We start from the raw sequence: 72,089 nt of genomic DNA on the forward strand, positions 1-72,089 counted from the left end.
AGCTAGAACGCTGCTAGGGGCTGTGGAGGTTCCAATGGAGCATTCCTAGACCAAACTTTGCAAGAATTTAGTCCAGTTCACTAGGCTAACATTTTGCTGCTGGTCCACAATATGCTTATAAATAACATGATTCATGTCAATAACCATGTAATGCAAAATTCATACTGTAGAAAATGTTTAAAGTCAAATTTGACTGCAAAATCTTGGACAATAAAATAGTTTAAGAGTGTTTTTCCCTTTGGTCTTAGGTGTGTAAAAACGAATAAGTAGGTAATTCGTCTTTACAGTTGTAAATCGCATAAGGAAGTAGTTTGGAACAAAATTGACAATGGTTAAGAAATTATTTATGATTTTCACACCTAAAAATACACTGAAATAAGGTCATATCATCCCTCCAACAAGGTTAACATCTTGAGCAGTTCATGAAACCATGAAGTGAAAAAGGATTTTGAAATAGACCCATAAAACAATGCATATGACGGTGAATCAAGCTGACAAGTTACTGGTGACAGCAACACGAATGACCAAAATGTGATGTACAGGTGCTGGCCAGTAAATTAGAATATCATCAAAAGGTTGAAAATATTTCAGTAATTCCATTCAAAACGTGAAACTTGTACATTATATTCATGCAATGCACACAGACCAATGTATTTCCGATGTTTATTACGTTTAATTTTGATATTTATAGGTGACAACCAATGAAAACATCAAATCTGGTATCTCAGAAAATTAGAATATTCTAAAGGCCAATGAAAAAATGTTTGTTTCTCTAATGTTGGCCAACTGAAAAGAATGAACATGAAAAGAATGTGCATGTATAGCACTCAATACTTAGTCGGGGCTCCTTTTGCCTCAATAACTGCAGTAATGCGGCGTGGCATGGACTCGATCAGTCTGTGGCACTGCTCAGGTGTTATGAGAGCCCAGGTTGCTCTGATAGTCGTCTTCAGCTCCTCTGCATTGTTGGGTCTAGCGTATTGCATCCTCCGCTTCACAATACCCCATAGATTTTCTATGGGGTTAAGGTCAGGCGAGTTTGCTGGCCAATCAAGGACAGGGATACCATGGTCCTTGAACCAGGTGCTGGTGGTTTTGGCACTGTGTGCAGGTGCCAAGTCCTGTTGAAAGGTGAAGTCTGCATCCCCATAAAGTTGGTCAGCAGCAGGAAGCATGAAGTGCTCTAAAACTTCCTGGTAGACGGCTGCATTGACCCTGGACCTCAGGAAACAGAGTGGGCAAACACCGGCAGATGACATGGCACCCCACACCATCACTGACGGTGGAAACTTTACACTGGACCTCATGCAACGTGGATTCTGTGCTTCTCCGCTCTTCCTCCAGACTTTGGGTCCTTGATTTCCAAAGGAAATGCAGAACTTGCTTTCATCAGAAAACATAACTTTGGACCACTCAGCATCAGTCCAGTCCTTTTTGTCCTTGGCCCAGGCGAGACGCTTCTTGCGCTGTTTCATGTTCAAGAGTGGCTTGACACACGGAATGCGACACCTGAATCCCATGTCTTTCATGAGTCTCCTCGTGGTGGTTCTTGAAGCGCTGACTCCAGCTGCAGTCCACTCTTTGTGGATCTCCCCCACATTTTTGAATGGGTTTGTCGTCACAATTCTCTGCAGGGTGCGGTTATCCCTAGAGCTTGTACACTTTTTTCTACCACATTTTTTCCGTCCCTTCGCCTGTCTGTTAATGTGCTTGGACACAGAGCTCTGCGAACAGCCAGCTTCTTTAGCAATCACCTTTTGTGTCTTGCCCTCCTTGTGCAAGGTGTCAATGATTGTCTTTTGGACAGCTGTTAAGTCAGAAGTCTTCCCCATGATTGTGGTGCCTTCAAAACAAGACTGAGGGACCTTTTAAAGGCCTTTGCAGGTGTTTTGAGTAAATCAGCTGATTAGAGTGGCAGCAGGTGTCTTCTATATTCAGCCTTTTCAGAATATTCTAATTTTTTGAGATACCAAATTTGGAGTTTTCATTAGTTGTCACTTATGAATATCTAATTTAAATGTAATGAACATTGGAAATACATTGGTCTGTGTGCATTGCATGAATATAATGTACAAGTTTCACGTTTTGAATGGAATTACTGAAATATTTTCAACCTTTTGATGATATTCTAATTTACTGGCCAGCACCTGTATGATTGTTCCTGTAAAAGCTCATCAGCCTAAAACTCATCTCAGTAGAAAGAGTCTCATTAATGATTTAACTGTCTTCAACAACTAAGGTACTTAAATTGCATTCCTACTTTTAAATGTAGAATATGTACAACTTTTCAGTGAAATAAAGACAAAACAGTCTAGTGCCTCAATCATGTTGGAAGAACAGATTTTCTTCTCAGCCGGCTGGAGGGTTCTCAGTTTTTCTCTTTTGAAACATAGCCAAAGAGGGATTGAGTCTTTGTTTACAATCTGTGAACAGGGTTCACAAGCCTGTGCTGATTCAGTGTTGGAGCTCTGGCATTTGTAATTCGACACCAGCCAGCAAAACACAACTAAACCAGTAGCATGAGCAACCCAGAAGTTATTTCTTGTAGAAGCCACTGCATTTTTTGCTTTACTCTATGTAGGGTTAGGTAAACTGGGTACTTTAGCTCAGCATATATATTAACTCTACTTGTGACCAATAAGGTGTGATACTCTATCTAAATATAGAATATCACCTTGCCTAGTCTTTATTGTGTTTAATCAGAAGATTATAGGATTCTTTATTTATTAGGGGGTTGTACACACTTCGTTTTGATTCAGGAAACAGTCAGGTTTATAACAGTAAGAATTTATTTTACAAACAATTAAAACTTGACAAATTGGTTAAACTATTATTTACTGTGAGTGGATGGAACTAAAAGGTGATGTCTGGAACCTATGTGTGAATGCAATGTTGGTCAGAACTTCTGTATCTCGGAGATCTGAGTTCTGGATGTAAAAAAAATTGGTTTGTGTAAAGCTATGGGGTTGATAATTATCAAAAACCACATCCAGACGCAATCTCACTGTGTTCTACGTACCCAAGTGGAGACACCCTTTTGGATCCGAGATGTCGGGGGGGGGGGGGGGGGGGGGGGGGGGGGGCTCGGAGACCCCAGTGCCAAAGTCCATAGTCTGACTTGCAGTATGACCAGGTCAGTCCAGAGTCATCTCCTGGTAAGACAGTTGGAACTAGTTTGCGTCTCAGGAATAACTCTTAAGGAGTTAACAAATCAGCTTGTTCTGCAGGAAATATTTTGTTGTATCAGCTTTGCAGGTGCGAAAAAAGGTTTTGACGATGTGTCAAAATCTTTGGTGGGTTAAAGAGGTTTTTGCTTCAGGTGGCTGGCCTGAAGCTTCTCTAGAACTGAAGAATCACCAGCGTGATCGGGTTTTAATGTTATGATGATATGATTGTGTAGCCAACCAAAAGTTGACAAGTTTGAGGATGTTACCAAGAATCTCAGAAACACGCCTTCTTTGATCCAGAGGCTCTGATCTGGATAAAAGGTTAATTATGTGTCACGGATTTAACTTTACCTTACTTTGTTCTTGTATGAGTGCAAATGTTATGACCTTGCCAAGTAAACATGCTAAAACAATCATTGAGCACTGATTAATGAAACATTTAATTATTTTATAATTATTATAAGTAGCAATAAACAAACATTTATTTAATGAGTATCTAGCTTGGAAAGTTCAGAAGTTCATATTTAATCTTAAAAATCCTCTTTCTTCTTTGAAAGCGAGGAGTTTAGATAAAAGGGTTGCTCTGTGAGGGACCTTGGAAAGAACAGGATGTCAATGTTATGATTTCGTTATCTCTGTCAGAGCTGCAGGCTCTGAGCTCCAGCTGATGGGATGAAGGCAGGCTGATTTAAAGAGATCACGTGCAGTCTCATGACTCCTTTTTGACCAGATGTTGAATGGTCAAACAGTACCTAAACTGACCATTGATGGACGTTACATCTAATATCAGGCAAAGAAGGCTGGAAGCTAAAGTTGAGCTAATGAAGCCAATGGTGAATTAAAAACAAGTAGTGAGCTCTAAAAATATCTCAAGCAACGTTTTCATTGACCAACAACTCAATATTACAGTGAAATGTATTCATCTACTTATCAACTTACTGTGTATGACTCATCTTCGCTCGTCATCTAGATCAGCCAAGACACTCATGGAACAGGAAAGAGAGAATGTGTCTTTTTGGTTAGAAAAATGGACTGTACATTTGACCACAGGATGTCATTTGTACTTTCTTCTTACTTGATATACCTTTAAATACCTAATCTGCCAGGGAACTGTATAACAACAAGCAAGGTTTTAGGATAATGAATCAATAAAATAATCCTTATCCTAAACTTTCCTTAAATTTACTTGTAAGTGGCAGAGAAAAATGTTAAAACTTTTTGTATTTATAATTTTATTGTAAGTATCCAATAAAGAACTGAACACAATAGACAATATGATTAAAAAATAAAGATGATACTAGACTAATTATGTATCAAACATATTTTTATAATCACTGTTAACTTAGAAGCTGTTCAGTCACATATTGAAATCAAGATCAATGACGGATAATCTATTTTTGGGGTCACCTCCAAAGTGAGCACAGATCTTTTATGACCTGAGCCTCAAGGTATAGCTAAGATCCCTCTGTCACCGTGTGATCTCCACAGGAAAGTCACACAGAATTCCTCTTGTGGCAGGGACAAAAGATTCCTGTCTGACACTCTTCAGTGGTCAAGTATACATCACTAACCGAGCTGAACAAGTTCAGTGCCTGCAGCAATTCAGAGCCTACCCACTGACTTCACAAGAATAGCAGGTTAGCATTGATTGTTATCCCACAAAGACCCCAAACTGAACCATCAGAACAGCTTCAATTTGCAGCTAGATGAGCATTTCTCTCAGGCTCATACAGACTAAAGTAAAGAAGGAGCACAAAATAGACTCCTATGCAGCAACACAGAATTCTTTGTGGCTATGTTTTGTTTTGAACAGTTTTTGCTGAGCTAATTAAGGTTGTGAGTTAGCTCTACATTTAAGGCCGTGTTTTTTGATCAGAAAAAAATAAGAATGCTCTTTTTATGTTGGGAGTGAGTCACAAACTCAAGCAAAGCATTTTAAGTACATTGAGGTCTTGATCACAAGTGATTATACCCATCATCATCCCAAACGAGTGTCTCTTCATTTGGGATGATGATGGGTTGGATGACCCTGCCATTTCACCTGCTCTATCATTCATTTGAGACCAGTGCCATGCCGGGTAGCACTAACAATCAGTACTTAAAAAGCTTGAAGGTGTATCTGCCTGCAGCGTTTTCCTTTGCATAGACAAATCTGGGAAAATCTGCTGAGGACAGGAAGGCTTACTGTGACCAGAAGGCCTCACACGCAGAACTTCATGTGGGTGATAGGATCTGGTACTACAACTTTGCTCCAAAGTCCAGTCAGACCGGTTAGACAAAGGTCACCACTGGGAAACTAGTTAAGAAGCTTCTGCCAAAATGTTCGTGTCTGATTAAGATCACCAAAGTCACAAAGATCCTGTGTACAAGTGGGTCCACAGAAACCAAATCAAACATCACAAGGGTTCCACAAACTCCTAGATCAGATAACTTAACTTGAATTGCAATGAGGGGGTGTGATTTTCACTCTATCATCCACTCTCCCTCTATTATCTGTGTTAATGTGCATGTCTCCATGTAATTGTGTTCTGGTATAACTAGTTATGTTTCCGAACAGACTTGGTTGTCTTTGCTGATGTCACGCTGTGAACATTGTGAGGTTGGGGTGATGCATTCTAACGCTAAAGAAGAGCCCAGATACTCTGCAGAGAAAACTCCTTTCAGCCACTTGTATCTGTGATCTTGTTCTTTCAGTCACTACCCAAAGCTCGTGACCAGAGGTGAGGTTGGAATGTAGATTGACTGGTAAATGGAGAGCTTCGCCTTCCAGCTCAGCTTGCAAACCACGACAGACTGGTACAATGCCCACGTCATGAAGATCTCTCAATCCACCAATGGGCCTATCGATCGGTAACAAGATGGCACCTGTGCTTGGCTTAGCCGTGGTCACTGGCCACTTTTTCAAACTTTTCTCCACTAACCTCCTCTTTTCCACCTTGCTCCTGTCTGCGATCCTATTCAGTAGTGTCCCTGCTACCATCTCCTATGATCGCCAGACTCTTTTGTCCCTCCGGTTGTTCACAATCGCCCAAGATGCACAGAGGATGTACCTTCCTGTTTGTTTACCTGAGTGGCGCACTGGCCCGGAGCCAAACGACGATTCCAATCATGGCGCTTCCAGCAATGTTTATCCGGTCCCGAGAAAACGTTAGAGGAAAAGAGGTAAATGAGCAGGAATCCAGGTGAGAATAAGACTTCTCTTAAAGCGTGGTTTATCTAGTAAACATCGGCATGATCTTCTAGCTTCTTGTCCTTTGTTTGGCGACTTGAGCGCCACTCAAGCATTCCCGCCAGGCCGCTTTGCGGTGTGGCTTCTCTGTCCAAGTTTTTTAAGGTTGGTTTATCCTCATTCCTCAGTGGTTTCTCCTCCTGTTCCCTCCGTAAGTGGTTTTTATAAACACCGTGGATCTAACCCTGCTAATTTACGTCCACTAACTCCAGCTGTTTCTGTAGTTTCTGATTCCTCCACCTCACTCAGTATGGCTCTATTAAATACCCGCTCTGTTAACAATTAGTTCCTTCCTGCTTCCTCCAATTCCTTCCTGCTCAATGATTAAATTCTCTCTTAAAACCTGGATTTTCTGTTTCTGACTGAAGTTTAGCAGCAAACATCTGATTATTCTGGTCTGATTGTGGTTTTTCTTTTCTTAGCCAGCTCCGGGGTTCTGGTATTCCATATAGCTCTATAACCTCTGGTCACCTTGCTTCCTTCGATCTGCAGCTGATTAAAGTCGGGCGTAAGGACCTGTTCTACTGCGCTGTGGTTTATCGTCCACCTGGTCCAAACAGTTCTTTCCTTCAGGAGTTTAGTGACTTTCTATCCTCCACTGTGAAACTGTCCAGACTGGTAATTGTGGGTGACTTTAACATCCACGTTGATGATCCCTCTGATTACTTTGCCATGAATTTCTCCAGCCTTATGGACACCTTCGTCTTTACCCAGCATGTTTCTGGCCCCACACACACCAAGGGGCACACTCTAGACCTTGTTTTTACCCTGAGTCTAAATGCTGACAGTGTTTGTCCTGAGGACCGGGTCTGATCCTTTGATCCACCATGCCAGGGGGGAGGGGTGATGTGGTGGCGGTGATCGGGCCGGTGAAAACTCCGCTGTTGATCAATTCAGCCCCTATCTATCTATCTATCATATATATATATATATATATATATATATATATATATATATATATATATATATATATATATATATATACACACATATATATATATATATATATATATATATATATATATATATATATATATATATATATATTATGAACAAAATAAACCAAAGAAGGGATGAGTGAAATGTGTTCATGACACTGAAGCACCAAAAACAGTGTTCTTGATTGATACGCAGTAAACATAACAAAACACCAGTAAAGTAATAAATATTTTATATATAAGTATACATACATAGTTATATATGTCTACATAGGAATATGTATATATGTATCATAAACAATAACAACACTAAGAAAATAAGACAAAAACATAAAAAACAACATAAATCTGCAAATGTGATGCAATCCAATATGGCTGCCACCTGATGACATCATAATATGCAAATTATGTGAGTGAATTTGTTCCTATCACAAAATTTGGCTCATAATGAAGATTTTTCTAATTTACATTATTCCTCTATCTCTAACCAGATTTAAGCTACAAGCTCTTTAAATAGTGATTTAAAAATGTCATACTTTACTGAAAAAACTATGGTGCCTAAAGGGTTAATGTGTCTCTGGTTTCTGGTCAGGTCCCTGCTTACTTTAAGAATGCTGTAATCCACCCGCTTCTTAAAAAACTGTCTTGACGCCTCTCTCCATAGCAGCTTCAGACCCATCTCTAAACTTCCGTTCATCTCCAAGATCTTGGAAAAGGTTGTGGCTAAACAACTCAGTCAGGTTTCCGTAGAGCTCATTCTACTGAAACAGCTCTTCTTAGGGTCTCTAATGACCTTCTGACTCACAGTGATGCAGGGGACTGTTCTGTTCTGGTCCTGCTGGACCTGACTGCAGCCTTTGACACTGTTGACCATCACCTGCTACTGGAGAGGCTGAGAAACTGGGTAGGCCTACCCCAGTCCCACATTCTCATTGTGCTTCCATGCCATCCTTTCACAAGTCATCTTGCTTTTTATTGCTCTTTTTTTTTTTACTGATTTGCTGTCCCCACTTCCATAACCTCATTGTAGACAAGATTATTGCTAACAAATTGCGTAAATAAAAGAGATTATTAAAGAGGTCTCCACGTTATAGGCTATAGCACTGGCCTTTTATTTTTCTAGGAAATAATATGCTATTCTCCATTCCCATTTGACTCAGTCTCCTTCTTCCTTTGTCACTCCGCTGGCTTTCCTCCTACTTCTCTCTATTTCTTGTTGCCATTAAAGCATTTATGGGTCTGAATGTCGATGACAGCTGGGGCTGTGGCAGTGGGCCAAGAGCAGAGAGGAATGAAGAGATTGAGGAGAGAGAAAAGAAAGATTGGGAGGATGGGTGGCGAGAGGGACAGCGATTTGCAAACAAATTTAATAACTAGCCCACAGAATGGAATGACTTTACTTGCCTCAGAATTGCTTCAGTCTGTGAAAGAGAACATGGAGGAGAGAGAGCGGGATATTGAAAAGAGAGAGGGTGGAGAAGGGGTGGGCAGATGCTGTATTAAAGGACTGAGAAATTTTGATACATGTCACATCAATTTCAGCTGCTGCAGTTATCACAGCGTTTGCTTTACACCTGGATACTTTGGTGAGAGGGAGCGTAAAAGGCAGGAAGGAAGGAGAGAGAGAAGAAAAAACAGACAGGAGCGAGAAATGGAATAAAGGCAGAAGCTAGTAAAAAAAATAGAACTAGCTAAACAGCATCTTGTGTCTGCACATAAATGGAATTAGTTTTTTTTTGTCCAGAAAAAAATAAAAAACATTGTGAACTTTAAATTTTATGCCAAGCAATTTGTCAGACATGCAAAAAAAGTGTTTTGTTTTTAACCTTTACACACATGTTTTTGGCAATCTGTCCAGGGTGTACCCCACCTGTTGACTGCTGAAGATAGGCACCAGATTCAGTCACTGAGTAAAGTTACTGGATACCAGCCCTCCAGGCCCCGAATTGAATAACCCACACCCTTTTGCACCCTCAATGTCCACATCGATGCAGACTTCTGGCAAGGGTATTACCCACAATTCATTGCTGCATGGGACTTTTGAGAAGAAGGCACAGCAATGGCTCAAGTGCCTTTTCTCAAAATATGTATTTTCAAATAAATGATGCAAATATTAGGACATTTATTGATATTTATGTTTTAGACTAAGATTTAATGTGGACAGCAATGGATGTAAATTTGCAAAATTTGTTTGTTTGAAAGTTGTTTGTAAAGATTTTTTTAAAAGTAGCACAAACAGCGACTGGCATCCTGACATGCATTGCGGTTGATGACGCAGTACGCCCTGTCCTAATTCAGCACACATCTGTAACTCGAACCCTCCAAGTGCACTTCACAGAAGACCGTAGAGCACAGTGTGAGTATTGGGATTGGACCTTGGAATGACAAGGTTTTCCTCGGTGCCACACCCATCATGCTATTTTAGCGCTATAGATCCTTTTGTACCAGCTGATTGTCCTTTGAGCTTATTTCCTGATTTCAGTGACCTTGTTGATCCAATGTTGTAATTTTATGAGTTCTGATTCTCCCATTACCCAGTCCTTATTGTGATTGTTTTGTTAATGTGGATAGAGCTGATTTGAGGTTATCTTGTCTAGCAAACAAAATAATCACGTAACGTACTGAGACAATAAGAGTATTGCACTAATTCCTAGAAACAGCTGATGAAGAAGGCACATCACACACTAACTCCTTGTCACATTTCTAAGGATGTTTGCCATCCACAGTCAAAACAGTAAGTAAAACATGTTTTGCATATCAAAAGATCCCCATGCTGTTGAAGTTTACTGAAATAGTCTCTTGCAAAAATTTTAAATTGGATTTTGAAGTATTGAGAAGGAGGTAAACTTGAGAAAAGAAATAATTTCAAAACAACCTTTCACATTCCAACTGTTGGCTGCTAGTGGAAACTGCAGCTACTAGGAAACTATTTCCATGAGTTTAGTCCTTTACGGTTTATTGCAACAGTTTCAGTTGCTCGAGCTCTTTCAGGTTATGAATATCTATTAATCACTTGTAAAGGCAGATTGAGTGTACTGGGGCTGTGAGTGAGATATGTCCGACTGTCCTTTAGCTGAGTGCAGCAGTGAAAACATAAAAGAGCTGAAAGGTCATCGAGACTCTCAAGGGAAAGGTAAGTAGACACTCATTGTCCCAGACCTACCAAGAGAGTTACCCCGGGTTTCCACGGGAGCCGTCAGCAGCACGTTGCTGCAGCAGCACGTCTTGCTCGCGTAAGCTGCTGCTTGGCCCTTCCCACGAGACGCGAAGCAGCAGGGGAGCAGCTGTCACCGACAGGGCACGAAGTCACACGAGTGACTTTGTCAGTAAACACAACAACAAGCAGGAGAAAACTACAACATGGTTTGTGTTTTATGTTCTGTCCATTTTATAATCGCCAATACGGACCTGAAAAACAAAGGAGACCGCTAGCTAGGTGATAACTTCTCACGGGGACGCACAGCTAGTAACCTTTTTTAAAAGTAAAGCAACCGGAAGGCAGTACGTTCTTTATTCTGAAAATCTTGGTAGCTTCTCTCCATTTCCGCGTCAGATTTCCTGTCTTTCCTTCCCCAAAAATGTCGAACTTGACCCGTTTCAGAGGCGTCGCGCGTAGAAAATAGAACCGGCGCGTAAAGGCCGCGACATGCTGCTCCTGAGACGCGGCCGACTCGCGCTGCTGACGGCTGCCGACGGCTCCGGTGGAAAAGGTTCTGTTGACCATAGCGGTTCCTATCAGCAGCTATGACGTGCTGCTGCAGTAACGTGCTGCTGACGGCTCCTGTGGAAAGCCGGGGTTAGATTCATGTCGGAAAACGATGAAGCCTGTAAACCATAACAAAGACTAATAACTACTGCTATATCAGAATCATTATGCTAAAGGGTTCTTAGTTCAATCAGACTACTATATTGTATGTTGTATTCATGTCAGTAGGTATAAAAGCAGAAGTTGCAGCATTAATACTACTTGTTGCTAAAAATATGTTTCTATTTGAACTTTTCAATGCCAAAAAATATTTAAATCTTAAAATTGTAAGAAATATACTCTAACAGGATTTGCAAGTTCTAATCAAAGTTCAAAGAGTTTAAAGTGAACATTAGTCTAGTCTGTAGATGGAAGATTGGCCTGATTAGCTACTATTTACTTCATATGGTATTGTATTGCAGGAGACATGGCAGACATCACAGGTTTCTTAGACAACCAGCTGACAAAAGGATGCTTAAACTGCAATTCTCCTCCTTTAAAGGTCTCAATAAAGCAAAATGTACAAAGTGTGGGTGTTTGATATATGACTCCAAACACCCACAATCTATCCCTTCTGTCTGTTGATAATACAAATAATTATTACATTAGCATTAATAGATGAAAATATAGTGAAATGAAACAAAAACTGTTTAAGCTGGAATTTCCTTAAAGTTTTCCAACACATTCTAGTGAGACGATGCATTCACTTTTTCCTCCTTTGGCACTGTTTAAAGGGATACTTTGCAATTTTTTCCTATTTTCAAATAAGTTTCTTGAGCCAGTGTGTGCTAAAACGACCCTTTAGGTTTAGTGAAAGTCCATCCAGCACTTATCGCCCCCTGTGGCCAGAATATTTCACTAGCAAATTTAGAATTGTTGGTCCGGTCTGTTGGGATATATTGAAACAACATACCTGGCTCTGCAGTCTGCTTCCAGCACGCTTCCTACATGTTTTAGATAATAAACACAGCTGATTTGTTTAATTTAGTGATGAATCACTCCTGTTGTTGTCCAATAGCATGCAGAGACACTCGTAGACAGTTGTAAACTTTAGGGATGCTCCGATCCAGTCATGTGATCGGAAATGGGGTCAGATCACGTTATTTAGAATTAATTAGAGGGAAATTTTTTGATTTAACCATATAAAACAACAAAAAAATACTTTTCAAATAGCAAATGGAATAACAATGGCACAGTTTTTAATTCAACAAGTATTTCATCTATATCAGTATCCTATATTTCACAGACAACAACGTCGTAAAGTCGCACAATTTAAGGTAGCTGGGGATTCACACACCATAACTCGTAGCTCTTAGCTAATCCAGAGCCTACTTGTCATCTCAAGGGGAGAAAAATAAATAAATAAATAAATAAATTAATTAATTTAATTAAATACAGGATTAGAACATCCCAATTAGACTTCCATGGCTCAAGACTGAACTCTGCATTTGGGTCGTGGCCAGCTTTTAAATTCACATATATAAGATGGCATGCTAGATTCAGATCATACTATATTTTTACATCTAAATAATCATGCATCTTATCTTTCCATAATTTCCATCCATCCATCCATCCATCCATTTTCATCCGCTTATCCAGAGTCGGGTCGCTGGGGCAGTAGCCTAAGGCGAGAGGCCCAGACTTCCCTCTCCCCAGCCACTTGGGCCTGCTCCTGTGGGGGAATCCCAAGGCGTTCCCTGGCCAGGTGCCCTTCACACCTTGGCTGCGCCTAGAAATCCTGTCCTGCTCTTTATCTGATCCCTCACCTAGGACCTCTTTGCCATGGGTGACCCTACCAGAGGCAGAAAGCCTCAGTAACTTAGCTCCTATCATTGGGACACTCAAACCCCTCCACCACTGTAAGGTGGCAGCCCAGGGAGAGGGTCTGATCCCTCACCTATGACCTGTTTGCCATGGGTGACCCTACCAGAGGCAGAAAGCCTCAGACAATTTAGCTCCTAGGATCATTGAGACACTCAAACCCCTCCACCACGGTAAGGTGGCAGCCCAGGTAGAGGAAAAAAATTAAATAAATAAAATTAAATACGTGATTGGAACATCCCTATTAGATTTTCATGGCTCAAGACTGAACTCTGCCTTTGGGTCATCGCCACCTTTTAAATTCACATATATAGGATGGCATGCTAGTTTCAGATCAGACTATATTTTTATGTTTATGTTTATTTATTTGGCAGACGCTTTTATCCAAAGCGACTTACAATTTATCACCTATAGGGCATGTTGTGATCTGTGGGGGAAGCCGGAGTACCCTGATGAAACCCACGCATGCATGGAGAGAACACTCAACTCCACGCAGAAAGGCCGCAGCCGAGTTTCGAACCTGCAACCTTCGTGCTGTGAGGCAACAGTGCTAACAACTGCGCCACCATGCAGCTCATCTAAATACATCTAAATAATCATGTATCTTATCATTCCATAATTTTTTTCTTAATTTCAGTCATTCTGTTTCCTAAGAATAGAAAAACTGTCACCAGTCTGGTATAGCACTAGTCTGACATAGTTTGAAAAATGCCTCCAGGGTCTTCATTCTCTCAATCTTTCTCTGTCTGCAGCCTTTGACACTGTTGACCATCACCTGATACTGGAGAGGCTGAGAGACTGGGTAGGCCTTTCAGGAACTGCTCTGGAGTGGTTCTCCTCTTATCTTTCTGAGCGCTCTTTCTCTGTGCCTGTCTCCAAGTTTAGGTCCTCCACCACCTCCCTTACCCATGGTGTCCCACAAGGTTCTGTGCTGGGGTCTCTGCTCTTCCTCCTCTATCTGCTTCCTCTTCAGCACATCCTGAGCTCCTTCAAAGGAATCTCCTACCATCTTTACGTAGATGACATCCAACTGTACATCTCCTTTAAGTCCCATGAGATGTCTAAGGTGCAGCTGTTACACTCCTGCTTAGACTCTATCAAAACCTGGATGGCTGGGAGCTTTCTACAGCTGAATGAAGACAAGACTGACGCCGGGGACACATTGGCCGCGGAAGCGCCGCGAAGCGCCGCGAAAATGGGACGGCCTTCATTCGGCGCCCTTGTTAAGCTATTCTAGACCACATGGGCTGCCGAAGCGCCGCGAATCGCCTCGCGCCGGCGCTCCAGCCCGCGCCGTGCAGCGATCATTTCGGCGTTGGCTCTATTTTTTTCACAAGCCGCAGGGGAATCGCGTCAATTCTGGCAGGAAGTCAAACATAGACATAAGAGGCAGGCCGGTAAAGTTAACAAAATAAAGCATTTCAAAATAAAATTCCGCAATAGTCAAATGTGTTCGTAAACAGACACTGCAGAAAAACCACACGAACACGCACACACATACACACACATCGAACTTGTGTGCATGTGTGACCACGTGAAGGGGGATGTGGTTTTGGGTGTCTTTTCACCGGAGCAAACAGGACAGAGACGCAGAAAGTCTGAGGCAAGCAGTTAGGATGGATGACTTTAAATGAATTATGGAAGTTGAGAAACACAAGGAGCTGTACGACCCCCGAAAAACATGGTTATTTACGTACCCATTTCGGAAGAAACTGCTAGGATACAGCTGCAGAATTGGAGCGGGTTCCAAGAGATTCAACTGGCAGAAACAACTCATACCATAGGTTCACACACACACACACACACACACACACACACACACACACACACACACACACACACACACGCACACACACACACATGCACACGCGTACAAACACTCCAACGTAGAGGAAAAGAGCTGAGAAAAGGCAGAGAGGAAATGGAGGACACCAAGTGTTTAAAAGAAAAACTACAGCTGAGCCGAAGCGCGCCTCGACTGGGGCGCGTCTGATCTGAACTGATGAGCGGCGAGCAGCGGCCGAATTTCGTGAGCGATTCGCTTCTCGGCGCTTTGCGGCGCTTCCGCGGCCGGTGTGTCCCCGGCGTGAGATCCTCATCTGTGTCCCAGACAAGCTGGTTCCCAAAGTCAGAGACTCTCTTGGTCAGCTTGCTTCTCACACTAAACCCTCCGTCAGGAATCTTGGTGTGACCTTTGACCCAGCTCTCACCCTGGATTCTCATGTCAGTTCTCTCGTACGCTCTTCCTTCTTCCATCTCTCAGGCATATTGCAAAGCTGAGTCCAATTCTGTCCCGCTCTGAACTTGAGACCATTATCCACACCTTCATTTCCTCATGCTTAGACTACGGCAATTCTGCACTTGTCTGAGCAGAACCTCCCTGAACCGTCTGCAGGTGGTTCAGAAAGCCTGTGCTCGGCTTCTGACCAAGTCCTCCAAACACACCCACATCACCTCACTTCTCCTCCAGCTTCACTGGCTCCCAATCAGCTTCAGGGTTCATTTCAAGATCCTGGTTATGGTCTATAGGGCCTTACATGGACAAACACCATCATACATTGGTGATCTTCTTAGTCCCTACACTCCCAGCAGGTCCCTGATGTCCAGTGACCAAAGCCTACTAGTTGTGCAGTGCACCAGGCTAAAGACCAAAGGTGACTGGTGCTGCTGTGGCCCCCAAACTCTGGAACTCTCTCCCCCTGAGCCTGAGATCAGTGGGCTCCTTTAAAAAGCAGCTGGAAATTCACCTGGTCAAGCTGGTTTTGGCGTGACCTTCGTCACCCTCTCCTTGTTCTGCTCTCCCTACCTATTCCACCTTCCTCAGGATCCACTGATTTCCCTCTTTCATTTTCACTCTATTTCTTTCTTTACATTTTTTAATCACAATTGTCAATTTTTTGCTCATTTTAAATATTGTTTAAATCATTCTCTAAATTATTTTTTATATTTTTACATCTTTTGATTTTGTGAAGCGCCTCATGATTTTTATATTGAGAGGTGCTGTAGAAAAGATCTTTTCTTCTTCTTCTTCTGAATCTTCAAGTAAAAAAAAACCTACAAAGTAAAGGGTAAGAAAAAAAAACACTAAAATGTCCCCATCATTGAGATATTAACATAATCCTTCTTTCTAATCAATCCTATTGATTACATGTAACAGTTAATGACTTGCAAGACCACCAAAAATATTTGCTTACTGGCATATTTGAGAAATAGTGCTGTAATAAAGTAGCTGTTGGTGGTGCTGTTGCCAGATCTTCTGTCACTTTAATGAGCAGATAATCTATGCATGATGCATACGATAAGGATTAGAGACTAGCATCTTCACACACACACACACACACACACACACACACACACACACACACACACACACACACACACACACACACACACACACACACACACACACACACACGCACACATGCTAATAGGTTATCAATAACTAAACTGCAAAAGTGACTTTTATATTACCATTAGGAGGGAGACAAACTAGCTGTTCTTTCTAGTTGTACTGATGAGTTCCTCCTTTAGTATCCTGCTGTTTATAACATTGTACTCAATAATTATAAGTCAAGGATGTACAAAACTGTCTTTAAAAACAATAAATTAACAATGTCAGTTAATCAATGTTTGGTGTGTTTTCCTGGATCTCTGATTCTTAAAAAAACATTGCTGAGAAGTTTATTAATAGTTTTCTTGGTGTATTTCCATAACATTTGGCTAATTAATAGACAAAAAAACATTGTTATTAGTTCTATTAGCAACTCCTTTTAAATAATAACCAACAAATGGTGGCCTTTGCTTACCTGATCATTGTGAATATTTCCAAAACAATATATGATTTCATGCATTTAAACATTCTTGTGCTTGGCCTTTTTTTGAGACTGAAGTTATATGAAACCTAAACCCGTACAGCGTTTAGTACAGAAACTGCTAACATAGGACTGGCAAATGGAACCGACACTTCTAAATTACATGTTAGTTTTAGCCCTTTTTGTTGCAACAACAGGCGTTTTATAGGTTAGGCTACACATTATTGGATCATTAAGCATGTATTTGGCTTTGTCAAATTAAAGTTAAAACAGGCCATTTTGGATAATGTGTATTTATGAGTAAAGCATTTGGATACTTTTTTAAAGTTGCGGCTTAACTGCATAACAATCACAAGTGGCATTTAACAGAAGCATGCAAAAATGAAAACAAAAATGCATGTAAAGGAATGATTATGATTAAGTAACAGAAACGTAATATTGGGATACATGAGAATAATATCAGATGCGGCAGTAACTGAAGGAACTGATCACATCTTTTGAATGCGGATTGTGTCGAGCATTTAGAGGTAATCGTTATCTTACCTTCAGTAGACCATTATCATACTGCAGGAAGATAGGTGCAGTTCTCTTGGATGTTTGCTAAATGCTACATTAAGCAAAGTCCATGTAGGAGATGCCCCAGACCATTGATGTCCAAGCCTGGTCTTCTGCTGTTCTGTATGTTTTCTATTTTCCATCAGATGATAAACTTTCAATCACCCATTTATATAAACCAGGTGTGTTGGAGCAGAAAATCCATGTAAACATGCATCGTATTCATCAGGAGAAGCTTAGCCTAGTGAACTAGACCAAATTCTTGCTTTGCAAAGTTTAAATAATACATTTATTTAGTCTGGCTTGCCAGGCTAGGAGAAGCTGAGATTGGATACCTTTGCCCCAGGCAACACCGTTCACAGGATTATTTGGGAACTGAAATTCAAACAAGGGAACTTCCATTATCGAAAACAACTTAATAATTTCTCTAGCAACTTGAGTTACTACTGCATTAGGTATTTAAACACCTCATTACTTTTGCATTAGTCAGTTGTTTACAACGTTCGCATTTTCTCACTTAAAGTGCATGTCAAGTGTGCCTCAGTCTTACCCCACCCACGTATCAATTTTAAACACTGCAACATTGGTAGGCGTTGCCTGGAGGACCGAGAGGGCGGAGCCGCGGCAGTGACGAAGACGATGGCTAACTAGACGAAGCTAGCTCCCTTCACTCTGAGCAGTCATTAGAAGTGGAGGACGTTTCTCCCCCTCCTTACCCAGACACTCGAGAAGAAAGGGACCAAGTCTAATTGGAGGAGACAAGCGGACATGAGCCTTATTGTTTTGAGCTTGTGAGTTGCCTGAAATTACCGGAACCGACCCAACAGAACCATCTCTGAATGTAAGTAGCCGTTAGCCATAGCATTGGATTAGCTGCAGGGTTTGTCTCCACGGCCCGAGAGCTAGTATTCAGCATGTTTTAGAGATTTATCTACATCAACACACCTGGTTTTAATCAGCAACAAACAGCTGAGCTGCTTAACAGCTTATCTAACCTGTTAAAGCAGGAAAATCCACTGAAACGTGCTGGATAGCAGGTCTCCAGGAGATCTGGGCTCAAGCTACAGTCTGCTGCATAAAGTTATGAAAATATCCCATGAGAAAATTATTCTGTAATGTGTTCAGCCCACTAAAACTGCCCTGATTTCATTATTTATTTACTGATACTAGCTGCTCTTGGTTGCAGGTGATCCTCTGGTGTCTGCAGCTGGTCTCTGCTGGTGTCGTCAGGATCAGGAGCTTCCAGAAGAATGTGCCTTTCAATGACTCTTTCCCCCTTATTTGTTATATTAATTAAATGAATCTCAATTTATACATTTCCTGTTTTTGTTCATGTCCATAAATACTTAAACATGCTTGAAATTAAAACAAGCTTTTAACAGTGAGGTGCTAGTTTAGTTCATCACAATAGAGCTAGATAAACATGCGACAATGTGATAATTCAATTAATGTAATTTATAAATATCCATTAAAATATCAAAACTGGAATCAAAATCAGACATTTGGCAGCACAAAAAACTTGTCAAACACAATATTTATTATAATAATTGTAGGCAGACAGGAGACAGAGCTGATGGAGGTTCTCAGTCATCGAAGGATGGCTGAAGGCTTTCCAGGAACAGGAGATGTGGTGTTGTCTCTTCTCTCTCTATTCTGCCAGATGAGCTGATAGGTTACAGGTGTGTGAGAACATCCTCATGCTGTCATAACCAGATGACAGGTGTGTGAGGACATCCTCATGCTGTCATAACCAGATGACAGGAGTTATCAGGTGATCAGCCAGGCTAATGATGAGATGCAGAAAGAAAACAAATCATGCAGAAAGAAAACAAATCCAGGACAGTGTACAGTAATAAAAATAATATGTGGTGTTGCTCACCTTATGTGCTCTTATAGAGTTATTAACGTGTGCCTGCCTCATGGTGTAGAGTCCATATTTTGCTGAGTGTCCTGCAGTAATGCAGGTTATTAGTTAATTTACTTTTGATAGCAAAAACAAAATATTTAATTTAAAAGTTATTTACCAGGTGAATCAGCTCACACGTCACCACCAAGTGTCACAGGGCCAGAATCAGTAGCCTCCTTCATGATGTAATCACATACTTATTTAATTGTTAATATCTTAAAAATTCAGAAATGTTTTAATTTTTTTTACCTTGAACAGTTAACTGAGCTTGCACTGTCACTGAGGTGGAAGCTGGAATCAACAGCAGACAGCTCACATCTTGGTCTTTTCAGGAGGTGTGGATGCTCTGGGACCTTCTGGAAGATGAATTTCTGTCATGGTCCCTGTGTCACAAGACACTGAGGCTGTGAGCTCTATAAAAAACAAAGAAGCAGCACATTTATAAACGTTTAAAAGAGCATAAAATCACTTGTAACAATCTGTAAAACAAATTAAAACTAGAAGGTAATAAAATGTTTACATAGAAGATTATTAAAAATAATTCACCTTTGCTACGGGTAACACCACGTCAGCCTGGACAAGTGCATTCTTGCAGATTACTAAATCAGTCTGACAGCCAGTGTCTTGGGTAGATTTAGCCTGAAAAAAATAGAAGCACATTGATGTTTATAAAGTCAGATAAAATACAAAAGAAACTGTCCCATATAGGCGCTTTATAACATTCCTAGTGTGTGATGTTATTATAACGTAAAAGTCAGTCACATATGATGTGGAGATCCTGAAATGCGACCTCCTGAACAGAATTCCTCACGGAACCGGGTCACGCTGTGCTGGATTTCACGCTGTAATGATGTCTGTCAACTAGTGCTGCGTCAGAGTCACTGTTGCAGAATTACCGACTGACACAAAAACAACCCGAATTTTCTCTGAGCCTGACAGTCATGTGGACCGTTTTGTCGGCCAGGGCTTCGAGATATGTTCCGATTCGCCGCTGATTCTAACCTTACATCCCGTTCCACATTTTGTGAACTTGACAAATCAGCCCGAAGGCAGCTAGTGCAGGCTGATATTAGCTAAATGGAGTGAACCACGTCTCTCAAACTTTGCATTTAGGAAGGGAATTGTCTTTAGAAGATGTTAAAACGTTTATTTAGCTTACTCACCTCAGACTGAAGCCCGTCATGGTGGGGGAGCAGAGTCGGTGGGCTGTATCTAAATCGCGGAAGAGCCACGGTGGGCACAGCCTCCCTCTTGGAACGGAGACGTGCAGAATCGCGGGTAAAATGCTGGTTGCAAACTACAGCACCAGGCGGGAGCTGAATCTTTTCCAGACACGCAACCACTGGCGCCTAATTTCTAAGTCCAGCGGAAAGGAGTGCAACCTGACAGAGCTCCGCAACCATACTACACTACACCATCTCACCATACTAACACGATATGGAGCACTAAACCCGAACTACTTTCCTAATTACACTAACAGCCAAACAGTAACTAAACTACAATATCCAACAGCCAAGCTAACACTAAATAAGTATGTATAACACTAAAAGCTATGCTAAAGACTAGGATATGCTAATGCTATATGCTAATGCTGAACTACGGCTAGCCTCCTACACTCGCTTGCAAATCCAACTCCCAACTCGCCACAAGGCGTGGCCGAGACTCCCGATGCTTTTATAACGTTGACACAGAGCTGCTACGTAGTACTCTACTGGTTTACGTAGTATCTTACTCTTTAGCCATTGGCTAAAATTTATTCAAAATGAGTCAAATTCTATGTTTTAAGCTGAAGGTGGAGCTATACTGTGGTATTTAGGCAGAATTTTTAATTTTTAAAGAAAAGGCACCAAAATGCTAAAATAATGAATACACACATTTAAAACACTATTAGACACTCATTTATACAGTTCATCAGCAAAAAAAAGTTAATTTAGACGTTACTTGCTCTTTAAGCAACATTTATCTGCAAAGTGTGTATCCTGTGACTGTTTGACGAAACTGCTTCTGATTAGTTGGGTCATCAAGAGTTGGACTGGCTCTTTTACTAGCGGTTTTAATGTTATCACTCATACTGATATGATGTGATTTCTCAGAAAAAAGGTTGTGTTCAGTGTTATTGTCTAGTTTAAGATTTGACCAATGCAAATGCAATTATACCAATTTTGCAGATTAGGTTCAGTAACTTCAGGTTCCTTTTTAGCAACAGGACTGATGTTCACTCTAAACTGGGGTCCGTGGGGTGACATTATCAAAGAGAGGAGAAGGATTTTCTGAAATTTAAATGTCTATACATTCCCCTTAGCATTCTAAGCTACGTTGGTGTGCTAAACTGCATCAGTGTGTCACTCCACAGTGAATGCTGAGGACTGGGGCACTTTCTTTTTGATAGAGAACTCCCTCTTGTGGGAATGTAAATCTGTATTTTTAAGTTACTTTAAAATGTATACTATGCATGCCACCTTCAAGAAAGGGCATCATAACTTCTATGCCAAATAATTAATTAATTAAAAAACATGTTAAGTTCGGTGCCCATCTGGTGACATTGAGGAAATGAAAAAAAAAAACTCAAGGCCACAGCTTTTCTGAAAGGATCTCCCCTCAAAAGACCCCAAATAGTTAACTTTTAACTAATATTGTCTTTTTATTTCAGCACCCTGGACTGCAGCATTATCTATTCTGTCCTATGACCATCCATATGTCAATTGATTGCCATGCTACTTATATCAATGTTAAAATGAACTGTCCATCCTGTTTTTGGTTAAACAAGCTGCATGCATTAGTAACAAAAGGCTCGCTGGCAGTAATCTTGTGCCCAGTTTGGCACATAACGAGTCACAAGATCAGACAGGTAATCCGGAGCCAGACCATTCGGGCCTTAAAAACAAATATCAGGATTTTAAACTTGACTCTGAAGTTTACGGGTAGCCAGTGGAGCCGCACCAGTACAGGTGTGATATGGTCTCTTCTAGGGGTGTTTGTTAAAAACCTGGCTGCCGCGTTCTGTACGACCTGAAGCTTGTTAAGAGCGGAGGCAGGTAAACCAATTAAAATGGAATTTGCGTAATCTAGTCAGGAAATGATAAAATCATGAATTACGGATTGTAGGTGCGCTCGTTTCAGGATCGGTTTTAAGCGAACTAGTCGGCGCAGCTGGCAAAAACACGATCTGACCACTGCGTTAATCTGAGGGCCCATGGAAAAGTGGGTATCCAGTTTCCCCCCCAGGTTGGTAACACACTGCTTGAGGTCATATGGGAGAGTGTCCAAATCAGAAGATAAGTGTGTGGTTTTGTTAGGGGTCACGAGGAGTGCCTCAGACTTAGAATCATTCAGCTTCAGGAAATTGTTGGCAAGCCAAACCCTCACTTCACCCAAACATTGGTCCAGAAGAGAGAGGGAGCCTGGTTTGTTCAAAGCCAGGTAGATCCGGCAATCATCTGCATAGATATGATAGCCCAGGGCATATTTCCTCAGGATGAAACCCAGGGAGAGGATGTAAATTGAAAACAGGAGAGGCCCAAGCACAGATCCCTGTGGGACTCCCCATGGAAGTGGAAGGAATGTAAAGGAACAATTACCCAACTGAACCTTGATGTCTCTGTTTGACAGTTATGAGCAAAACCACTGAAGTGAGGTACCCCTAAGCCCTACCCATGACTCAAGTCTATCCAGCAAAATGTAATGGTCAAACGTATCAAATGCTGCAGAAAGATCTAATAGAAGGAGAAAAACAGGAGACCCAGAGTCAGAAGCCACCAGGATGTCATTGGACACCCGAAGAAGGGCTGATTCAGTACTGTGAAGTGGCCTAAACCCAGACTGGAACACATCAACCAGAGAAAAGCTATTCATGTGTGCTGTAATCTGTGAATAAACAATCTTTTCAAGGACCTTAGACAAAAATGGTAATTTGAAGATTGGCCAGAAGTTTGCAAGGTTTGAGTGGTCTAAACCAGTTTTTTTTTATTGGTTGCACAGCTGCCTTTTTAAAAGAAGTAGGAAACACCCCAGTGGCCAAGCTAGAGTTAAAAATGTCTATGATTGCAGGGCCCAAAATAGTGATGATATCACCCACCATCCTCGGGGGTAGAGGGTCCTCAGGAGAACCTGCTGGTTTCATATTTCCAATCAGATCTGCCAATTCACTAAGAGAGATGGGAGCAAAGTTAGAGAATGAGTGAGGTTCTGGTGGTACATCAGGATAGCTAGATCCTGGTTGCACAAGACTATCCCTAATGTCCCGGACTTTGTGAAGAAAGAAGGTCTGGAGCTCAGCACACAATGACACAGAGGGATCAACTCTACTAGGTTCAACACTACCAGGTTCAGTTATCGACAAGATGGAGTTGACAGTGCTATAAAGTTTATGCTGATCACTCTGGTGTTGTGAGATTATGCATGTGAAATATTTGTTCCTGGCAGATCTAACACTTTTCTGATACAGGTCAAGGGCATCCATCAGAAGCTGCTGTGAGATTAGTAACTTGTCCTTTTTCTACCTTCTTTCCAGCGCCCTACAACGCCACCTGAGGCTATGTGTATCATTGTTCAGCCAAGGATCAGAGGTGGTTTTCTTACGTCTAAGTTTAAGGGGAGCGACTGAGTCCAGGGCAACAGAACAAGTCAAATTAAAAGAATTTAAAAGCCCATCCACATCCGTGGTGATCCCAGATGAGGAAGGATTAGATAATTCAACCTCCAGGATGGACAGTAGTGAGGCAGTCGTGGAGGGAGAGATATGCCTAGAGTAACGAGGAGCCTGCCTTCTCACCACAGGCAACATGGCAGAGATGTTAAATCAACTGAGAAAGGATCTGAGAAACTGACAGGGTGAACAACCAAGTCCTGCACCTTCAGTCCAAATGATAAAACTAAATCCAGTGTGTGAGAGTGCTCATGAGTAAGAACACTGACCCGTTGCTGGAGGCCAAATGAAACCAGAACATCTGAGAAATCTCTCACCAGATGATTCGACAAACAACAAACGTGAATATTAAAATCACCAAGGATAATACCTTGGTCATACCTGGGGAGATATTCAGCTAAAAGATAAGAAGTCCCTAATAAAAGCAGAGTTACATATATTTTGGTGGTGGGTAACATAGAATAAAAAGAGTAGGAGGGGAGAAACTGAGTTCAAAAACAGAGACCTCGAAGCTGGTGGGGGTGGATGAACCCGGGAGGCACTTGAGGGGGAGGGAGGATGAGTACATAGTCAATAGCCCCCCACCTCGACCTGACAATCTGGGCTCATTCACAACAGAACAATTTGACGGACAAAGTTCAGCAAGTGTCACTGACTCACCCGGTGGGACCCACGTCTCTATCATGCAGAACAAAGTTAATCCATTATCGATGAAAAAATCCTTTAACCCCCAGAGACCCACGGTTGTAATATTACAACATCAGATTTAAGTCTACAAAAATAAACCTTCCCCATTTTTTTTCTTTTTAAAACCACATTTACATTGCTAATAGGTCCTATTGTTCAGTTATGCAACACTATTGGCTGTTAAAATGTGTAAATAGGCCCGTTTATCTGGCCTCCAAGAACAACATGTGAAAGGTTAAAAAAGATTTTGCAGTTGTTTTCTAAATTTGGGTTTCTGGGGGTTAAAAGCACTGTTTCATTCCCCAGCGAATGAACATTTTGTAGAGCAATCCTGAGAGAAGACGAGGAAGTTGAAGACAAACAAGGGCGAGGACTCTCTTCGCAGGACCTCACAGGATAAGTAAGATTCCTCCAATTCACCCCGCCAATACGACGCCTCCGTTTGGATCCCCAGCTGACAGGATCACTGTCCTGCTTGTGGATAATCTGGATGTTGTGTTCCGAGGAATCATCAGGGAACCAGACCCAAACCTGAGAACCAAAGTTGCCACTAGACTGGCACATCCGGGAAGCTCAGAGCTGGACGTGAGCGCCACTACGCCTGCCGCGTCGCCGCCGCTTCCACCGTGGCCCCGCCAGGCCACAGGCGGAGGAGAGGAGGAAGGGCAGAACTCCATCAAACAGGTTCCCAAACGACCGTTTGAATGAGGCATAATGAAACTGGAGAGACTCGAACCTCTGCCGGAGATCCAAAAGAGTAGTTCGATCATAGGTGAGGGTGGGACAGGAATCAGCCACTGAGAGGCTCAAAAACAATGACAAAAATACAAAAAGCACAAATGGCAAACGGTAAACCAGACGGCAAGCCACAACAGACGGCGCCAGGTTCTTCATAAGGAAGAACCTGTTAGAGACCCATGGTCTGGAAGTGGGACTTAGGTTCTCTATTTCAGTATCAGGCGGACATGGCCTAGCCGGTGGGAGGGTGAAAGTTCTGTGTCCGTGTTCAAAAGCTTGCTTGTTTTCCAGAGTTGCCTTTGCAGCTTAAAATTGTACTTCTGTTAACAGAGCCTTAAAATTCTTATTCACAAGAGTTAAATTAACTTTACATTCATGGTGATTAAGTGAAGACTTTACCTCTCATATGCAGCATCTTGCCTTGTCTTTGAATTTTAGTTTTTTTTTCTTTGTCAGCTCCTTCATTAAACACACATACACACACCTCTTACTGTGGTTTAATTCTAAGTGAGCTTTTATTTCAATCAATAACACAGTAGTGCACATTTCCTGCCCCATCGCTTCCGTTCTTTTGTTCCTTTTTATTGTTTTCTTTTCTGCACAGATCAATAGCATCCAGACCTTTTAATAGCGCAGCACTATCGGTAGTTACGCCATATAAGAAAGTAAACATTACCTGAACTGAATAACCCTACCCTGCAGGCAGCATTTGTGTGCAAGTTTGTGTATGTCTGTATTTGATCGCATTGCTGCTTATGGCATCCAGGTATGCTGCTCCTCAAGTAAGTCAGCAAAAGCAATAAGTAGGAATATAGAAAAGATAAAAAGGCAAATAACATTATGTGATGGAGGGGAACAATGCAGTATTTGCAGAGGGTTCTTGTAAGGTTATCAGGGTCATATTAAAAATGCAGTGGCCTCACCATTATGAGTAACAGAGCATGATAGCTTCACAATGAATTTCAGAATGTTCACAATTTTCTATTTGGTGAGTTTGTGTTGGGTTTATTATTGTAGGAGCTGTGCATCATACTCTTGAGTTCATCACAGGGCAGTAAATTGTTCATTGATCATAGTGGGTCAATGACCCACCTTGGCATCAGAGTTGTCTTAGCATGATGAGGTTTTAGGGTGTAGCTGCCACTTGACATGGTTAGAGAGTTGTGCCAACACAAAGCCAAGAATGTGGTGGAATTATGGGCACATTTTAGGAAAGTCTTGGAAACATGTTGCTGACTTTTTGAGTTTGTCGTTGACAACATTTTAAACTCAGAATTGCCATAATCCTGGATAAATAAGAATCCACACTATGGATTATAGGATACACTGGATCTCCCTATATTAGACTTTATTATATTCCATCATTTAGAAGTTCTCAAATTCAGAATTAACTCGGATGCCATATATTTTGTTGGTCATCATAATATGTTTTTCATCACTCTACTGGTGGTATTTTGTGGGTGCTTCAAGTCTGAGCTGACTAAGAAGCAGAGTTTTTTTTTAATGTTTGTTCCCCAAACACACCATTTGGTAATTACCACTGATGTATAACTGACAATTTAACATGGCGTCACTAACACAACTAAAGCAGTAACTTTCTTCTATTTCATGTGGTCTGTTGCCAATTTACTCCCATTTATGTTTGTGTGTCAGAAAGAGTGTATGTTTATGTGCCACTGAAAATAACTCAACTGGTGGAACAAAATCTTGTCAGGACCAGGAAAGCATGACAAATCAGTCCTCACAAGCATAATCTCTCTGGGTGTTGAAAGCTGCACAAAGTTTTAGAATTATTGATGGACTTTTGTAATTGGACAATTCACCACGACATCACCTTCTATCACATGCACAACTGTGACCTGAACAGGCCAACAATTAGACACTAAAGAACACATAAAGAGAAAGTTTCCTGTACAAAGACACAAAGGCATTCTTCACCTTTAAATACCAAGAAAAAAATCTATAATGTAAGAAATTATGCAGCTATGCAAACTTTCTGGTTGGATGCATCAAATGCTAAGTCTGAAGGGAATACTGCGACTTCAAGAACAGCTTTTTCCAGCTAAGAAATTTAGCTAAGTTGTACCCCATGCTATAAGGATCTTCTTCTCTGGGTCATTCCTTGTTCAAAGGAAGGGAGACCGTGCTTTCCAGTGCTTTCCCTAACCACCTGGTTCTATGCCCTAAGATGGCCTTTCATCCTCTCCTCAGTCTGCCAATCTTGTCAAATGTCAAACTTGAAGTCAGAGTTCAACTACTTATATGTGTGCCATTGATTTCAAATTGAAATATTGTTTATGACAAAGTGATGTTCAATCATCAAAAACAGCCCCTTTCTACATGACAAACATGCTAAATAGAGAATCTGCAATACTTTTGCAATTGCCAGCCTTGATTTTAGATATCTGGAGAAAACATGGTCTGGATTGTTCTCCAGATGATTTTAGAGCTCAGTGAAAATATAATGCTGTATTACAAAAATGTATGCTAAAATCCTGTGAGACTAAATGGCAAAACACAAATTTTATAATGCCAAATGCCAAGCATTTTGGTTGACACTCCCTAACCCTTTGTTGTGAAATGAGTTTTGTATGTTGCTGCACTCATTACCCTTGTTTGAAGACTTCATGAAAGGACTTAAAACTGATGTTTTTATTGGTCCTTGGTAACCCTTCTTTTAGTGTATTTATGAGAGTTAGCTGTTTTAATCATATTTTAACACTGTGAGGAAGCAGAGTCTGGGGACTTTGGGTTGGCCTCTCAATTCTCTGGTGCTGAGGTCACTGAGGTGGTTAAAAAGCTCCTCTGTGGCAGGGCTACAGGGGTGGATGAGATCCGCCCGGAGTTCCTTAAGGCTCTGGATGTTGTGGGGCTGTGTTGGCTGACGCGGCTCTGCAATATCGCGTGGACATCGGGGGCAGTCCCACTGGACTGGCAGACCGGGGTGGTGGTCCCCTTATTTAAAAAGGGGGGCCGCAGGGTGTGTTCCAACTATAGGGGGATCACACTCCTTAGCCTTCCTGGTAAGGTCTATTCAGGGGTTCTGGAGAGGAGGGTCATTCGGATTGCTGAACCTCAGATTCAAGAGGAGCAATGTGGTTTTTGTTCTGGCCGTGGAGCACTGGACCAGCTCTATACGCTTAAGGGGATCCTGGGGGGTGCGTGGGAATTTGCCCAATCAGTCTACATGTGTTTTGTGGATTTGGAGAAGGCGTTTGACTGCATCCCTCCCCCTGTGGGGGGTACTCCGGGAGTATGGGGTACCAGGCCCTCTGAAATGGGCTGTTAGGTCCCTGTATGACCGGTTTCAGAGCTTGGTCCACATTGTCAGCAGTAAGTCGAGCTCATTCCCAGTGAGAGTTGGACTCCGCCAAGGTTGCCCTTTGTCACAGATTCTGTTCATAACCTTTATGGACAGGATTTCTAGGCACAGCCAAGGTGTGGAGGGCATCTGTTTTGGTGGCCTGAGGATCAGGTCTCTGCTTTTTGCAGATGATGTGGTCCCGTTGTCTTCATCAGAGCATAATCTTCAGCTTTCGCTGGAACGGTTCGCAGCCGAGTGCGAAGCAGCTAGGAAGAGAATCAGCTCCTCTAATTCTCCTCTAAATCTGGGATCATGGCCTTGATTCGGAAAAGAGTAGAATGCCTTCTCTGGGTCAGGGATGAGGTCCTGCCCCAAGTGGAGGAGTTTAAGTATCTCGGGGTCTTGTTCACGAGTGAGGGAAAACTGGAGGGTGAGATCGATAGGCGGATTGGTGCTGCAACTGCAGTGATGTGGGCATTGCACTGGTCTGTCGTGGTAAAGAGAGAGCTGAGTCAGAAGGCAAAGCTCTCGATTTACCTGGTCGATCTACGTTCCTACCCTCACCTATGGTCATGAGCTTTGGGTAGTGACCGAAAGAACGAGTTTGTGAATACAAGCAGCTGAAATGAGTTTTCTCCCAAGAGTGGCTGGGCTCTCCCTTAGAGATAGGGTGAGAAGCTTGGTCATTCGGGAGGGGCTCGGAGTAGACACGCTGCTCCTCCTCATCGAGAGGAGCCAGTTGAGATGGCTCAGGCATCTGGTCAGGATGCCTCCTGGACGCCTCCCTGGTGAGGTTTTCCAGGCACGTCCAACTGGGAGGAGACCTAAAGGTAGACCCAGGACACGGTAGAGGGACTATGTCTCTCACCTGGCCAAGGAACGCCTTGGGATTCCCCCGGAGGAGCTGGCCCAAGTTGCTGGGGAGAGGGAAGTCTGGGCCTCTCGCCTTAGACTACTGCCCCCGCTACCCAATTCCGGATAAGCGGATGAAAATGGATGGATATATGGTTTTAATCCCCTGCTACGCATTGTCCAATGTGTTTTGTTGTTTTATTGTTTCTTTTATCCTTTCATATTTAACTCTGTGAATTATCTTTCTGTGAATTCATTAAATAAAGTTTGAGTTGATCAAGTATCTCACGAGGCAGCCTTCTTAGTGTCATTTTTCATTCCATGCCTTAAATATTCCTGAGAAGTCTGGAAAAACCCTGATGAATATTAATATTCTCTATTGCAATGCCCAGGGGGACATCTCTTGGATGTTTTAGCTTTGGAGCGCACATGCAAGGACAACACACTAAAATACATTCAAATTTAACAAAAAAATAAAATAAAAATACAATATCATGTCACACAAACATTAAAACAGATGTACATCTCCAGAAGACATTATTTTAATTATTTTCTTCTTTTGATTTTTTAATTTATCCAGCAAACCAAGTTATTTGTGCACTGATGTAATAAATCTGACATATCTGCTAATGAACACAAAGGCTTTGGGCTCTTCATTTTTTACAGTTTTTGCTTTAATCAACACTAACCAAGGTCTTGAGCTAAATCCAGCCTCAATGTGTCAAATTAATCAGACTACTAAGAAACATAATGATATGTAAACACTACACATCATAAGCTAAGTGATGTATGACTGGTGATCTCATTCAACTTTGTGTATTTATCACTGTAGGACAATAACACTGACTGCTTATTATCCCATTCATCATTTAGAGCAATCTGACATTGAGAATCTGCATCTGCTAGCTCTCCTAAAGTCATGGTTTTATATGTCTAGGAGATCTCTTGAAGCATCATTAATTATACTATCTGCATTTAAAATTTAACCAAAGCTTATGGCAAATTGGATATTGTTATGAGACATTCCTTCATTGATGACACTTAGGTAATAATTCTCATAACAGGCTTGACCAAAGTTAATTTACACAGTTTCATGTTTATAACCAACATTTGGCGTATCTGGAGATAAAAGGGATAAGATTGTAACCAGCGAGGATCTGTTTGTCAGTTGGCAGTCAATTAATCCAGCTAATCATGTTAGCCATCTCACATCTGATTCCGTGCTGTTGGTAGCTGGATGAGAGTTTGGGAAAGGCATAGCTGGAAGGTAAAGTCACCAACCGGTCCAAATTTCTAAACATTTTTTCTCTTTATAGTCACACCTGCTGAGAAAAAAAACAGCAACTGGTAATTGCCAACTTCATAGCCAGAAATGCATATCAGCGATTAGTATGTAGCGTTTTGAGTGCCAGAGCAAGTGGCTGCATCCCTTATTAATGAAGGGTCATTGATTACACTTGGCTATATTGAGTGGGAGTCACCAAAACGTGCATCAGAGTGCAACTCTGTAAACAGAAACACGATAAACTCTGTTTTCTACCACACTGTTACAGTATTTTGTTAATATACTTATGCTGCATGTTTTCTTTTAACTACTGTGTTTCTTGTTGCTTTTCAGCAAATAACTACAGGACCAATTTGATAAGGATGTAAGAAAATATCGACATGGCAGTATATTGTGATATTTTTTTCCTGTGATATTATATCGATATTCAAAAACGGTGTATCAATTGTTTTTGGAAGAATTTCTGTGGCGGCTGGTGAATAATATTTTTGGTGGGGCTGTGCTATTTTTTTTTAAACAAACTTGTGCTTTCTGAGCTTTGTGCACAACTTCACTATTTCCTGAATTAAGCACAGCTCTTTTATTTCCTGTCATACATCATTGGACAAACTGATTAATCCAGGTGTGTCTGACTATTGGCAAACTGCCTTGCGGACCAAGGTTGAAAAATACTGCATTAAATTGCACATAAAATAACATGACCATAAATGGTAAATAGGCAATGCAAGAGGCAAGTAACAAAACCATTTTGTTTAATTTCAACATTTGAGTGAACACGAAAAATTATGAGCAGGTCACTGTTACAGTAATGGTAGTAAACACTACTTAGACAAAATGCCAGAAATTTACACTGTTAGGACTTATGGAAAGTGGAAACACTTTCATAGGAAATAATGTCATCAGTATCCTCTTACAAATGTCATATTTCCCACTTCCCAAGCTGGGAAATTTGTTTGCTGCAGCAGAAGTGTAACAAGTAAAATGGAATCAGATTGATGTATGTACAAATTTACTTGAAATACACATTTACATGATTAAATATGTATAATAGGTATGTGTGTTGAAATTAGTTTTTACAGTTATTGCACATTAAACAATGTACATGTTATTAAACAAATGTCCCGGTTTGTGGGACAACCAAGGATTTCTGATTCTGATTGTCTTGTTTACAGAAATGTAATGTACAGCTTACCTCTGCACCCAGCTGCTGTTTTTCTCCCTGTCCAAACGTCCTCCGTTTCTTTGTTGGCTGCTGCACTGACGCGCTGCATTCCTCAGTCAGAGAATGAATGGAGTCCCCAATGAGACACAAGTTCCACATCCACCTTCTGTGGATCCCAGCCGTTTTGAATAACAAACACAGAAAGCAAAATAACGCATTTGCGTGATTGCATCCAGCTAGCCACTGCTTCCTGGTGTACTAATTTTGGGAGAAGCGTCGTGTGTACAGTTTACCCTTCTCCTTCTCCTGCTGGCTTATCTTTATGTCAGGCTGATCTGGTCCAAGCTCTTTGACATTAAGTTTTTCCACCATAGTTCTCCTCTCGAACGGATACTGGAGAAGAGACCGAACTGAATTCAGTGGCTGCTGAGATCCGGTATCCATGTTGTAGGCGCACTGGCGTCCATGTCTACGTCTGCGTCACGACCGTCAAAACGTGCTGGAGTCGAGACTCTCCGAGTTCTACCGAACACCAACGAAAGCCTTGGCGGTAGCTCTATCGCCCATCATGCTTCTGAAACGTTCTGAAACAACGTCGACACTGATTGGATACATTCCCATTCCTACCCTTTGATTTTCTTGTCAGCAATTGGACAACTGGTCCCGTCTTGTTTGGGCGATTGAAAAACAGCACACAGCCTCCACCGCTCGGCAGAGACCGGCAGAGACCGGCAGAGACCAATATAGATATATATACATATATGATTTATTTTTGTTACAAAACACACAATTAACTTAGAATATGTGATTATTGTTAATTTAATTTATTATTTTTTTTAAATAAAAATTTAAAACACAGGGGAAACTGGGAGGGCGGCGCCCTATCGCCCTCTACTGGCCAGCCGCCACTGAAGAATTTACATGCAAACATTTGTGTTTTCTTTTCTTTGGTGCAATTCAAATGGTGACCACTAGTTGGCAGTAGTGTACAATGGGTTTTGGTTCCACCATTCAAATGTAAATCCCTCTGTTATAGTGCAGATACCTCATGTTAAACGTGTTACATATCAGTTTGGACTGTTTTTTTTGAAATTTTCTACAATAAATGCAGTCCTGGGTTGTGGGTCTTCCTTTAGGTCCGGTTGGACTTGCCCGAAAAAGCTGACCAGGACGGAGTCCAGGAGGGATCAAAACTAGATTCCCAAAAAATATTGACCAGTTTTTATTTTGCATTAAATTCACCCAATGTTAAGAGAAACTAACACTGACCTAAACATTTTCTTTATTGGCTTTTTAATGGATTTATGCTTTAAATTATGTTGTTTCTAATTTGATACCCTAACATAAATATTTGAAGTCATCCTCTCTCTCTCTCTCTCTCTCTCTCTCTCTCTCTCTCTCTCTCTCTCTCTCTCTCTCTCTCTCTCTCTCTCTCTCTCTCTCTCTCTCTCTCTCTCTCTCTGAGCGTGCATGCATGCATGTACAGAAAGAAAATGACCATTTATGTAGCTCCTCTCAATATAGAAATCATGAGGTGATTCGCTAAACAAAAATTTTAAAATATAGAAAATATGTTTAAAATTGCAAAAATAAAAAAAAATTGCATCAGAGGTAAATCGGTGGATCCCGGGAAAGGTGGGATTGGTAGAAAGAGCAGAAAAAGGAGAGAGTGGTGATGACGGTCACGTTTGTGTGTCACTGCCCTGTAAGGCTCTTTGAATTTTTCCTATCTGTTCGGTTTAATTTTGTCCTGCCACTTATGACTCACTGAGCACACATGCACCACCTCAGACCCACAAATACTTAGGCACACATCTTAATGGAGTTTCCAAGTCGCTGGGCAACGGACATCATGCTGGCTACCTCTCAGCTCAAAGTGGATTACTCTTGTTGGGCCACTTCATCGTGGTCAGAAACTAATCTGGCTCTGAAGTGGCATGGGTAAAAATGTCCCCCTCCCTTCACTATAAAAAATACTTGTGACATGTTTTTTTCTCCAGCTTCAAAGGACAGCAGTGCTATTAAAGTCAATCTGTTTGAGAGCTCATGCAACTCTTTCATAATTTATGTTTCACAGTAAATGCTTTGGCTTCTTTAACCTGGATTCTGTTAAACTATGTTTCAGAAAGGAGTCTAAAGTATTTATTTTGTGCTAAAATGTATTTCCTGGTGTTAGTTCAGTTACATCTCCTCAGGGAGAAACTAGGATTTCAGCAGTTTCATTTCTTGGCCCTTGCTCTGAACGTTTCTCTGCAAGTAAAAAAATACAAAAAAAAAAACAACTTTAATTATGAAGACCAAGAGTAGGCAATCCAGGATATTTTAGTTTGTTTCTCTGTTCCAACGCACCTGATTTAAATCAGTAGGTAATTAACAGGCTTCTGCAGAGCTTGATGATTTGGTGAGCAGGTGAATCAGTTAGGTGAGCTAAAACGTGCTGGATAGCGTAACTCCAGGATCAGGATTGCCTAGCCCTGATTTAGACCATATCTTCTGCAAAGTTAAAAAAAAATGTTCAGCTTCTGATATTCTACTTTTTTCATGTTTAGATACCTTGTTAAATAGAATAAAGTTGTCAGTCAACTGAAATCTTTGTAAATGTGTCTTACCAAAAATCCAGAGATCCAAAAATAGTAAATCAGAAATGCATTCACAAACGATTTCATAGTTTTTTTTCTTACGTTTGTTTTTATCTTTGTTTGGTTTTAAAGGGCTCCTCAACAAGCATCATTAAAGTAGCTTTCCGGAGTTTTCTCCTTTCAGAAATTATGAGATAATAATAATAATAAAAATAAACAATAATGAACAAGAGTCTGCTTCTAGACCTGCAGAAAGAGAAAGAAGAGGAAAAAATGGGACACACAACAATACAACAGGAGCAAGCTATCACTGCGTCAACTTGAAGAAATATACAATTATGAATGAATGAATGAAATCTTTATTTCGAACATTATAATAAGAATAAAAATAACTATTAAAACAATAATAATAATAACAAAGTCATCGTAGACATTAAAAAGAAAATCACACTGATAATCACACAAAAATTACATTATCATTCTTTTCGAAAAGGAGTAGGAGGAAGCTAGTGCTTATTAAATCCTATCCCCCTTTTCCCATTTGTTCAAGATCAAAAGGAACAATGTCGATCTCCTAATTCATCGTAAATTTTCTATATTCATCTATAGTCAAATGGCCCATGCAAAATAGTTCCACATACCTTTTCCATTTAACCACCACACACAGCGATTAACATTCCCTCCTACACATACTTACAACACACCCCAATGCCTTTTGTACACTTACACCCTCACACAACTAATTGGATCTTTTTGAGTCAAAATCCCTCTTCCTCCCTGTACCTCATGAAGACCATATTTTTGTACCACTTTCTAAATTGGGTTATACTTGGACATTGCTTTAAATCACTATTTAATCCATTCCATAATTTTACCCCACAAACAGAGATGCACTGACTTTTTACTGTTGTTCGCACAGACGAGCATTTTAAATTCCATTCCTCTCTCAAATTATATTGTGTATCTCTATATACAAAATACTTTTGTATATTACCAGGGAGTAGTTTGCCATTAGCTTTATATATTATTTGTAATGTCAAGAATTTAACAAGGTCAGTAAACTTCAATACTCGTGATTTCAAAAACAGGTTATTAGTATGATCTCTATAGCCCGCTTTATTAATAATCCTGATGGCTTTCTTCTGTAATATTATTATTGGTGATAATGTAGTTTTATTAGCATTGCTGTCAATTAGCATTTATCTGTGCTGGGTCATAATATAAAAAAAAAACAGCTAAAAGAATGCTTATTTAGGGATTTGTTTGCCTGAGAAGGTCACTATGAAACTGTTCAAACGCTTTCCTATTTTTCCATATTAAATTAATATTGTTGAACGAAAAGTAAGTAAAAAGTATTGCTAAATTAAAAAAATTGAATTCAGTGGGGTTTTTTTCCAGCTCACAAAGCACGCGATGCAAAACAGCACATCTGCTCTCTTTACAGCTGCAAAGTGTTAAGGTACACCTCAGAGTTTTATGATTCTAGTTAAACTAAATCATACGCATAAAATTGCCATAACATCTCTTAAAATCCCATTAGCAAAGGAGAGATACTTGATTAATTAAGATTTAAAGATATGACAAACACATCTTATTTTAGCACATCCATCCATGTTTGATTTTTGCGTATTTTCTCTCATCTCAGCCAAAGCTTATTTCCAATCCTGGCCTCCAGTCCATCTCTGTCTGTACTCTAACAGCCACCTCATGCTCTAGGTTTAGGGACTATAGCTAATGACAGATAGTGGTAATCAATGCATTGCACAACTCCTGCTAAGCCCCTCTATCCTATTCCCATGCATTACTGGCCTGTCTCCTTCATTACCTATTCAGCTTCCTTGGTTTGCTGCAAGACTAATCCTTTCTTTAGCTTTCTATCCTTTCCTCCCTCTGCCCATACCTCGCATATCGCACTATCCATTCCCAAACTCCACTTCAGTCAGCCTACATTTTAATGTAATCTTCTCTTTTTGCAGTGTTTTGCCAAAAGGCCAGCTTTTCTCCAACATCCAAAAAGCTCTACCTGTACCTTAAAAACTCTGATTGCAAATAGTTTCCATTAGAGTCATCCCAAATGTGAATTTCTTCCCTGAATATGAAACGTATTGAATGTGATTACCAAAATACTGATTTTGGGCCTGAATGCTGTAACTTCACTATCTTCAAAACACTAGACTAGTGAAGTTTCACAAGTACGGAGAACAGAAGTGTGAAGCCAAGGTAAATCATGTTGAGAAGGGCACATAACATATTCAGCTTTAGTGTTTTTAGATCTTGTTAGATGTTTCCATTGTGTACTGCTGTAGAATAACCATTCCAAGAAATATTAGTTTTCTTTTTTGACAAATTAGTTATGTTTATACAAATGGTTACGGTTTTCAACCTTTCACAAAACTTCTGGGTACAATTTTTATTACTGGCTCTCCATTCTTGCATAATTAGTGCTTAGAGTTTTTGCTTAGGAGTTGTGGTTTCTTTATTTTATCTGCCCATCTTTTAAAGCCTAGAAATCTAGACAACTTGTAGCAGAAGCTACATGATTTTGCTTTGCAAGTTTTGTTTAGCCATGCTCCATTGGAACTTCAGCAGGCCCAGTCTTGCCAATCACAATGCTCTGTCGGTTTGGTGGGAGGGATGGTGAGATGGAGCGGAACGACTAAAATGATGGCGACTCATTTGAAATGGCATTGACATCGATTTTAGACCATTTAGACTTGGGCTTTATTTGAGTCAAGAGCAGATAGAAGTACTTAAGTCTTTTATTTAGAAAAAAATATATGTGTTTGCATCTTCTTTGATGGTGTATTGCTGTCAGACTCGAAGACTGGGTTCGGGAGTAAGAGCTTTATTAGAGACTGCTGGCTGCAAGCGGTGCTGAAAAGGCTGACGGAAGGATGAGGTCTGAGTTAGAAAGGTGGAGGTTTAACTGTCTTAGCTTCTGAATACTCTGATCATGGAACACGGTGGAACGATGACTGAGTGAAGAGCCGGTGTGGCGTCTTCCATATATAGACATGGATGACGCAGGTGCAACGTGGAGGGAATCCCCGCGAGGGGCATGCTGGGTAATGGTCCGAGACAGAAGCCGGTCAGCTGGGAGTGCCCGGCCTGGGGGCTTGGACTCTGACAATTGCACACCGCCTCCTTGACTGACCTCTACATGGTGAGAATATCTCATTGTTCATTGTACAAATGCATGTACAGTTTCAAAGACAACCGTAGATTGTGCCCCACAACTGGGTTCTGTCTATGGGTCATGGCTAGACTATATATTCACATGTATCCTTTATCATTGACATATATAAGAAAGCTTGCCAGGGTACACTTTTTGAGGACTGACCACAAGTTCTCAAAAGGATAACGTTTTGTAGCGTGACCTAGCTATAGACGTAAATGTTAGGTGTTTTCTTGGCCCTTTAGTATAATATCAGTGTTCCATCAGCAGAAAAAGGCATTGTTGATTACCAGACATGTTAGATGTCATGACACGAAGACATTTTCATTCCTGAGCAATCTCTTAACTGACAGTTCACTGACTCCACACCAGAAACTTTTTGTTGAGAGTTTGGGGCTTGCTGCACCATCTTGGATGTCTGGAAACCTTCTTCACGAAGCAAAGAACCGACAAGCTGGAACAATCTGTTGCACTTTACCAACAAAGCAACGGCTCCTTTCAGAATAAAAGCTGAACTCACTGAGCCTCAGGGTCCATCCTACACTGTCAACCAACTGTCGCTTTTTACCTGGAGACAGTCCAAAGACTAGTCTGTCGTACTGCTGACGCTGTTTTATCGGCTCCGGTACCGAAAGGGGGGTCAGAGGACCTGGCATTCTGGATCTGTATGGAGGTCTCATCCTAAGGGTATGTGTGGAGCGACAAAATGGCATCTCATGTGTTTATGAAACTCCGATCATAGCTTAAGAGCAAAACATCACTTCCCACTCAGACTTGCTTCTCCAGATATGAGAGTTCTGATGACAACATCACTCACACATACACCATCCATCTCTTGTCTCATTCACACTAAGATCCATTCATCATTTAGAGTTTAGAGTTAGTCTTGTTTAAAATTGTTTAGAAATAAATCTTCTAAAACGTTTTAAAGGTGACTCTCTCTTCTCTTGTCTCTCTGTTAATACAAAGTGGTTACATAATCCCTGCAATAAAAAGTTCCAATCGTCTGGTTAAAATTACCCAAAGATCCATAAGATTGATTTCATATGTTCTATGGAACATGGTTCATTAAATAGATGGGAATTAAATCATTACATAATGGTGAGCCATTTTGCCAGATATTTGTACATTTTTAATACTTCGTGCTAATTCTGAGACATTTTTAAACAGTTAAACACTCAAATTTATAACACGATGTTTCTGGTTGAAAACGGGATGATCTCGTAATCCACCACTAGAGTGCAGCATCTCCATTTGAAGTCAAAAGGGGGAGTGACACTGGTCACCTCCGACAGGAGGCGCTGATCATCTCAAATCATTGGGGGCTGACGTGTCAGTTCTTACCCCCAAATTCCACTTCCTCCGCTCCGCTCGGCCACGAACTCTGCAGCAAAATCTGTCCTGTTGTAGTCAATCAGAGCTATTCCACTACTGCGGCCGTGCGGCGCAGTGCGCCGCCCTCTGTTCCGGCATCCGGCAAAAATAGAATCGATCCTATTTTTGCCGGACGCCGGAGCACCTCCGCAGTCAATGGACAGGAATCACAACCACCCAACAGGAAAGGGAGCAAGCACAGCTTCCGTTATTTCACAATAAATCGATAAACAAAAAGCGTTTTTTGTTTCATATGCACAGGTTTAACAACTTTTAACAACTATCGATGGCGGCTGAACTTTAAATGCACAAAAGTAAGCCATAAATACAGTTTCCACTATCAAAGTAGTCACACTTTGTTGATCCAAACACTGCTGATCTCTCAACACAAATGATGGGCAGATTAAACAGTTCATTTCGATGATTCTCCCACACAATGGGTGTTTGGATCCCACTTCAGCGTTTATTGCTCGGACTGTATCGCAAAATCTCGAAAATCCCGCGCATGCTTGTTTGCGCACCTCAGGTCTCCACACCGGAGCGGAGCCGTTGTAGAGCGGGTACCAGTTAAAATTGAGTTCGGAAGCAAGCGGCTGTGGAGGGAGGGGGCAGAGCGGAGGTAGTGGAATTTGGGGGTTAGTCATTTTGGTTTCATAGACAGAGCTATCTGAAAGAATTTTTCCTGCATCTATAAGGTGAATACTGTACTTTTATGTCTTTTCTGGGTGGTTTCTTGACCATTGTGTATTATTCTTGTGTAACGGAGATAAAAGAATTTCTCCACTGGAAGCTCGCTTCCCCCGATTGCCATCTGATCCCCGGTAAATCTCCTCGGAATGCCCGGCGTTTTAAAACTTTTTCAACGTGGAAGGATCTCTCGGTCGAAAGGTTTACTTTCTGCAACTCGGCTTCATAAAATGACCCTTAATTTTTTTCCCCATCACAATATTTGAGTTTATAAACCGGTGGCGATCGATGAAGACACTCATCCACTGTGAACAGTTCGTGTGTAAAACTCTGCTCATATTTTTTTTATCAAAAACACCTCTGAGTTTGGAAATTCTCACAACGTCACACCTTTTAAAATTCATTTTCTTTGCAGGTTTCAGTGAGGTGGCTCCATTAAGGTTGCGAAACACCTGTCTTTGATTTTCCATGTTTACTTCAGAGGGGGCCATTTTGATAGAAGATTGGTAGCTATGGTTATAAGATCGTACTAAATCTTGAATCACATCTATGTAGCGATGGGTATTTTTTGCTGTGAAATATCTCCACATTCTACCTTTTAGAGTCCTGTTAAATCTCTCCACAACATTAGCCTTTACACTACTGGCTGTGGCAAAGTGCACAATGCCGTGTTTCTTCATGAGGGCTTTAAATTTCTAATTAAAAAATTCTTTACCAGCATCCGTCTGCAGTTTTTTAGGGGTACCACTGTCTTTCAAAACTGAATCAAAAGCTTCTGTAACATCTTTCCCCGATTGGTTTTTCAGGACTCCCACATAGGCTTTCTTTGAAAATACATCTATGACAGTTAATAGGTAATTAAAACCGTTGTTTGATTTTGACAAGGCCTGCATGTCTCATAAGTCAGCTTGAAACTGCTTTAGTGACCCTGAGACAAAAACTTTATTTCTCGGAAAATGAACTCTCACAGGTTCGTGGAGTGTGTAAGCATCTTGTCCTGAGAGAAAATCGCGAGCCTTATCCGATGAAACTTTCTCCCCAATCTCTCATTGTAAACCAGTTCTAAACCTTTCCACACCTCCGTAACTACCCTGATGTTTTGGTGAAAAATAAACCTTTTTCATTGCCTCCTCCATCTCTGATGGATGCTTGAAAAAAATGATACATATTCATTCTCATTATTTTTTTCATTTCATAAATTGTACACAATAAAGCTAGTCAGATATAAGGAATAAAATCTAATCATACTGTAAAAACTGCCATCAAATATAAGGAATACAATCTAATCATAATGCAAAAAATCAGCCTTACAATCTAGTCAAATATAAAATCTAATCACACTGTAAAAAACACCTGTCAAATATAAGGAATAAAATCTAATTGTACTGCAAAAAACAACCATACAATCTAGTCAAATATATAATCTAATTGCACTGTAAAACAGCCGTCAAATATAATGAATAAAATCAAATGGTTAACTACTAGAAATGATTATAATAATAAAAAAAGTTGCAGAAGAAACAGCGTACCCCCCACAGTTCACTCCACCACCACAGCCAGTGCATCCAGGTCAGCTTTGCTCAAGCGATTGTACACCGGAAAAATGTCTGTGAATGGGCATCACAGCCCTGAAGCCATGCAGCTGTGTCACAGCCATGGTGAACAGGATCTCAGCGTCCAGCTGGAAGCCATGCAGACTAAGAAAACTTTGAAGAGCCTGAATCAGCTTAGGTGTTAAAGCCCTGCAAATAATGTCCATAAAGTGAAAATCGTAAAATAATTAATTTTCAGCTACGTAAAGACATTTGTGTTGCCGCTGACTGGGGTGATCGAGCTTGCATCTATGGCAGATGGTAGGTAAGTGGGCTTTGATCGCCATGTTGACCAAGTGAAGAAGCCCCATCCTAACTCGGTCCACCTTGTCTTCTGAAAACACCCAGTTAGGCAGACGCTGAGGCTCCTCACCGGTGCTCTGGATTTTGAGGGTCTGCTGCTGCTGCTGCTGTTGCACACCGCCCTCCTCCTGAGCAGGTTGAAGTGAAACCGGTGGTGGGTCAGGGATTGATGTCACTGAAGGATGCACAGTATCAGGACTCGCCGGTATCTCGTCGATCCAGGGTCTGAATGGTACGTTAGCAGAGATGGTCTCTGGAACCTCCGTGATTGTGGGGAGTTGTGGGAAGTTATCCTCCGGAATGCATGATGGTGGTGGCGGCGAAGTGGGCTGCGGACTGCCGTTGTATCTCGGTGGTGATGAAGCGGCTAACACCCAGCTCTGTTGCGGGGAAAAGCTGTCCGGGGTCCATAATTCATCAAGGGTTGACTAAGTGTAGAAACGTATAATGCTGATGTGCTAAATCATCTGGGATGAAATGGTTTCTAACTGAAAGCTCTTTATAACTAGTGCTGGTGGTGGGGGGCATGGTTTGATGATGCGACCGCCGCTCCTTCTCCTCCTCCTGAGGCAGAGCTCAGAATTCCAGCTTTTTTCGCACTGTCAGAATGCCTTTCCAGCAGCGGCTGGTACGAAAAAGTGAAATGATACGATTCCCCCACTTCATCTATTTTCTCACACCAGGCCTAAAAAGTTACAACCTGTAAAAGGCGGTAAATACCACATTCAGCATGCACATTTTCCAGCACAAAAAGAGCTCAAATCCTCTCTCACGGACCGAGGCCTTGAACATCCATGTCCCATCCGCATCCTCCAGCCCCTCCCATGAAGCGCTGAAAGCTATCACTGCGTTCTGGATTTCATCAGGCCCGTTGCGTTTTACAGCCGGACGAGGTCTCTCATGATCATTTTTGTACACCCTGCGTGGAACTCCAAGGTTGAGCACTGCCTAGTCATTGCAGGAGAGAACCGCTGAATGTGATAAATATGGCTTGAGAGGGCGGCGATGGCATGTCCACGCTCTCTTTCACCTCCTTCTCCTCTTAGGTAGCGGTTGAAGCATCGGTTGTAGACACTTCATCCATCTCCTCTTGGCTCTCCTCTTTCACCTCCCCCTCTTCTTGGGCAGAGGTTGAAGCATTGGCTGTAGACACTTGCTTCACCATTTTCTTAGAGGTATTTCTTAAGCCTTTCACCATTCTGATAAGGTCTCAGTCTGTCCGCTGAAATGGATGCGAGCTTTTAAAAAGGCAAGCAGGTTTGAAGGGAGGGATGTGGGGTATTACGTATGAAAGGGAGGGGCTGTGGGAACTGTGGGGTTAACACAAAACAGTTATCAAGCGTAAGTAAAGTGGTTCAGATCATCATATGCATCTTCACAAAAGGGGACTTCATGCATCATTACACAACAGTCATCAATTCATTTCTTGACATATAGGGTCTTTAAAGATCATATCACAAAAGGGGACTACAAACAATACACCTGTCAAGTTTGACGAAAGGTGGGTTGGGGGAAGGGCATAAAGGTCAATGAACAATTACACCTGTCAAGTTTGATTTATGATGGTGGGGGGGGCATAAAGGTCAAGGAACAATAGATCTGTCAAAAACCTTGAGGAAAGGTGGTTCCTTATACTCTCTAATAGAGCAAAATGGAAAAAAAATACACTGTCAGCAAGAGCTATGACACAGATACCAATATGAGTATTTGTGGTAACAAAGCCATGAAGACCATTCTTTACAACCCGAAGGAGCAAAAAAGGGACAAACTGACAATATCCTCATGCCTTGTACCAAACACTGGGACACCCATGAAAGTCCCATAGATGTCCTCCAATTGGCTAAAACTCACTCTGCAGCAAACATGAGAACACAATAATGGGTCGAACCCATTTTTAAATTGGCGAATGTCTTTTTTCATTATTCATGACAAAAGAGTGTAAGAGGCTTTTGCAGGTGCTCAAATGTTTTGTCTAGATGTCATTCTCCTCCAGATGATGGTGACTGCTCTATTCAAAGGCAAGGAGTTCTAGGGAAAGTGCTCATATCCAAGTGGTGGATGAGTTGGGAAGATCCATCCATCCATCCATCGTATGAACCCGCTTGTCCATGTAGGGTCACGGGGGGCTGGTGCCTATCTCCAGCGGTCAATGGGCAATCAAGCGGGATACACCCTGGACAGAGTGACAGTCTATCGCAGGGCAACACAGAGACACACAGGACAAACAATCACACACACACACCTAAGGACAATTTAGACAGACAAATCAACCTAACAGTCATGTTTTTGGACTGTGGTAGGAAGCCGGAGTACCCGGAGATAACCCACGCATGCACAGGAAGAACATGCAAACTCCATGCAGAAAGGTCCCAGGCTGGGAAGCGAACCCAAGACCTTCTTTCTGTAAGGCAACAGCTCTAACCACTGCATCACTGCGCAGCCCGGGTTGGGAAGATTAAAAATGAAATTTTCTTTCTGAATCAAGCTGAGAAGAAAATTATAGGTTTAGGATAGAAGAGATTATTAGGTCACCAGCAAATTAGTCAGATAAATGAAAATTACATGAAATCACTCAACGCGATTGATAACATTTTTTCAACGATGAGAACGGGAGAAGGGGCTCCCGGATGCCCCTCCAGGACAGACCCAGTTGGACACATCATGGACTCCTGGAAGCAGTGGAACTTGATTTGTTTATCTCAGCTGTCTGTGGAGGACTCTGAAGATGTGTGGATATTTGTGGTGTTGGTGTCAGGTTTCCTGCTCTTTGGCCTTGGAGGCTTCCTGGCTTACTGGAAAATTAACGAGCTGTCGAGGAATATTGGCCCGCTCCCGGAGCTCAGAGATGGTTTGCACCATGCTGTGAATTCACAGACTCACATAATTGTCGAGATGAATTGTAAGTTTGGAACTTTGGCCGAGATTCATTCATTGGCACAAAAGATGGATGCCGATAGAGTGGACAAAGTGGCACGGATTGGGATAGATTAATGTCCAGTATTAAGATTTTGAGAGGTTGAGGACCAAGGAACTTTAAGACAGAGAGGGAATTATGTCTGTCTGGCCCCAAAACAATTTCTAATCAAAATCTGGTGCCCTTTAGCCTGCAAGGCTCCAAAGAAAACTCCCCCTCAGAAGATATGTGGAATGTGCCGTCGCTATAGCAACTCAACTCTGTCTCCTATCCCAGCCTGGGCGGGACTGCGGGAAGGCCGCCGAATCGTTCCAGGGTCACTGCAACCCTCCAACCCTCAATGCTCCTCCCCCTGTTCAGACTGAGGTGACATGCACTGATTGTAGTGGCTGCAGGTACCGAAGTGTGGATAGTCCCAAACCTACCACCCCACCTAGTGGACACTTATGTTGTGTGATGTCTGTTGCATATCTGTCTGAGGTGTTTTTTGTTTGTTTGTTTGTTTTTTGCAGAACAAAGCTGCCCTCCCGGTGGAGGGTAACTATGAAGTGCCCTGTTTTTCCCTCCACCTGAACCAATCCTTATGTAACCCTCTGATCTCTATTAGGGTAGAGCGACTGAGGGTTGCAAATCACCACAGTCACCAATTCTTGTCATGTGTCTTGCCCATGTTTGTCTGATTTCTGAATTGTGTGTACTGAAACTCTAATTTCCCTCTGGAATTAATAAAGTATCTTTGAACTGAATTGAATGTTTTAAAATTAAAGGCCACAATCAGCTGGTAAACAAGCAAGCAACCTATGTCTGACCTAATCGCACAGGCTCAGTTATTGGTTGTTATAATATTCTTAACTGAAAAAAACATTGGTACTTGCAAAGGACATGAAAAAAGATAGATTATATATATATATATATATATATATATATATATATATATATATATATATATATATATATATATATATATATATATATATATATATAAACTAAAGTTTAAGGAAAAAAACATAGCAGTGGGGAACAAAAATAAATTTGCCGTGACAAAGATGGCACACAGTAAAAACCAGGCTCTGGGTGGGAACAAAATGGCATGAAGTTTAAATACTAAGAGGAGGGATGACTAATATGGGGAGAAAGGCAATCATAAACTGAGTCCATGTGTGAAACAATAAAAGGAAACAAACAAAACAGGTTACCCTTAAAACAAGAAAACCCCACAGACCATGACACAAATATACTGTAAACATAAGGGCATGAGGTGCTTGGATAAACATTTCCAATATATTTTTATTCTTTGTTTACAGCCCTGCTGCACAGAGTCAGAGACTTATGGATTTAATAGTATTTACTCTAAACTCACATTTGCCTTATAATTGAGGGTTTCATTTCTGAAACTGATCTTTGTGGCTTATCTTTATTATTATTGTTGTTGTTGTTAGTAGTGGTAGTAGTATTAGCATTCATAATAATAATAATAATAATAATAATAATAATAATAATAATAATAATAATAAATAATAATGATAGGCTACTTTGCACTTCACAGTGCATTTGTTGGGGAGCAATCTAAGACTTAACACAGCAGCTGACTTATAGAGAACTTGTTTAGCTAATATCTGTTCATTATGTCTTTTTTTCCATTTATTTCATTCAAAATAAAAACAAATAAAACACAGAAACAATAAGAAATACATAAAAAATCAAATTTGAACGAAAAGGAGCAGAATGAAGAAAAACATCTTATTATTTCTGCCCCCTTTTCCAGTAGAAATAATCAATTTATATATAATTACCATTTGTCAGACACACATACATTCATTTTAAACTTTTTCCTGTTCTAAATTCCAGTGTGATCATGATCATTGATTTAATTTACATTTTCATAATTATTTAGTACACTCAATTTGGTACATTTTTTTGAATATATTAAATGACAGTTTTTTAAATTTCCCTTTTAAGGTTATTCCATAATTTAACACAATTTACAAATATATTCCACTCCTTAATTTTAGTTCTAAATCTAGGTTTTGTAAACACATCACTTTCTTTCAGCATGTAATTACTAGTTCTCTTTTCAAATATCCCCTGAATGTTTGTTGGCAGAGTACCTAAATTGGCTTTATACATGGTTTGTATGATTTTCCAGTCTTTTAAATCATGAAATTTCAGTATTTTATATTTAATAAACAATGGGTTCGATGGATCTCTACAGCCACTATAATTGATGATTCTCAGATCTCTTTTCTGTAAACTCAATAAGGGTTGTGTATAGTTTTTGTATGGTGCTCCCCAGATTTCTACACAATAAGTCAAGTATGGAAAGCATTCTTTAATCCCTTAGTCATCCAAGGTTGATTTTTCTCTTTTACCTGTAGATTTGATTAATTTGCAGTTATCATTATATGACTTCAATAGTATTTTCTACAAAATTTACTACAAATTAAGAGCATCTAATCCTTTGCATCTGCTAAGGCTGTGAATAATAACAGCATTATGGAAGCACCAGTTCTAATCTTCTGGAAGAACATTCGTTATTATTGCATGTTTATTTGATTTAATAGAACAACTGCTTAGACATAATTCTTACTTTACAAGACTTCTTGAAGTGCCTATGAGCAAAAAATGTATTGTGATTGTTTATGATTTTTTTTCTTTAATGTTTGCTTGTTTATTTTGTCTTAATGTACTTATTATAATTCTTTGTTAGAATTGTATAACCCACATTAGTACAAGGGTTTTTTCCCAACATGCATTTCAGAAATATTAACAAACAGTAGTGATGAACAGCAACATGTATTCATTTACTGACTGTAGTTTTTTTTTATCAACCATCAGACTTTAAAGACCTCTCATTTATGTGTGGAAGATGTTTCGAAAGGCAAATAATTTGTAAAGTAAAACTCTATGACATGGATGGGAATATTTTATTATTCATTAAAGGGGACATCTGACTTTTCCTTAAGTTATAATAGTTGGTATTATATGGCTGATACAAAACATGCCTATGAAGATCTTTGAACAAAAGCCCTAACACAGACAGTAATTTCAACTATTCCATTCTATTCATTTTTAGTACCTTAGTACCAGGGCTGCCAACTTTTGAACTTTTCAATACATGAGAGCGGGGGTGGGGAGGGGTTCACGCAGACCGTTTTACTTACCGGAGATTTGACACTGAAACTGTGTGTGATTTCCTGTCTAGACCTACGTTAACCTTGAAAATTGACACATCCCAAAAGCAGTTCGCGGAAAAAAATAGGACCCGATCCTATCTGGCGCAGCGCCGCTTGCCACTTCTGGGATTCATCTGCAAATTGCCGTGTTATGGCTGGTTTGAATCACCCCCATAGACTATACTGGATTCTTTTTGAAGCAGTGCAGTAGAGGGCTACGTTGGGATTGGGTCCCACAGGACCCAACACAAATCTCGCGGGAGCGGGCGGTGTGAATTTTGCTGCGGGCGGGAACGGTCGGCTAAAAAAAAACTGTGCGGGATCAGGATGAGCATGATGGAGTCAGCAACTGACGTTGAAAAGATGCTGAAACAAGGTCTTTATGACACAAAAACCAAGCAAGGCAAGTCAGACATTTGGAGGAGTTTCTCAATTGTATGTGACAAAGCTGGAAACAAAATGGACTTTGTCAGTTGCGACAAATATGCAAAAATACTAGTCTACAATGGACACAAATCTGGCACCTCTGGGTTGAGGCGGCACACCTGCTCTGTTCTCCCCGGTCAAAGTAAGCTGCTTTTCAAGGATAAACCAATTCTCCCTGCACAAATTAAACAAGAAACTACTGAGAAATGTGTGGAAGTGTGCTGCGCAGACATACGGCCAAATGATTTCGTTGTCGGGATAGGCTTTGTTGACATAGCGTCACACTTTGTTAATGTTGCCACTAAATATGGTAAATGGCCTTTAGTTGATATAGCGCCTTCTAGAGTCCTGGAACCCCCCAAGGCGCTTTACAACACAATCAGTCATTCACCCATTCGCACACACATTCACACACTGGTGGGGATGAGCTACAATGTAGCCACAGCTGCCCTGGGGCGCACTGACAGAGGCAAGGCTGCCGAGCACTGGCGCCACCGGTCCCTCCGACCACCACCAGCAGGCAACGTGGGTTAAGTATCTTGCCCAAGGACACAACAACAGCGACAGACTGAGCGGGGCTCGAACCTGCAACCTTCCGATTGCGGGGCGAGCACTTAACTCCTGTGCCACCGTCGCCCCTATGGCGCATTTGATGTAAAAGATATTTTACCTCATCCAACCACTATATCCAGACATGTCGAGGGGCGAGCAAAAGCGCTGCAGGCGTCAGTGTCAATGGAGATAAGGCCCATCATTGAAAAATGCGGATGCGCCATCACAACAGATATCTGGACGGAGGATTATCATAAAACGTCATTTATATCCAGCACCATCCATTATGCAAACCACGACTTCAACCTAGTTTCCAGGGTGTTATTTGCGGCTCCCTTCGAGAGCGGTGTGTCAAAAACAGGGGAGAATATCAGGAACCTGCTCTTCCAGAAACTCCGTGAGTTTGGAATACATGTGACACTTCTGTCTGGCCGTGTTATGTTTGTCACTGACCGTGGAGCCAACATAGTTGCTGCCCTGCGTGGATACACGAGGCTGAACTGCAACGCGCACATCCTGAACGTCACTTTGTCTAGTGCATTTTCACCAGGCATGGTGGCTGAAACTGCTGAGCTGTCTGAATTGTTGACCAATGCAAAAAAAAACTGGTGAAATCGTGTGGAGCAGAAGCGGTCGGGCTAGAGGTGAGCATGCGCATGCGCTGACGGCCGATCACCGGATACACGGCAGCGTTTGAAGCTGATGGCAGCTCGTTAACAAACATCCACAAACAATTAAGACACATTTTCGCCTAATTTATTTACTGACAACGCAAAAAATAATCTGGTAAGTATAACTCACTCAATCTGGAGGTAAGTGAAGAAAATTCAGAAAGTTTGTTAAATTATATTGACGAAGTTTTTGAGTTATTCGTCATGGGTCTGAAGAAATCAGCAGCTGAGGCTGAAGCACCTGCTGGGACCAAGAGGAGCCGTCCTCAGGATTCGCCTGAGGCCTCATCTCCCTGTAAGGACATATTAGAATTATTAGATTCTATAGATAAACGGCTTCTGGGATTTGAGGGGCGACTTCATCTGCTCGAGGTTCTTCACCAGGAGTTTTAGAACCTCCGAACATCTCTGGAGTTCAGCCAGGAGCAGGTTGAGCGGCTCGCTGCTGAGAACGCGTCTCTGCGGGAGTCCGTTTCTTCCCTGGAAGAGGGAATGACGCGGATCACCCAGGACAACAAAACTCTAAAGGAGACGGTTTTGGACCTTCAGGCCCGCAGCATGAGGGATAATTTGGTGTTCGCAGGTCTGCCGGAGCAGGCGGGAGGGGCGGAGAACTGCGAGCAAACGATAAAAAACTTTCTCCAGACAGAAATGAAGATTCCAGAAGAAACGATAAAAAAACATCACATTTCACCGGGTACATCGCCTTGGAGCTAGACGAGTGGACAGCAGAAGACCTCGTCCCATCGTGGCTAAATTTGAACATTTTAAGCAGAAAGATCTTGTTAAAAGTCACGGAAGAGAGCTCAAAGGAAAAGATTTCAGCGTGAATGATCAGTTCCCGAAGGAAATTCTGGATGGACGCCGGGTCCTCTTTCCGCTGCGTAAAAAGTTTATCCAGGATGGGAAGAGAGCTGTCATCGCGGTGGATAAGCTTTATGTGGACAATAAACTTTACAAGGAGCGAGGAGTGACAGACTGGCTGTATTAGCCCAACATCAGGTCAGACATTTACTATTCTTATCAGGATTCACTGGGTTTGATCACGTCAGGATTAAACAGCTGCTAAATCCGTTTTGTAGATGATAAGATCACCTGTCCATCACCACCTTACACCCCATCACCTCTTCTTTTTAGTTCTTTCTTCTTTCTTTAACCTATATCTGTATTTTCCCTTCCTTTTTACCTGCTTCTGTACCTTTACACCTGTATGGCACAACCACACAACTTTCCAACACTGCGTCAGACTCGACACACACACACACGCACACATGCGCACACACACGCACACACACACACACACACACACACACGCAGACATACACACACGCGCGCGCGCACACACACACACACACACACACACATATATTAAATTCACAGCACAATATCATAATTTATGCGTCAAATAATACAACCACAAACACTGTTGGATCTTTATTATTATTATCATTATTATTTACTTTTCTGTTATTTATTAACATACTATTTATACATTTATATACTTATTCCATCTTATTCACATGAAGGCGTCATATTTTAGCTACTCACACACACATCTATGGGTGCACTAAGGTTTGTCTCATGGAACGTACATGGGGCTGGCTCTAGAGAGAAGAGATTAAAAATTTTTGATCAGTTAAAGAGAGTGCAAGCAGACGTAATATTGTTACAAGAGACTCATAGATCTGCCACATCCGCAGATGAACTTAAAACACCTGTTTCCCAGCATGTTCTCTGCCTGCTATAACTCTAGGCAAAGAGGTGTAGCTATTTTAATACACAAAAACATCAATTTCACAGTATTGGACACAGTTTCTGATCCAGAGGGTAGATTTATAATGTTAAAAATATCTGTACAGAACCAACGCTTATGTATCGTCAGCATATACTGTCCAAATATTGATGACCCTCCATTCTTTCATAATGTTTTCTCTGTACTCTCCGAACACTTGGACTGTCCACTTATACTAGGAGGTGATTTTAATTTTTGGATGAATTCCTTAACAGACAGGCTCAGTACAGCTGGGACTCAGCGCAATTGGCAATCCACTAATATAGTTAAACAGTACATGAGTGATTATGGGCTTTGTGATGCATGGCGATCTCTTCATCCTAACCGTAGAGAGTATACTTTTTTTTCGCACGTCCATCACTCTCACTCACGTTTGGATTATTTTCTAGTCAGCAGCTCATTGTTGGCTGAAATTTCAGACACTGAGATACACCCCATAGTTGTCAGCGACCATGCTCCGGTTTCTTTAACTCTGGTAAATAAAAAGACAATCCCACCAAGCAAAAACTGGAGGTTTAATACATCACTGCTTAAAGACGAAGGTTTTATTGATTTTTTTTAAAAAGGAGTGGGCTTTATATTTAGAACATAATGACCTGCCTGGAACATCAGCACCTATTCTTTGGGAGGCAGGAAAGGCAGTGATGAGAGGTAAAATAATCTCTTTCTCATCACATAGGAAAAAAACAGAAAACAAATGTATTCAGGAGTTAGAGGAAATCATCAAGTCTTTAGAGGCATCCACAGAAGAAGAGTCAATGAGCAAATTACGTAAAGCTAAATTAGAACTTCATGGAATTATTGACAAAAAGACACAATTTTTAGCACAAAGACTACGAATAGAAAACTTCGAACATAGTAATAAATCAGGTAAATTCTTAGCTAGCCAATTAAAAGTAAATAAAGAGAAAACTACCATATCTGCTGTTAAAGACTCAACCGGGAATATAGTTAATGACCCTGAAAGAATAAACAACACCTTCAGAGACTTTTACCAAACGTTGTACTCACCACAGATAAACCCATCAGATCATGAGATCAATGAGTTCCTTGACAGGATAACACTTCCTAAATTATCAGACAGCCAAGTTACAGTCCTGGACTCGCCAGTAACATCAGCGGAGCTCCAGGAAGCCCTTAAATCCATGACTAATAGGAAAGCTCCAGGTCCAGACGGGTTCCCAGTAGAATTCTACAAAGAATTCTGGATCATTCTGGCTCCAACATTTTTCAGAATGGTGAGGGAAATCGAAGAGAGCGGCAGATTACAGCCGAACATGAATTCAGCCAATATTAGTCTCTTGTTAAAACCAGGCAAAGACCCAGCATTTCCAACCAGCTATCGCCCAATTTCTCTTATTAATGTTGATCTCAAAATTATTTCTAAAGCCCTGGCCAAAAGATTAGAGAAGGTAACCCCCTTCCTAATACACCCTGACCAAACTGGTTTCATTAAAGGTAGACAGTCATCCACAAACTCACATAGATTACCTAATTTGATAGATTTCTCTTACAGTAGAAACATAGAAACTAGTATATTATCTCTAGATGCAGAAAAAGCTTTTGATAGAGTTAACTGGAAGTTCTTATTTGCAACTTTACATAAGTTTGACTTTGGGAACTTCTTCATAAACTGGCTACAAACATTATACAGTTCACCAACAGCACGTGTCAGGACGAACGACCAAATATCAGCTAGCTTCTGTCTTCAGAGGGGGACCAGGCAGGGATGCCCACTCTCCCCCTCACTATTTGCTATCTTTATCGAACCACTAGCAGCAGCAATTAGGCAAACAACAGACATTAAAGGGATAAAGTGTAAGAAAATAGAACATAAGATCAGTCTTTATGCAGATGATGTTTTACTCTTTCTCCAGAATTCTCAATCCTCTCTCTCCCAAGCAATAGAACTGATAAACTATTTTTCAAAAGTTTCAGATTACTCTATAAACTGGTTAAAATCCACAGTTCTACCAATTAATTTCTCATTTGTCAATTTGCTAAATACACAACTGGAGTCAGGGAATATCACATACCTGGGAATTAATATCTCTCCCAAGTTAGCAGATCTAACCAAACTAAACTACATCCCACTTTTAAGGAAAGTGGAAGATGATCTTGCAAGATGGAAATCCTTACCAATATCACTCATGGGGAGAGTTGCTACAATTAAAATGATGGTCTTACCCAGAATAAATTACTTATTCTCGATGATCCCAAACAAGCCACCAGCTGACTGGTTTAAATCTCTGGACTCCTCAATTACTAAATTCCTTTGGCAGGATAAACCTCCACGAATTAGCTTAAAAACGCTTCAGAAGACCAAAGACAGAGGAGGACTGGATTTACCCAACTTTTATTATTATTTCTTAGCCAACAGGCTGCAATATATACCAAGATGGTTGCAAGATAACCCATAAGATGAGTCCTGGTTAGATATAGAACAGACACTTTGCAATACGATAGAGCTTTCAGACTTACCATTTATTAGCTCAAGCATAAGAAAACATGAAAGCTTTAAAAGTATTAGTATCAGCACTTCTCTGACAGCATGGTGGGAGTATCTTAAAATGACAGAGTCTTCACTAGTACCATGCAGACGCACACCTATCTGGAACAATCCTGACATTTTGCAAAACAACAAAATGATGAACCTTCCGGACTGGAAAAATAAAGGAATCCTATACCTGGAACACATATATGAAGGATTGGACTTCATCCCATTTAGTCAAATAGTCTTCCAATTTGGAATGGATAACAATAGCTTTTTAGAATATCACCAAATTAAATCTGTAGTCAAACAAAAATTTAAGCTCAATAAAATAGAATTACAAACACCACCAAGGGTATTAGACTTTTATAATCTCAAACCCCCCAAACTACTGTCTAAAGTATATAAAACACTGTCCAAAATAGACGATAAAATTGCAATCCCTATTGAAAAATGGGAGGTGGATCTATCAGTTAGCTTTGACCAGGGCTTCTGGTTCCAAACTTGTTTAAAAACTTTTAAAATGATCAGACACCCCAATTTACAATTAATTCAGTACAAAATTCTACACAGAGTACACTATACAGGTCATCGGATGTTCAAGATGGGGTTTGTGTTGTCTGACACCTGTACACACGGCACACACAACATTCCTGACAATTACATTCATGCACTGTGGTCCTGCCCACCTGTCCAGGAATTTTGGGGTAGAGTATGTGAGGATCTGTCAAAATGTCTGAAATGTCATATCCCAACTTCCCCCTCTCTTTGTTTACTGGGACAGCTGCACGATGTCCCGATTGCAACATCTTTGGTTCACGTGGTTCTGACTGCCATGTGCATCGCTAAGAAAACTATCCTCTTGAATTGGAAAAATAGAGAAACTCTCTGCATCAACCAGTATAGAAATCTTTTGTTAGATCATATTGCACTTGATATAGCCTCTGCTTCCACTTCAGATGAATCTCTCTGGGCTCCTTTGATCGGTTCCATCACATAGCGAGGGTGGGGGGCCATTGATGTTGTCCTGCGGGATGGTGTGGGTGGGGGGGTGTGGGGTCTGAGTTTGGAGTATCCGGATGTTCCCTGGAGGTGGGTTCACTGGGGGTGTCTGGGACTGGGGGGCTGTTGCCTCCCTCTGGAGGTGCTTGGGTTGCCTCGGGGGGTGAACTACTGGCGGTTGTGAGTGGGGCCCCCTGGGGATCTTGGCGGCGGCCATGGGTCACTGCCTGGCGGCTGCAATACCCCTGGGCAGGTCTGGGTGGGGGCCTGGGGGCTCGGGGTTTGGGGGTGGCCGGCCCCGTGTGGGGATCTGGGCGGGGCCTTGGGGGTCGGGTCCTGACATGTATGCTGCCGGGAAGAAGGCAGGAACACTCAGCAGTGCCTGGCCCGGGTTCGGGGGCATCAGGTAGACCTTGGCTCCTCTGCCGTTCCATCACAGGGGAGGGGGAGGTCCAGGACGGGGAGGACCAAACCTTACCTGGATGTCCCATGTCTTATATATTCTGGAAGTTGTGCAAATGCAGGGGTGGGCTTAGATATTCTGCTGGGATGGGGCTGGGTTGGTGCCCTCGGATTCCGTGAGGCTCTGTAATGCTGCTGCTTTGGGCCCTGGCAGGATGGGCTGGGGTCTCCATGCCCTGGGTGGCAGTTTGACAACAGAGGTGCCTATTGGGGCCAGTAGGGGAGCTGGCTCCCTGGAGGGCTAAGCCCAACCAGCCATTCCTCCCCATCCCCACATATTTCTCTCCTCCTGCTCCCTCACATCATCACACAAACATACACATAGGACCTTGGGGGGTGGGCAAGTCAGGGAGTGCGGGTATGGACCCCATTTCCGCATTCCTGTGGCAACCTGCCCCCCAATTTTATTTGCACCTTATACACTTCCACTGACGACATTCCACACAAACACACACTTAGGGCCTTGGGAGTGAGCACATTCAACGGCATTTGGCAGGGGGATATTTCAGCCTCCTCCCGAGTGCCGGTGCCCACTTCCAATTTTAAACCGCACTTAGACACTGATGGCTGAGGGTGTAAGTGGGGTGGTGCGGTGGCATCAGCTGGCATATGCCGGATGATGCCCGCACTGCCCACTCACCACAGCCATGGAATACACCTCATGATCACACAACACTATATTGGAGCAGGTGGAGGGAGACTAGGGGTCTTAGCCACCTCTGTTGTTGCTAGGCTTCCTGGGGCTGGAGGCTAAGAGGGAGATCTGGCCGTCTGGTTGGGGTCTGGGGTGGTGGGTTGCTGTGCTCAGCGTTGGGCGGGGGAGCCTGCTCATCAGCACCCCAGCAGAAAGGGGTCAAACTCTGGTTACCGGTGATGGTTGTACCCCATGTGCAGCAGTATCGGGACCAGAGTTAATAGGGTGTGTATGGGGAGCATGAGTGAGTGTCCGGCATGCATTTTTGTAAGTCTTGGGTTGTATGTGCATGTGTGAGCATGAGGGAGGGAGTGTGTGACTGTGTTTGTGTATGACTGTATATGTCAGGTGGGGCCTTTGGGTCCTCCCCTCTCCTGGAGCTTCTCTTGATGATAATAGATCTTTGTCCCCCCTCCCCCTGCCACACCTGGTGTGGGGGCTTGTGCCATGGTCTGCCTGAGTGTTCGTGGCAACAGGGTCTGGGGGTTTAAGATTTTGGCATCTGCCTGATAGATCCCGGTGGCTGCCTGGTGGGGTCTGGGTCCCTGGGCTCTGCTGGGTCCCCGGCGGGGGTGGTCACCCCTGGGTCCCGGGTCGCTGGGTCCCGGGCTCGGCCGGCTAGGGGGAGAGAGGCTGCGGGCGGGCCTGTGGGCTTGGGCACGTTCAACACATGTCTTAAGACTATGGGGGGCACTTAATGCATTGTGATTTATTATCGTGATTCTTCAGTTAAGCAATGTTGATTATATATATATAAATATATATATATTGTTTTTTTTTGTTTTGTTTTTTTTTCATCAAGTTGACGCAGTGATAGGTAGATCTTGTTGTATTGTTGTTGTGTCCCTTTTTTGTGTCTTTTTTTTTGTCTTTTTCTGCAGGTCTAGAAGCAGACTCTTGTTCATTGTTTATTTTTGTGGAAACCCCCCCCCCCCCCTCCTCTCTCTCCACCTTTTCTCTTCCTTTCTCTTTCACCTCTATCTCCGTGTCTGGTCGGAATTACAAAGCATTCAACAACAATAACAATAAAGTTTTAAGTATCAGGCGTGACATTAAAAGCAAACGCTTTGATGCTCCACCTGAGAATAAATCTGTAAGGCTTGTCACCAGCATTCAGACATCAATTCTGCTTGCTTCACAGCCAGACAGGACACGGTAAAAAAAAAAAAACTGGTGAAATATTTCAAACATTCAGGTCTGCAAAACAACTTGAAAAAATCTCTCAAGCAGTCAGTCGAAACCCGATGGAATTCAAATTATGACGTTTTGGATTCCATACTTCAACAGCATGAGGAAATCGCCACTTTACTGCTGAGCAATAACCAATATGAAAGAATTGTGCAGATCAATGGAAACACTCTGAAAACAGTAGTTGCGTTTCTTAAGTTATTTAAGGATGCTACTAATGACCTAGAATCTGAAAACTCCACTCCTAGCGCATCACTTCCACTGCCGTGGTCCGAGACTCATTGAACACTGCCAAGCTGCATCCCATGAGCCCTTGCTTTTTAAAGTCACCAATGTGTGTGCCTCACATCTGGAAGAACTTATGGGCACCAGTGAAACATCTGCATCCCCTCTCAACATGATATATAGGATTGCAACACTGTTGACTCCTAAAATGTGACTGCTACGGATGCTGCCCACAGACGCAAGAGAAGATGTAATTAAAGGTATGCTGCCTAGCTTTTTATAAAAACAAAACATGACATGCAATGCAGTTATAATTAAAATTATAATTAAAATGAATTTTAAAAATATGATAAGACATTGAATGAGAGGCATAATAGCTAATTGAATGATACGAGCCATTTTTAAAATAAATATTTATTAATATATGAATAAAATCCTTTTTTAAAGGCGCAAAGGATATTATTCAGAAGATGCAGTTTGACCTGGTCCCATCCACAGCAGAGGATGAGCCACCAGCCAAAAAGCAAAGCACAGAACGATTCGCAGACTGGGAAGATGACTCGTCATTTGCATCAGCGCCAGAGTCGGTCGATGATGAAATTTCTGAATATCGCATCTGTCGGCTCTCTGACAACCCAGACCTAAACAATGTGCTTCAATGGTGGAAGTTCAACAAAGAGCCCTTCCAAGCGCTCTCAAAGCTGGCATGTTTAATTTCAGTATCCCTGCATCCAGTGCGCCTTCAGAGCAGGGATTGAGTGTCTGTGGGCACATCAAAGTTTGTGGACTGTATGTCTGTAAGGTTAGAGACCTTTAACCCAGATCCATCTAACATTGATCACTATTCACAACACTTTGATGTACTTTGCAATCAGGTACTGGGCGTGGTTGCCCCTCTCAAGCTTTGCAAGTCTAGGCCTAGGAGGGAGCCTTGGCTCTCTGATGTCACACGGGCTTGTAGGCGGGCGTGTAGAGCCTCTGAGAGAAGTGGGAAAAGGATGGCCTACAGGTCTGGCATGAACATCTTAGGTGTGTTCTTGCTGTGTCTTTGTAAATCCATGCTTTCGTTCTTTTTTTAAACACAGAAACAGTTTTGTTTACTGCAAAATAAAACTATGGAAACTCTACGTAGACGAGATACTGGAAATCATACCAAAAGGTCAAACAGAAACACTAACACAACACTTAAACAATATTGACGACACGGGCAACATAAAATTCACTTATGAGTTAGAAACAGAAGGCAGCATAGCATTTATGGACATGAAAATCACCAGGCAGACCGACGGGACCCTAAACATAAACACATACAGGAAACCAACACACACAGACCAATATTTATTATGGACATCAGAATACCCCACCATACACAAAATGTCAGTAATCAGAACATTATATCACCGAGCAAACATAATAACAGAAGAGAGAGACCGTAAACAAGAGGACAAACACATACAACACGCTTTAAAGACCTGCAGATACCCGACATGGGCAATAAACAAAGGAAAACAACAAACAAAAACAGAAAGCAAAGAACAACCCAAAAAAAGAACCAGAAACCCAGAAAGACAAGAACCAAAACCAGTGATAACCCTACCATACATCAGAGGCATAACGGAAAAAATAAGAGCAACAATGAAAAAACACAACATAAACACACCAACAAAGCCATACACAACAGTTAGAAACAGATTAGTACACCCAAAAGACAAAATATCAGCTGGACAAAAATGTGGAGTCATCTACGAAATCCCATGCAAAATATGCAATAAAACATACATAGGAGAAACCGGACGCCAACTCAATACACGGACAATAGAACACAGATAGGAGTGCGAGAAAGAGGCAAATCGTAAACACACAAGAGCAGCAAAAGAAGAAGCAGAAAGTACAATAAAAAAGTCAGCCGTAACAGAACATTGCTTAAGAGAAAACCATATAATGGACTGGGACAGCACACGGATCATAACCACTGAACAACAAAAATACAAAAGATGGATCAAGGAAGCAATAGAGATAAGGAGACGTGGATGTGGGACCATGAACAGGGACGACGGAGTTTACACGCTGGACCACGCATGGGACTGCATCGTCGGAGAGGGGAGAGCGGGCAGTAGAGGGCGACAACGTCCTCTGCTGCCCGCAGATAAACGGAGAAGGAAGTGACGCGCCACCATCAGCGTCAGCCTGAAGAAGCCGGCAGCTGTCGGCGAAACCGTAGCTACAAACAGGTAAACAAAACTGTTTCTGTGTTTAAAAAAGAACGAAAGCATAGGTCTGGCATGAGTTGTTCAGAGCATCTCTGGTTGCTTATCAGGATGCTGTGAGGGCTGCCAGAACGGCCTATTTTGCAGACATCATCTGTTGAGGGTCTACCCTCATGAGGAAATTGCTACGCAGCATTTTATCCAAAAACTGTAATCTGCGCTTTGAAAAAGCAGATAATAAGTTCCAGCGCCAAGAGAGACTTCATTTCCCATAAGACTTTGCGCCCGGAAGCAGCATGATGACATCACCGCCAAGGTGGAGCACGGGTTCTGCACATGCGCCGAACCTACAACTGTTCGCCCCGCTGGACAGCGGAGTCTATGAAAGGAGGCGAAAAGAAACTTATCTTGTCTTTTGTCCAGAGTTCCACTGGCCATGAAGACGCACTCGTTCTGCTACCATTCCGGACAGCATGTGCACAGGCCTAACGGCTGAAGTGGATGACGCCGAGCCGCAGAAAAGCAGCGGAAGACTGTCAGATCAACGGAGAACGCCGAATCGGAACATCGGAGGGACGCCTCGCTGTTTTCGTTCGTTCAAAGTTTTTCTTTCTCTACTTCTTTCTTCTCCCGTTTTCTCTATAGTTTAGAACAAGCAATAAGACCGCATTATTGCTTTAAATTACTACCAGTTTCTCTGTCGTACCAAAATACGAGTCTTAAAGAGTAAGCTGTCTCGTTTGTCATTGTTTAATATCTTAAAATAGTCTCTGCTGTGGCCAGGCTGTTAAACTATTAGATTTTAATTTATGATTAATCTTTTGTGAAGCTTCTTGATCTTTTTGAAGTGTTTTGAGTGAATTAAGTTGAAGTTACTTTGATTGAAAGTGCTTCGGAAGTTTAAAGTGGGTTTGCCTTGAATCACAGAGAGAGAGAAAGTCTCTGCTCAGAGAACACACACACACACACTGGTTTTCAGCTAGGTGAAGGAAAAGTTACCTCCCACGCATTCCACAAGTGGTGAGACAAAGGGGAGTCATCCATTTTGACCATCATCACACACACACACACACACACACACACACACACACACACACACACACACACACACACACACACATACACACACATCTTGGGTTACCCACATCAGATCATTATTTCACATATATAATATTTCTCATTGTTTCATTGTTTATTCGTTTGATAAAATAAGTTGGTTGATGTTGATTAATTAACGCTTCAGAAGGAGCTGAAGTGATGTGATATATTAGTTAATAAATGTTATTCAATTAAGATTCTGTCTAAGGTGATTTGTTTGTGTGATATATAAATTCAACAGCAGCTCGTTAGGATTCACGGAACGTTTATGAGATTGATACGAATTTTGGATTCATTTCCCTTTCTAATTAGAAGGGGTGGTGCCCCGTAGATATCTCCGGATATCCTAATTAATTAATAAATCGGTAAATATTTCCATATTTACGAATTTATTGAAGAATCCAAAAAGTAAGTAAAAGCTTACAAATTATTCGTTGACCTATAACCCCAACATCATCGAAACAAACTCCAAGAATCCCAAGATTCTCTACACAACACTGAACTCTGTTCTGGTGTATCAGGACCCTAGCTTCATGTCTCCTACAGCTGCTGGAAACTGAAGATTTTCACAAATTCTTTGTTCGTTAAGTATCAGGCATTATAGCAGCTATTTCTGGTAGCTCTATTGACACTGTTCCAGTTCCTCCATCACCACCCACCCTGAGCTCCCTCAATACTGTTTCATATTCTGAGCTGAGTAAGCTTGTTGCAAGGCAGAAGCCATCTGGCTCTCCACTTGACGTTCTGCTGCCTCATCTCTGGAAGGCTGCCTTTCCGTGTCTTGACCCTTCACTTGGTCAGATTATCAATGGGAGCCTCAGCACAGGTGTTGTCCCAGCTGTTTTGAAAGCAGCAGTTATTTGGCCGACCCTGAAGAAACCTGTTGCTGATGTCTCTGTGATAGCAAATTGCAGGCCTATCTCTACCCTGCCTTTTACATCAAAACTGCTTGAGAAAGTCATTTATCAGCAGCTGGTCTCACATTTAGCCGACTCTGATATCTTTGAGGTTTTTCAATCAGGGTTCAGGTCTGGCCATAGCACAGAGTCAGCTCTACTGAGGGTCCTAAATGACATCTATCTATCACTAGATCAGGGTACATCTGTGGTGCTTCTGTTGTTAGATCTGACGGCAGACACAGTCAACCACGCAATTCTACTCGATCGCTTGGAACGATGGGTTGGGATCAAAGGGTCTGCTCTGGATTGGTTTAGATCGTATCTCCACAACAGGACATTCTGCGTTAAACTGGGTGATGTTTTTTCATCTTGGGAGGGGCACCACTGGGGGGGGTCCCGCAGGGATCGATCCTTGGTCCTCTTTTGTTTGCCATTCATCTGCTTCCTCTGGGGTCAATCTTTTGTAAACATGGCCTATCATTCCATCTCTATGCTGACGATTGCCAGATTTACTCTCCATTGTGTCAGGAGAAAGGTCACTCTATCTAGTCCTTTGTGTCCTGTCTTAACGAAGTGAAGTCTTGGCTAATGGCCAACGTTCTACATCTGAATGAGGGAAAGACACAGCTCATTGTTTTTCACCCCAACAGCAGGAATGTGGGTGGTTATGCTGATCTTGGCCCTCTTTCTCCCTACTCAAAACCAGTTGTTACCAGTTTGGGGGTGAAACTTGATACTGGACTTAAATTTGATGCTCACATCAATTCTGTGATCCGGTCCAGTTTCTTTCACCTGAGACGCCTTGCAAAAATCAAGCATATGCTGTCGAGAGCCCACCTGGAGCAGGTACTGCATGCCTTTGTTATTTCTAGCCTTGATTACTGCAACTCTCTCTATGCAGGGTTGTGTCAATCATCACTGCATCGCCTACAGGTTGTGCAGAACAGTGCAGCCAGGTTCCTGACTGGGACAAGGAAACGGGACCACATCAGTCCGGTTCTGACCTCCCTGCACTGGCTTCCGGTTTGCTATCGCTCACAATTCAAAATCCTCGTCTTTGTTTATCATTTCTTCCAGGGTGGTGGTCCCCCCTATCTAGCCAAACTCCTGAACAGACATTCCCCATCACGCGCTCCTCTGACCAAGGCCTACTCGCTGTCCCTCTAGGTGTAGTACTCGCGGGGACCGGGCTTCCTCTGTCCTAGCACCGTCACTCTGGAACGAGCTGCCACCCTCAGTTAGGCTGTCCCCATCTCTGCCAGTCTTTAAGAGTCGCCTAAAAACACACCTCCTCCGCTTGGCGTTTCCTGAACATGTTTGATTTTGGCCCTCTTTTATGTTGAAGTTATTTCACAGTTTTCATTGGTTCACTCTATCCATTGTTTTACACATTTGTCCTGTACCAGAATGTTTCACCTTTTTTGTAATTTGTATTTTGTAATTTGAATTGCTTTTATTTTTGATTTATTCAATATATTTACCTTCTACTGTACCATGTTCAGCGCCTTGGGCTTCCTGACAGGGTTGCGGAAGGCACTATAAATAAAGCTTTGATTGATTGATTGATTGATTGATTGATTGATTGATTGATTGATTGATCTTGGAAGAGAGATGCACAGGATTGGGACCTCAGTCGGTCAGCCACATTCTCTTCCTCCACAGCAATATTCCAACCAAGTGTTATTTGAGCCACTCAATCTGTTGCTATTTGTTAATTAGGTGCCTGTGGTACTGGGCTGCATGCCTAAGTTTGAACGTTTTTATTTATTTAAATTTTTTTTTCAAACAGAACACCTGCAATATATGGGAAAAAAAACCTTTAAATCTGCTGTTTTTCATGTTTATATGGTACTTATTTTGCAAAGCGGTCTATTTTATGTACAATGTGATTGTGTTAATTTTTTATACACATGTATAAAAACAAAGTTATTAAAAGTCACTGTGCTGTGTTGTCTATATGCCGATTGTGTTAATATTTCTCATTCAGGTGTCTCTTAGAAAAGTGACCTCGATCACTGCCTGATTACAGAGGAGAATAGAATATGAAACGGCCTTGATTTTCCTTTAAGCAGCACACCATACTAGCTCCTTTATGTATTTTTTTTTTAAGAATTTTATAATTTAAGTAGTGAGGAGTTATTTGAAATCACATGCGCCAAGGCGTCATGGTGATCCTGGTGACGCCTCGGCGTTAAATGGTTAAAAACTAAATGAAAACAAAGTGCGTCAATCCTGACCAAGATGTGCAGGCCTGAGAAACGAAACAAGGATTCATGTGGTTTCTGTATAACCTATAAAATTACATGTTTTCTCCAGGACCAGAGAGGACACAAACTCAATACATCTATTTTATTGTGAGGTAATAATTTCTCCGGGTTTTGTGGTTGCGGACGGGAGTGGAAGGGGAAGAAGGGGTAACACACACGTTGCGTTTGCAGGCAGTAATGGTCAGAAATTCAGTGGGAGCGGGCAGGAGCGGGATGAAGAAAACAGTCCCGCGCAGGGTTCTACAGTGCAGTTCCGAGCCACTGATGCTTCCAGTGTGCAGTAGGGGTAATGCAGGAGATAGGTGTAGGAGACTATTTTCATGTTCAGCCTTTATGAAAAACTCAGTGACCGATTATATTCAGAAAAAAAAATTAAAAATGTTTTTCAGTGAAGCACACCTTTAATAAACTATTATACACATACCCCGGCCCTTGGTCCTAACCTTAAGGACACTTGAGGTCCTTAACAATATAACATTAATAAAGGGACCCGTACTCATGGTTCTACTGTACATACACCCTCTTAGACAGATATACTTATTTTGGTTTTTGTGAAGCGCCTCGTGATTTTTATCTTGAGAGGCGCAATATAAAAATTGATTTTCTTTCTTTCTTTCTTTCTTTCTTTCTTTCTTTCTGCTCCTTTAAGAATTATGAGTTCTATAAACTGAATTACTAGTGTCTTTCAGCTATCACCAGTTGGCTAGAAGATCGTTTGCTTCAGTTAAACTCTGAAAAGACTGAATGTCTGGTCATTGCTCCTGAGAGCATGGTTCCCCTAATAAGTCAAAAACTTGGTCATTCATCTTCTGCCATCAAGACTAACTTGAGGAATTTGGGTGTTGTTTTGCACCAATCAATGTCTCTTGAAGGCCACTCAAAAACATGATCTGAAACTTTTTATCCCTTAAGAAATATCTCCAACTGTGAAGGTTGGTTTCAAAACATTAACTTGAAATGGTTATCCTGATTACTGTCTAGACTACTGTAACACACTCTTCACATGTTTTAACAAAAAAAAAAAAAGCCCTTGACCACCTCAGCTGGTCCAGAACTCTGCAGCAAGTTTCCTAACTGGAGTAAACAGAAGAGATCACATCACTCCTATTCTAATGTCTCTGCACTGGTTACCCATTAATTTTAGAAACTTTAGGATATAGGCTGCACAGTGGTGCAGTGGTTAGTGCTGTTGCCTTGCAGCCTGGGATCTTTCTGCATGGAGTTTGCATGTTCTCCCTGTGCATGCGTGGGTTCTCTCTGGGGACTCCGGCTTCCTCCCACAGTCCAAAAACATGACTGTTAGGTTGATTGGTCTGTCCAAATTGTCCTTAGGTGTGAGTGTGTGTGTGTGTGTGTGTGTGATTGTTTGTCCTGTGTTGCCCTGCGATGGACTGGCTCAGGGTGTACCCCGCCTGATTGCTTATTGACCGCTGGAGATAGGCACTAGCCCCCCACCCCACCCCCCATGTGGACAAGTGGGATCAGAAAATGGATGGACTTTAGAATATAATCCATTTTAGTATCCTGACTATAAATTTCAAGGTTCTACATGGTCAAGCTCCTCCCTATATTACTGAACTGTCAAAACTTTATGCTCCAACCCGAGCACTCAGGTCCACACACCAGAACCTTCAAGAAGTTCCAAAGACCAGATGTAAAGGTTGAAGTGATCGGTCCTTCCAGACTGTTGTACCCCAATTTTGGAATGACCTTCCTTTATCCCAAAGTGATTTATTTATTTTTGTAAAAGGGAATTTTACCTGCTGACATTTGATAAGTAAACACAAAGAAGGACAAGAATATTTCCATGACAAGAACAGTGTGGTTCTGTTCAGCTTAACTGGCATATTAAATACATTTATAGCTGATTTTTAAAAAGTAAGTTAAACTCTCAAAATCTGTTTCTGCAACCATTAAATATTTCCTCTGGATGCTAATGATGATGTCTTTATTTTTAAGGAGGCAGAACTGCAATAAAATGATAAACCTGTCCTTCAGTTTGTTCTCGTATCTCCATCTTTCCAGCTGCTTAGCCCACTACCCTCTGGACTCGGGCTGACTGAGTTGGTAAGCACATGGAGGGAGACTTGGACAAATGAGGGGATAAAGATATGCAAAAAGGGAGGAAAAACGTCAAATGAAGTGTTTTTAATTATTCTGTCTGGAAAAGGATGGCTTAAGAGAATGATGTTTTTCAACGGATTTCATGTATATTTACACTGATATTTTTATGTGCCTCTCGCTGGCTTAATTAAGAGCTGCACTGTGGAAGCAGAGTGTCTCAGGATCAGGAAAATTATGCATGAGCAAATTCAATCCTGCTTACAATAAACTGAAATTATAGCTTACATACTTGACAGAGATAGTTGGGCTGAATCAAGCCAGTGCCACTAAATTGGAGGTTGATGATTAATGATTGAATGCTTTTTTTAGCTGTCATGGTTTGAGTGAAATGGAGGGCAACTTTTAGTAACATGAATGGAAATGTCCAAAGTGGTGATGAGTTTTCAAAAACTCAGATGTGTAGTGAGAGGCAACACATCGGTTATTATCATACTACAAGCCATCTGTCAGATTGAGAATATGCATATGCATTGACAACAGAGGTGCCTATTGGGCCAGTAGGGGAGCTGGCTCCCTGGAGGGCTAAGCCCAACCAGCCATTCCTCCCGGGTGCCGGTGCCCACTTCCAATTTTAAACCGCACTTAGACACCGAGGGCTGAGGGTGTAAGTGGGGTGGTGCGGTGGCATCGCTGGCATAGGCCGGATGATGCCCGCACTGCCTACTCACCACAGCCATGGAATACACCTCATGATTATAACACAACACTATATTGGAGCAGGCGGAGGGAGACTAGGGGTCTTAGCCACCACTGTTGTTGCTTGGCTTCCTGGGGCTGGAGGCTAGGAGGGAGATCTGGCCGTCTGGTTGGGGTCTGGGGTGGTAGATTGCTGTGCTCAGCGTTGGACGGGGGAGCCTGCTCATCAGTACCCCAGCAGAAAGGGTCAAACTCTGGTTACCGGTGATGGCTGTACCCAATGTGCAGCAGTACTGGGACCAGAGTGAATAGGGTGTGTATGGGGAGCATGAGTGGGTGTCCGGCGTGCGTTTTTGTAAGTCTTTGGTTGTATGTGTATGTATGAGCATGAGGGAGGGAGTGTGTGACTGTGTTTGTGTATGACTGTATATGTCAGGTGGGGCCTTTGACTCCTCTCTTCTCCTGGGACTTCTTTTGATGATATAGATCTTCGTCCCCCCTCCCCCTGCCACACCTGGTGTGAGGGGTTGTGCCTTGGTCTGCTGAGTGTTCGTGGCAACCGGGTCTGGGGGTTTAAGATTTTGGCATCTGCCTGATAGATCCCGGTGGCTGCCTGGTGGGGTCTGGGTCCCTGGGCTCTGCTGGGTCCCCGGCGGGGGTGGTCGCCCCTGGGTCCCGGGCTCGGCCGGCTAGGGGGTGGGAGGCTGCGGGCGGGCCTGAGGGCTTGCCGCTGATGTCTCCCGGGACTCTGCCGGCTGCTGGTTGTGGCCCCCCGGGGCGATCTTCTGTGCCTCTCGAGGGGGGCGGGGGCCTTTCTGGTTGCAGTCTCCTTGGGGTTCCTGTGTTCTGGGGCAGCGCTTGGATCTCTGAGACTTGGAGCTCCCCCCGTCTCCTGCGCATCTTTGGGGGGCGGATCTGTGGTCCCTCACACTCTCTGTTGGACGCTCCTATAGAGAAACCTTACATAAACAAGCGCGTGTACACACACAGGTGCTCACATGGTGCTCTCAAAAGTATGGGTTTGGGCACGTTAAACACAGGTCTTAAGACTATGGTGGGCATTTAATGCACTGTGATTTATTATAGTGATTCTTCAGTTAAGCAATGTTGATTATATATTTCTTCATCAAGTTGACGCAGTGATAGCTTGATCTTGTTGTATTGTTGTTGTGTCCCATTTTTTTTGCCCTTTTGCTTTTTTTTTTGTCTTTTTCTGCAGGTCTAGAAGCAGACTCTTGTTCATTATTGTGGAACCCCCCCCCCCCCTCTCTCTCTCTCTCTCTCCCCACCTTTTCTTTTCCTTTTTCTTTCACCTCTGTCTCCGTGTCTGGTCGGAATTACAAAGCATTCAAAAACAATAACAGTAAAGTTTTAAGTATCAGGCGTGACATTAAAAGCAGACACTTTAATGCTCCACCTGAGAGTAAATCTGTAAGGCTTGTTACCAGCATTCAGACATCAATCCTGCTTGCTTCACAGCCAGACAGGACACGGTAAAAAAAAAAAAAAAAAAAAAAAGAGAATATGCATTACAACCGTGAGCATATAAAACCCAATCCTACATAACCTATTTTTCCAACTTTAAATATTGCTTGGATCTAACTTACCTGGTTATGAATTACTAAGTACTCATTGCACATCCATTCATTTGTTTGTCATTCCATACATCTAATGACTGCCCAAATGACCATATCCCAAATCAGAGAAGTTGTTCTGCTGAAAAATGTGTTTACTGTTGAGGAAGCTGCAAGATAAATGCCTGCAGTACACCTCATCATCTCAACTCAACGTGGTGTAACTTTAATACATGTTTAATTTATTAAAATCTCATTTGTACCCAGCTTATTGACTGTAATACATATATTCTGCTCCCTTGACTCCCTGTTGACAAAGATAATGTGCACTTTCCTACAACTTCTATCTCTAGTGCCCTCATCATAACATCATAATGAATTAGTAATTAAAAATGTTTTGAAATAATGTAACTCTTTTTACATAACTGAGCAGGAATTATATCAAGGTAACCACAACTTTTAAATTGAAAAAGGAAAGTTGATCTCTGCTGAAACAGAGCTGATGGGCAGAAGACTAAACTTGTTATGTTCACACAACTTTTTTCTGGTAAAACACGCAACAATAAAGATAAGGTTTATCACTAATAATTTGAATTTAAAAGGAGGCTATTTATGGCCATATTGTAAACTTTTTATTTTATGTTTGAAATAAAATACTACTACTACTATTATAAAAGAAATATTTAAAACTCTGATGATTGTGCTGATCGAGTGATCACATTCAGGAGTGACAGCTGTTTCTGTACATATATAGCAGGGGTATACAAATACTATTTAAAAAGGTCCAGTCAGAAAGAATTTTTTTAGCCCAAGGTCCGAAAGATCATTATGTCCGACCTACAATAGTGTGACATGTATTTAAGTATCCTAGCAGTTTTATAAACATCTGCATTATTAATTTGCATATCAAATCAGAAATACTTCAGTGTAATTCAAATACTTATGACATTTATTGTCACTTAAAGTGTTGAACATGTAAATGATTTATTTGGAATGTTCTCTCATTTACTAAATAAAAGTAGAAAAAAGTGTCAACAAGAAAATAACACATGGCAACTGAATCTTCACAAACTACTAACTTCAGAATAAATGTAGAAAAAGCTTAATTTTTTTACATTTTTCCTCTTCACGTGCGAACTAAAAAGTCTTAAAATGATTTTAAAAAATGTGACTTTGCACACATGTAATAACTGAACATATATTTAGGTTAATGTTTTCCACATTTTTACTTAGTGAGAGAAGTGAGCTCTTGCTTGTCCTGCCAACATTTTGAACCTGGGCTTGAATGGAGACAGAGCCATCCTCATGCATGTGTGGAGATGCTCATTGGTGAGCCTGGACCGATATTTGTTTTTTATAATGTTCATTGTGGAGAACGCTGCCTCACAGTTGTGGGTGGAACCAAACATGGTCAGGATGTACAAGGCTACTTTCTTTAGATGTGAGAAAGCTGTCTCAGGAACCATTTGGAGCCAGAATGAGGACGGGTCAGTCCTGGCAGACAGTTCTTTCATGGCCAAGTTTGCTTGGAGGTCAACTAACTCCATCTGAAGATCCCTGGCATTGACCCATTTAAAATGCTGTGTGGCTTCCTTTGAGAAGCTCCTGACATCTGTGATGAGGAATGGGTTCTGAATGAGCATGGTGAGCTGCTGGCCAATGCTGAAGCTATCAAAACGATTGCTGAAGTTAGCAATAAGTTTATCAATGAAGACAACAAACGACGAGACATCTCGCTGTCCCTGAACCTGTTCCTGCACTGCTGGGAAGTGGACACAGTCTTCCTGCAAGTCCTCCTTGAACATGTCAAGTTTTCTCTGAAAGGCACGGACAGCTGTCATTAGTTCACAAATGGAATTGTCCTTGCCCTGTAGCCTCAAGTTCAGTTCGTTTAGATGTGAAGTTATATCAACCAAAAAGGCAACATTGTCCATCTGCTTCTCATTTTCTAGAAATGTAGAAAACTGTGTTGCCTTATGATGTTTTAGCTCTGCCAAAAAATATGCTACTTCCCTCCTAATGGCCCAAAAGCTTGCTAAAACTCTGCCTTTGCTGAGCCATCTCACATTGTTGTGCAGCAGAAGATCATCAGCATTGGCATCAACTTCTTTGAGGAATTCTCTAAGCATGCGATGCTGGTAGGAAGAGGACGCTCTAAGAAAGTTGATCATTTTCATCACTGAAGTCATCACCTCAGCATGCTCATCTTGACAGGGAGGCACAGAGGACAGATTGATGAATAATGCAATGGTAGGTTAAGAGGTCAGGGTTGTCTTTCTTCATTCTTGTTACAGCTCCCTTTTCTCTCCCTATCATAGCAGGGGCTCCATCTGTAGTTATTGAAATCACTTTTGAAGGCTCAATTCCTCTCTTTGCCAACATCTCCATAATGGCCAGGTAGATGTCCTCTCCTGTTGTGCTGGTCTGAAGAGGAGTAATACCCAGCAGGTCTTCACAGAATGCTTTCTGCTCTGCGTAATAAAACCTCACATAAACCAACAGCTGAGCATTATCACACACGTCAGTGGACTCATCCACAGCCAAACCTACACATGGTGCCTTCTGTATGGCTTCATCTAGCTGGGCTACAACATCCTGAGTCAGTATTTCACTTTTCTTTGTAGCAGATGATGCTGATATGGGGATTTGCTTTATTTTTTCACAAACTTCTTGTTTTTCTTTTCCTTCAAAAAGTGTTTCAGCAACTGCTGTCATACACTCTTTGACAACCTCTCCATCAGTAAATGGTTTTTTGTGCTGACCCAAAATCCAAGAAACTCTGAGGGAACTCTCATGGGCTCGTTGCTGAGCAGTGAACGTGTGGCTCAGGATCCTGGTGGACTGTTCATATTGGGCTTTGAGACTACGTATTTTCTCTGATCTTACTTCTGATCTGAGGGGATATGTTTCTTCAAAACATTTGTGTTTTGTCTCATAATGGCGTTTCACATTGCCACTTTTAATAAGTGCCACTGTTTCTGAACATATGAGACAAACAGGTTTTGTGCCACCAGTGGGAAGAACAAAGAGAAATGACTCTGTCCATTCTGGATTAAATGCTCTATTTTCGCTGTCCACTTTCCGTTTTTTAGAGGCTGCCATTTCTGCTTTCTCTACTTCTCTCCGTCTCACCCGCCTGAATCTCTCCTTGTCGCCTGTCGCCGCTTTCCTTTTCTCTAACTGAATTCCTCCTCCTTTACACCTGAATCTCTCCTTGTCGCTGCTCTTAGCCTGAATGTCTCCTTCTTTCCACCGCTCTCCGCCTGAATCTCTCGTTTTCTCTGTTCGAATTTCTGCTCTTCGCTGCTCTCCTTCTCTCCGGCGTCTGAACCGTTTATTTTCGCTATGTATCGCCTGTATTTTCTGGCAGGAATAAAACATGTTATTGGCTTGTTGGTGTCACGTGGTCTGACTAAACTCGCGCACAATTGGCCTGTGGGTGTTCGTGGATGCTAGAATACTACCGTAAAGAATGCAATAGCTGCACCGGCCAGAAGCGGTTATAAAATTAGGCAAACTTTATTTTGGCATTAGGCTCGGGTCCACACCAGACAGCATTTCGGTCCGGATCCGGACCCAGGTCCGCCTATTAGTGATCTCTGATATATAGTATGTGTGTATTAGAGTCTGTTTAAGCGTCAACTCAGAGTAAAATCCCGTTTTTGTTTTTGGCATGCTTGATTGTAAAAAGGATGTAATCTAGAGTGATAACAGGATCTGATATCAACATGACACCGAGGTGATGAAACATTAAACTGGGGGAGGGTTCATATCAGTTCTTCGCTTTATAGGCTTATTATTTCAGCAATTACATTAAATGGGAATGATGAAAGACAGTGTAATTTTTATTTATTTCTGTATTTAATTAATCATTCAAAGATGTATTCATTTATTTATTACGTTTGAGAGGATTAGTCTTTGCTGAAGTAACCAAATGAAAAAAAATGGCCGCATAAATTGTTGCTCTGAATTTTGATGAATGTGCAAACAGGAAACACACAGTAGCGTTTACATTGCTGTAGAATGTAGTGGTATGTTTTAAGTCGGCATGGAGTGCCTGTCTTTGATGGTCCGTTGCAAATACTAGAGCCTCACACTAGTCACTCCCCATTTTCTCTTCCCATTGAAAATCCACAGC

At 41.8% G+C, this 72,089-nt stretch overlaps 1 protein-coding gene and 2 long non-coding RNA genes across 5 annotated transcripts; 1 reads left to right on the top strand and 2 right to left on the bottom strand.

Annotated features, from left to right (window-relative positions):
* Positions 1 to 17,757: 17,757 nt before the first annotated feature.
* Positions 17,758 to 19,150, top strand: LOC129163845 (uncharacterized). Of its 2 annotated transcripts, XR_008563653.2 has the most exons (3): positions 17,854 to 18,108; positions 18,454 to 18,946; positions 18,988 to 19,150. It is a non-coding gene; the product is annotated as an uncharacterized lncRNA (long non-coding RNA). The 2 variants fall into 2 exon arrangements; XR_011516026.1 differs by lacking the exon at positions 18,988 to 19,150 and having other exon boundaries at positions 17,758 to 18,108; positions 18,454 to 18,581.
* On the bottom strand, positions 18,920 to 21,147 carry LOC129163844 (uncharacterized). 2 transcript variants are annotated; one of them, XR_011516028.1, is made up of 4 exons: positions 19,720 to 20,218; positions 19,423 to 19,586; positions 19,147 to 19,349; positions 18,920 to 19,051 (listed from the first exon to the last, which is right to left on the bottom strand). It is a non-coding gene; the product is annotated as an uncharacterized lncRNA (long non-coding RNA). The 2 variants fall into 2 exon arrangements; XR_011516027.1 differs by lacking the exon at positions 18,920 to 19,051 and adding an exon at positions 20,337 to 21,147 and having other exon boundaries at positions 19,291 to 19,349; positions 19,720 to 19,812.
* Positions 21,148 to 70,103: 48,956 nt separating this feature from the next.
* LOC107397056 (SCAN domain-containing protein 3-like) lies at positions 70,104 to 71,484 on the bottom strand. The gene is made up of 2 exons (XM_054742773.2): positions 71,154 to 71,484; positions 70,104 to 71,087 (listed from the first exon to the last, which is right to left on the bottom strand). The coding sequence occupies exons 1-2, from the start codon at positions 71,330 to 71,332 to the stop codon at positions 70,154 to 70,156; spliced, it is 1,113 nt and encodes a 370-aa protein (XP_054598748.1). The 5' UTR covers positions 71,333 to 71,484; the 3' UTR covers positions 70,104 to 70,153.
* Between the last annotated feature and the right edge of the window lie 605 nt (positions 71,485 to 72,089).

Source organism: Nothobranchius furzeri, chromosome 13, assembly GCF_043380555.1.
Source record: "Nothobranchius furzeri strain GRZ-AD chromosome 13, NfurGRZ-RIMD1, whole genome shotgun sequence".
In the NCBI taxonomy this organism is placed as follows: Eukaryota; Metazoa; Chordata; class Actinopteri; order Cyprinodontiformes; family Nothobranchiidae; genus Nothobranchius; species Nothobranchius furzeri.

Excerpts from the sequence above, each read along its gene's own strand:
- LOC107397056 (XM_054742773.2), bottom strand. The coding sequence starts at position 71,332 with ATGTTTTATTCCTGCCAGAAAATACAGGCGATACATAGCGAAAATAAA. Across the intron at positions 71,088-71,153 it reads AGCGACAAGGAGAGATTCAG|GCGGGTGAGACGGAGAGAAG; the intron begins GTGTAAAGGAGG and ends GGAGAGATTCAG.